The 51124-nt window shown below is 49.7% G+C and overlaps 2 long non-coding RNA genes across 3 annotated transcripts; one reads left to right on the top strand and one right to left on the bottom strand.

Annotated features, from left to right (window-relative positions):
• Positions 1 to 19715: 19715 nt before the first annotated feature.
• Positions 19716 to 25559, top strand: LOC148107273 (uncharacterized). Its single transcript, XR_015722722.1, has 3 exons — positions 19716 to 19808; positions 20023 to 20077; positions 24617 to 25559. It is a non-coding gene; the product is annotated as an uncharacterized LOC148107273 (long non-coding RNA).
• A 15613-nt stretch (positions 25560 to 41172) lies between these two features.
• Positions 41173 to 50864, bottom strand: LOC123780115 (uncharacterized). 2 transcript variants are annotated; one of them, XR_015722717.1, is made up of 9 exons: positions 50553 to 50864; positions 49935 to 49959; positions 49239 to 49303; positions 48616 to 48646; positions 47658 to 47734; positions 47039 to 47063; positions 45158 to 45246; positions 43261 to 43332; positions 41173 to 41383 (listed from the first exon to the last, which is right to left on the bottom strand). It is a non-coding gene; the product is annotated as an uncharacterized LOC123780115 (long non-coding RNA). The 2 variants fall into 2 exon arrangements; XR_015722716.1 differs by lacking the exon at positions 41173 to 41383 and having other exon boundaries at positions 43056 to 43332; positions 50553 to 50863.
• Positions 50865 to 51124: the final 260 nt, after the last annotated feature.

Genomic DNA, 51124 nt, shown 5'->3' with positions numbered 1-51124 from the left:
TAGTGGTACGGATTCATTCTTTTGCATGGGTCTGTTCGGTTTTTCCAGCACCGCTTAGTAAAGGGACTGTCCTTTCCCCCTTGCATATTCTTGGCTCCTTGGTCATAAAGTACTGGACTGTAGATGTGTGGGTTTACTTCTGGGCTCTGTCTTCTGTTCTGGTGAGCTGTGTGTCTGCTTTGATGCCAATATGCCAGCAATCAGTAGACCTTTGTAATAGAATCTGAAACCAAGGAGCATGATGCCTCCAGCTTTGTTCTTTCTTAAGATGGCTTTGACTCTTCAGAGTCTTTTGTGGTTCCATACACATTTTAAAGATTCTGTGCTATAATTATGTCTGTGAAAAATATGATTGGAATTTTTATGGGAATTGCATTGAATCTGTAAATGGCTTTGGGTGGTATAGACATGTGAACACTATTAATTCTTCTAATCCATGGGCGTGGAGTGTCCATTAACTTCTGTTGTCTTTGGTGTCTCTCCTTAATATCTTAGAGTTGTCAGTAGAGAGGCTTTCATCTCCTCAGTTAAATTTGTCCCTAAGTCTTTCGGGTTTTTGAGGCAGTAGTAAATATGATTGTTTTTTTACGTTTATGTCTCTGATACGTCATTGTTAGTGTATAAAAATGCAACACATTTTTATGCATTTTGTACCCTGCCACTTTACTGAATTTGTTCAGTAGTTTTTTTTGTGGTTGTGTTTGGGGTTTTCTACATATAATATCATGTCATCTGAAAAGAGTGACCTTCACTTCTTGTTTTCCAGTTTGGATGCCTTTTATTGATTTAGTTTTCTTGTGTAATTGCTCTGGCTAGGATTTCCAGTATTGCAGTTGATGCTTGGCCAACGTGGGTCTGAACTGGGCAGTCTGCTTATTACGTGGATTTTTTTCAGTAAATAGACGTTGCTCTAAATGTATTGTCCGTAAGGTTTTTCTTTGTTATTTCTTTTCAGATTTTTATTTAAGTTTTAGTTTGTTAAAGTGGCCTTATAAGTGACCTGCTGCCACTTTTACCGTGAGCTCAGAGTGGGACGGGTCTGCTGTGGCGCATGGTGGCTGTTACCCTGGGGCCAGGCAAGGAGGACGAGAACATTTCAGTGACCCTCTGGTGACACCCACGGCTTGCCCCGCAGCCCCTCGGTGTGGTTCCAAGAGAGGGAGGTGGTCCTGGGCCAGCTGACCCCTGTTTCCTTCCACCTGTAGGTGTGAAGAAATAGCGGCACTATGAGCTCATCCGGATGGCGTACGACATCACTGGTGAGAGCCCGGCTAGTGTGCCCGTGGTGGTGCTTGTCGTCGAGGCTGCTAAGCTCCAGGTGCCACTACTCTTCACCCTACCTACTACAACTTGTGGAAGCAGCAGGCCGTGGGCAGGCAAGCCCGGTACAGGTACGAGGCAGTGGCACATAGGGAGGCAGGGCCGCACCTGCACAACGTGGTCACCGCGCAGAGCGCCATGTTCATGCCCGCTGCCTGGCAATGAGACTCGGCTCACCAGCCAGGTCGACTTCCCCAGACCGGAAAAGCAGCATGGGTGAGAGTCCCAGCCTCGGAGCCCTGAATGCATTTCCTTACTCATTGAGGACAGCCCTGGGCTCAGGGAAGGGGCAGGAGAGGAGCACAACACACTGGGGGATTCCTGCATCCTGAGTCCTACAGAGTCCAGCCCCAGAAGGCCCAGAGTGAAAATCAGTGGGCACAGAAGCAGCAGGGGTCACAGGGGCAGCAGGGACCTGCATCTCTACCAGTTAGGATTCCACTGAAGGAACCTGGGGCTCTGGGTCCTCTTCTTCACTGATACCCCATCCACAGGATAATGGGGACCTGAGCCTCTCTTGGGGGCTTGAGCCTCTGGCACGACCCTTGCAAAAGTGCCTTTGAGCAGACTGGGTCCCCTATCCAAGATAATGCAGAGGGGTCATTCATACATTGGCTGCCTTTCCCTGCACACCTGTGCCCCCACCACCTCCGGGGCATCATCTCTCCTCCAGGCCACACTCTACAGGGCAGCCTCCCAGTCCACAAGTGCCCAGCCTAGGCTGGAGTTGGTGTGGCCACCCCCCGTCCCCCGCAGCTTGAGTCTCCAGCTGCAGACGGGCAAGCTGGAAGCACCTCTGATGGCCTTCTGAGAGATTGCCTTGTTTTGTGCCAGTTTCCAAACTGTTCCTGCAAATGGTGCAAGCTCCGGTGGTTCCGTGCATGAGTTCCATTTGCGTTGGTTAGCCTGAGACTGTATACCTCCATGCAGCGGGAGAACCCTGCTTCTTGTACCTGGAGAGAAGAGGGGTGAACCTCCCCGCCTTAGAGACTGAGCTCTGAGTGATGGCAGTGTGCCATCCCAAAAGGTTGCAGCTTGTGGGGCTGCAGAGGCTCCAGGAGCCCAGCCCGGGGTAGGGCCCTCAGGCTGGGAAGTAGCACCCACACTGCTGCCTGGGCTCAGGAGAAAGATGGTGGCACAGGGCTTATGGATAAGACAAACGGTGGGTCATTCCAGAAAAGATTCTCCAACCAAGGCAGGGCCTTATTTGCTGTCAGCTATGGATGGAAGCCCAATGTGTGTTTTTGTAATTTGAGGTATTTTGGGAACCAAAAAAAAAAAAAAAAGAGAAAAACTCAATGAAAATCATAAACCGATTCTAAATGGCCACAGCCTGTTGGGGGCCCAGCTCTGGAGGTCAGCATTGCTACGTGCACCCTGCCAGAGTATTTGGTGTTGACTCATGCCCATGAGCACTCAGAGCCAGAGCCTTCCTGCCCACTCACCTTCCAGCTTGTTGGCCCTCCTGCTCACAGCCGCAGCTCTGACCCCGACCAGCAGGCTGGGGCGTCCCCTGTCAGCCCCGCCAGTGCACCTCACGGGGCATCTGCCTGGAGGAGAGAGAAGCCAGAGGGCCTGAGCTGACCCTTGACCCCTTGGCCTCTACCTCCTGAACATCCGAGGTGATTCTGCCCGGGCTCTATTCACCTCGGTTCTGACCTCAGGCACCGAGCCCCCCAGCATCACGAAAAGGCAAAGCGAGAAGAGGTTTGGAGGTTGGTGACAAGGCCTCAGCATGTGAACCCAGAAAACTGAAATTCAGTGCATTGGTTGCCAGCTTCTGTGATGTTCATAGTGGGTTTTAAGGGTTTGGTTCTGTGTCGAGGTGGAACTGTTCTCAGGCACTGTGTTTGGGAAGTATGAAACCTTTTGCAAACCTTCTGATGAAACAGCCCATTTTCCTAAAGTGATTGGCCAGATGCCTCTTGTTAAATGGTCTGATAATGTCCGTGGCTCCCCTTGTCTAAGAACTTCAGGATTTGCCAAAATGTCTTTCCTTGTAATGGCTTACGTCAGTCAGTCCTTATCACATTCTGCTAATTAAGTTATTTTTATGTTCACCCTGGAGCCACATGGAAGGAATCGAATCTTGGTTTTACCACTTATTTGCTCCGTGACCCTGGGCAGCTGTTGTAACCTCTTTGAGCCCCAGTTTCCTCGTTAGTGACCAGGGGTAAACCGCAGGTCTTCCTTCGGAGGGTTTTTGTGCAGAGTAATGGAGAAGGGCCTGGCTCGTGGTCAGTGCTGAGTATGCCTTGATTGTTACTGTACTTGTTAACGTGTTGTAGTGGAGTTCTTACCCTTGCCTTCCTCCGCCTCTAGACTTCACGCTCCAGGAAAGCAGAGACCCTATCTGTCTTCACTTGTTTGCTCTGCAGATGGTGGTGGAAGAAACAATGAATCCGTACATGTAGACATACTCTTTTAACCACAGCGATGATAAAACAAAGAATTTCACACATAAATTAAAAATAGATTTGGGTCCTTTCCCATTTCAGAATGTGTTGACTGACCCTACTCTTTAAAAAGCTGAATAATACCCCAATGCCTGAGGGCGGTGTTGGTTATCGGACGGATCCTCTGTGGATGGGCGTTGAGTGGCTTGCTTTTGCTGTGACGCCCAGGGGTGTAATAGACATCGCTTTCCTGTGTGTTTGCACGCTTCCTGCCTTCCCAACAGACGGCAGATTCCAGGGTGTGGAGCTGTTGGAGTAAAGGGGGTTTGGGATTTGGATCTCGCCTGCCCCGTTTCCCTCCTGAGCTGTTGAACGTTTCACATTCCTCCTGAGGCCAAGGGAGAGAGAGAGCCGATTGGTGCATTTCAGGGGGAGGGAACGGTGGATGGCTCCGTCTTACTGGTGGTCACGGAGTAGCATTTGGGGTGACTGTAGGGAGGGTGATCGTTCCTGCAGGCAGCACATTTCGCAGCCCTTGGGTTTGAATCCAGCCTGCTGGGGCCTGTCCTGGAAGATGTTTGCCTATTGTACACACACGTCCACCTGCTTCTCTCTACAGATAGGTGGCTGTGTATTAGTCCCGTTTTCATGTGACAATACTGTGTAACGAGTATCTCCCAACTTCCTTCCAAGTTCTCAACTTCAATAGTGAACCATTTGTTTCATGCTACCGGGTTGCAGATAACTCCGCTGAACTTGGCTGGGTTTTGGGGCACAGGCTGGGCATCAGGCTTTGAGTTGGGTGCGTATCTGCCCTACATATCTTCATCATGATAACCAGGCCGATGGGCAGTGGCTTTTCTCTGGTGGACGGCAGATGCTCGGGAGTTCAATGGGAACCCGTGGTGTGTCAGAAAGTCTCTTTTATGAACTCGGGTGGTGTTCCTTCTGCTCTCTGTTGGTCCAAGCAAGTCACACGGCCAAGCCCAACGTCAGGCACAAAGACGTGTACTGCCCCGACGGCAGCTGAGAGGGCGGGAATACATGTTTCCCGAGCAGTGACATGGCCTATCACAATCAGGTTTTGGAGGGGGCAGGATGGAGTCCAGGTGGAGGGTCTGCCCAGAGAGGGCGTTGAGCCTTGTGGAGCCTGATTTGTGTGGGACACATCAGAGCAGGGCTCTCTCTGCAGGAGGAGACCTGGTTAGAGTTGATGACCCTGAACAGGCAGTTCATGTGGGTGAGCCTTAGTTTACCCATCTGGAAAATGGGCATAATGTGCCCCCTCTGGCAGAGCTGCTGTGAAGCACAAGCAAGATGTGTAAACAGGTATTTCGTGTCTGTGATGTGAGGTGTGAAGGTGAGGCACCATTGTCTTGACTGATTTTTTTAAAAGATTTATTTATTTATTTGAGAGAGAGAGTGCACAGGGGGAAGGGCAGAGGGAGAGGGAGAGAGGGTCTCAAGCAGGCTCAGACGTAGGGCTCAATCCCACGACCCGGAACTGAAATCAAGAGTCGGACACTTAACCCACCCAGGTGCCCCTTGATTGATTTTTGCTTTGGATTTGGTTTACAGTTCCTCAGGCTGTGGTACGTGCAGCCAGTGGGGCAGGAGCCCATGAGGCCAGGGGGAGGCTGTGGAGGGGTCAGATTTCCAGTCAGATCCCAGCTCTGGCCTTGTGGGTCATGTGACCTTCCACCAGTCTCCTGACCTCTCTGAGCCTCAGTTTTCCCATCTGTAAAGTGAGTGTAGGATCCACGCTTTTGACTGTTAGCAGGAAGGGCTGTGCAACACTTGGCACGACGTGGCCGCTCTGCTGCTGGTGCCTGTGAGCGTGGAGCTAATGCAGTCCGGACTGGGGTGGAACGTGGAATTCTGCAGAATGGGATATTCCGAGTACCCCTTGGGAATATTGTGGGGAATCTGCATTCAGACTGCCTGGGTTCAAACCCCAGCGCCACCACTCTCCAGCTGTGTGACTTTGGGCCTGGCAGTTAAACCTTTTGTTCCATTAGTTTCCTCATCTGTAAAATGGGAATAATACTAGCGTCTGCCTTATTCACTGGGATAATACATGGTGCGTGCTAGTGAATGTACATGCGTCAGCATTATCTTCATTATTATCTCAACTAATTATTAGTCTGAAAAGGCCCGAGGGGTTGCTTCTGGTCCTGGGTACCTGCAGGGCCTTGGGGTAAGGGTTGAGGAAAGGGATGTTTCTGGGACCTCTGCCCCCTTTGCTGCAGTTAGAGGGCTGTCTGTTAATGGGTCCCCATTTATAGAGGCTTCTGCTGGGTGTCAGGGGTGGGTTTCTGAAGGAAGCTGGGTGGCAGGTAGAGGTTCTGGGGTGCCCCACACATGGGATTCCTGTGTGACCCCACGCAGGTTGCTTCACCTCTCTGAGCGTTTCCTCATCTGTAAGGTGAGTCTCGGAAGGGCCAAGGTGTCACTGGAGGCACGAAAGGCTAGTCTTTCACCTGTGTGAGCCTGGTGGCTTTCAGCCCAGGCCTCTGTGCCTTCAGAAGTTTGGGGTTGGGGCACCCAGGTGCTCAGTCAGGTAAGCATCTGACTCTTGGTTTTGGCTCAGGTCATGATCTCAGGGTTGTGAGATCAAGCCTCACATCGGGCTCCATGCTCAGTGGGGAGCCTACTTGGGATTCTCTCCCTCTCCTTCTCCCCCTGCCCTTCCCCCTGCTTGTGCATGCTTCCCCCAAAAAATAAATAAATAAAATCTTTAAAGAAAAAAAAAAGTTAGGGGTGAATGACTGAGGCTGCCTTTGTTCTACTTGCTGAGGATCGGCTTTTGAGAACAGTGCTATTATTTAGAGTAAAATAAAACCAAGAAGTAGAGAGTATTCATTCTCTCCTAGGCATGGTGTTCATCTGTGTTTCATTTGATTCTCATGCCCCCATTTTACAGAAGAGAAAACTGAGACTCAAAGAGGGAGTCACATGCCCAGGTTCCCTCCTGGGAAGCGTGAATGCAGGCCCAGGGAGCCTGACTTTAGCCCCTGGGTAGTGACCCCCAACCCCTACCATCTCCCTGGTGGTAAAGCAGGACAGAGCTGGGCAGTCCCAACATTCTGTCCTCTCTCCATCACTTCATTGCTGTATGACTTTGGACAAGTGACTTGGCCTCTCTGAGTCTCAGTCCTCCTCTGCAGAAAGAAAATGCTATGATTTTCCCTGTGAGGTCCTTGTGGGACTGGGTAAGATAACCATATAAAGCTTCCTGCACGTAGTAGGCCCTTGAAAGATGGGAACCCTTCCCACCAAAAAGATCACCTTAGGGTCTTGAAAACAAATGTGTGTAAGATACACCAAGTACTTGCTTTATAAATCATGATCCAAATCTCTCTTGCTGGTTGTAGCAGCAGAAATAGTCACAGGAGCTATAATAAATATATTTCTTCCTATATTCCAGCTCCTATATTCCAGCTCCCTGGATGGACACGTGGGTTGGTGCATTATTTTATCTCATCCTTTACGGAATCCTTTCCTCAGCCTATGAAGACAGATGTTAGGGTCATTCCCATTTTACAGATGAGGAAGCTGAGCCTCTGAGAGCTGGAGCGCCTGTCCCCCCACCCCTTTCACAGCTAGTGGCAGGCAGGGTGCACTGGAGGCCCTTCGTGTGTGAATGTCGTCCTCGTCAGTGGTGTCCAGCTGTACTTTCAAAGGCTCCGGGTCAGGCTGTAGCTCCCCACCAACTGTTTATAATTCTTTTCTTTTTGTTTTGTGTCCTCAGTGACGAAAGCCCTTTCTGGGAACGGGCTGTCTACCTGGGCCGGGGGGGGGGGGGCGACACTGCTGGGGGAGGGAAACTCGGGGTGTGCGGGGCCTCCCGGCAGAAGGAGATGCCAGTGGGTGCATTGGGGACACTGAGGTCACCGTGTGAACTGGCACTGCCCGACCTGCCCGGACATGAAGGCTGGGCCTCGGTTGGCGCTGTGCCTGTGGAGCGCTGCCCAGGGCCCTGGGCCCTGGGTTGGCCATCACTGGTGGGGGAACTCCCAGGACCCTTTGGTCTAGGAAGCTGCCCATGATCGTTTCTTTCATTTTAGGCCCCAGCCCTGGGAACTCTTGCCTTTGTTTCTGGAACTGATTACCTGCATGCCAGGGACTGTACTTGGCATGTGAAGGGATCCTAGCTCATGGGAGAGAACACAGAGTGTAGTAGAGTGAGTTCTGAGCCAGAAGTCAGGACTCTGGGTTCTAATGCCAGCTACTCTGCTGTGTGTCCTTGGGTGAGCCCCTTCTCCTCTCTGGGCCTCTTTCATTGGGGAAGGGGAACTGGATGGGTAGCTCCTAGAGCCTCTTACTCACTCGGCTTGAGGTAGAAGTGGCAGAGTCTGGATTTGAACTCAGGCCTGCCTCCTGCAAACCCAGACTCCCTATAATAACACTCAAGGCAGCCTGATGCCTTCTCCCCATCTTCCGCTGACCCTGTGGGAAATACCATCCCTCCCCTGAGAATTTCAGTGCAGTGCTTCCTTTTCTCCCCTGGGACAGTTGATCTTTTCCATCTTTGTTATTTATTAAGCACCCCCTGTATACCAGGGCCTGTGCCGGGTCCCTGCCCTCTCAGGGGAGAGAGAAGAGGAGGCAGAGAGAGGTGTGCTCAGGGTGTGATGGGGGAGCGGGGGCCCCAGGGGCACAGTTCTCCTGGTCACCCTTCTGTCAGCTTGGCAGCCAAACCTGTTCCCATGATGCACGTGGGATTTGGATGCGAGGGGAAGTGTTGGCATCTAGCAGACCACCTTCTTCTTGGAGAGGCGACAGGCACCCAATTACTGTTGGCACTAACCCTGGAAAGGCTGTCAAGCCTCCCAGGATTGCCTTTTCCACAGGCCTTAGTCACAGCCCCTCTGCTTTTCCTTCCTCCGGTTCATTAAAAATGGGGGTTTTGTTGGAAAAGGGGGGATAGCAAAAAGCTTTGGAGGAATTTTTGGAATGCCCAGCATGCTGGCTGACCCAGCAGCACAAGTGTGAGCCATCTGTCCTGGCTTTAGTCGGGGTCGGCTGGGCTTCTGTGGAGGCTCTGTGGGTGTCTCCCAGTTCCTGTTCTGAGGCCTGAGTCACCCCCAAAAGGTGGCTCTTCTGTGGACGGCGGCAGCAGTCTGAAGACACTGCCCAGGTTTGGAGCCATGGGGCTCTGGCTGTTGGGTCCCTAGCCGCGGGCGTGACTTCCCTTCTCTGCCTCAGTGTTCACACCTGTGGAATGGGGATGCCGATGCCTGCCTCCCAGCTTGGGGGGGGGGAGCTCTCAGCGAGGTCACATGGGTGAACATAGGGTGAAAGGCGAGTCGCTGTCTGTGCTGTCCCTTTGGGGGGGTATGGCCCTGTTAGGTGAGGCCCCCACCATGTGCATGGTCTCCCCAGAGTACTGTGGGGTTCTCATACCTTTGTAGTTACACTTGGTGGGTCCTTCTGCCTTATTCGGCTGCCCACGCCTGGCATGCAGTGGCTTGAGATTACTGCTTGTTACGTGACTCTCGTTTCATTTTCCAAATAAATAATTTTTATCCTCTTTGTCCTTATTATAACACACATTATATATGTTTACATTATAATACAATACATTTTTTTCCATTGTTGAACGTTTAGAAATACAGGTAACCTAGAAGGAGGAGATAAAACTCTTATAACCCCACTTCTAAAGATAACCAGTGGTAATATTCTGAAGTATGATTTCTAGGCTTGGCAGTCACACCGTGTGTACGAACCGATGATTGAAAGCTGTCAGCACCATGTCTTGGGTTTCAGAATGTTGGCTTTATTTTCAGCTGGCTTGGTTCAAATCCTGGCTCTGGGACCTCCTAGCTGTGTGACCTTAGGCAGGTCACATCCCCTCTCTGAGCCTCCCTTTCTCCTCTGTAAAGGGAGGCTGCATGAGGATTCGGTGAGTTAATGTATGTGAAGGGATTAGAGGTGCCTGGCACATAGCAAGTGCATAATTTCTCCTAGCAATCATTTTATATGTATGTGTGTTTTTTTCTGGGGTTGGGCGGGGAGCCCCTTTCTAGGAAGGTTGCAGTGTGCAGCTGGTGGATTTGGACATTAAGCTGGGGGTCCGTCCCCCAGACCATCTCCTCCAGGGAGTGCCCCGTGCTGCTCCAATTCATGTTGGAGATGGGGACTGCTCAGGATGGGGCTTGGGCCAGGTGTGTTGGCCCACACAAAGCATTCTGGACGCTCTTACAAGCCAATCCTGATCCTTATCACTCAGGGATGTTTCCTGTCCCCACGGAGGCCTGGGTGTTGTCCAAGTTAAAGCAGCTGGATGGTCCCTGGGCCTGGAAGTGGCCCCTGAAAGATGAGCTCACCAGGAACCCTTCCACCTCCTCCCCTGGCTGCAGCTGTGGCTTTGGGATGGGCTCAGCACCCCTCCACCCCCCACCCCTGGAACAAGAGGCAGGGTCAGCTGGCTGCCTCTAAGAAGGTCTGAAAACTAGGAAGTCACCTGGATGCCAGTGGGACCCGGAGGGCTGGAGAGAGGAAGGGGTTAATGGGGCCTGGTTTTCGGAGGGTTTTCAGAGGTGAGTTTCCGGTTGGAGATAGCCATGGACGGAGGTGATGTCATCCCTGACTTGCTCTGGGACCGTGGGTAATTTAGGCAACTTGTTTGACCCTCAGTTTCCTTGTCTGTAAAATGGGGCTAGTAGGAGGTTCCCCCCCTCTTATAAGACAGTTGTGGCACAGTCTGTGAAGGCTGCTGGCAGAGCCAGGCACACAGTCAGGGCCTCCTTCCGATGATTGTCATTTAGGACGTTTGTAACAAGAAGTGCTGGGTACTTACTGTGATTGTCACCCTGAATCCTCGTAATAAACGGTAGTTGAAATTCCTGATAACGCTACTGTATTGCCGTCTGATTCCGCATTGCTTGGGAGTTTTTTGTTTTTGTTTTTGTTTTACAATTTTATTTATTTATTTGAGATAGAGAAAGAGCATGAGCAGGGGGAGGGACAGAGGGAGAAGGGAGAGAGAGAATCTCATGCAGAGTCCACGCAGGGAGCCTGATGCAGGGCTTCACCCCACGACCCTGAGATTGTGACCTGGGCCAAAATCACGAGTCAGAAGCTCGACCGACTGAGCCACCCGGGGGCCCCTGGTTGAGAATACGTTTAACCAGAGCTCCACGCCTTTGACTGTGTGATGGAACATCCCGTGCATAGGAAGTGGTCGATGACAGGCAGCCATAGTGGTTCACGATTTTTATTTTCCTGGTGCCACGCGGGGCTGTTTGTACGCGAGGCAGACAACCCAACCCAACGTCTGTGATTGAGAGCACCTACCCCTGGGAGGGTTTCTTCTGGGGCTGATCCTGAAAACCACTACTAGTTTGCATCATCCCTTGCCCCCCTTTAGTGGTCCCCCAGGCCCCGTTCACCCACCTCAGCTGCTCTGGAGGATGGCTGCTGAATCCTGGGGGTACCCCTGGGGTTCTCCAGATCAGATATTGTACCCACAGCTTGGCACATCCCAAATGTCTCCCAAACTTGGGAATGAGTGATCTGGCTCTTCTTGTGGGATGTGGTACTGAATTCGCAGCCAGAAACTGTATTTTTTGGAGGGTGGACCACAGAGGGGAGTCTGGCTTGTAGGCAGTGTTTGGAGGACACCTGGCCTTATGTGCTGCCGGCTTGGGCTGTGCCCTGGGCATCTCCTTGACCTGGCTGTGCCTTTACATGCCACTGTCTCCAGACAGGATTCTTCGACAGTGTTTCCACGGGGAACACAATCCTGGGGGATTTCAGCTTCCAACGTGCGTGTAGTGTGAAGGGTACATGGCTGGACCAGGCCTGAAACCCGAGATGATGCTGGAGAGAGATGCTAAGCTCTAAGTGTAACTGTGTGGGTGGTTCTTCTTACAAAACCAATATAGAATTATTGTAGAGGGTGGTTCTTATTGCAAAAACAATCCAGATTCATCGTGGAACACAAGCAACACAAACAACAAAACACCCCACAGAAATCAACCCAAATGTGAACCAAGACATATATTACAGTGCTTAACAATAACTAAAATAATAGGATTAATGTTTATTGAGCCCTTGCTAGATGCTTTACATGTTTTATTTCATTTCACTCATTCAGAAAACCGTATTCATGAGAGATTTGAATTCAGGACCTTGAACTCACGAACACATGGTCAGAAGCACCCAAAGGATGTGGTCCCCCATTGATTCTTCCGTCTGCCCTCCGTCTACTTTTCCATTCCTTCTCCTCTCCATCCTTATATCTACCCATCTATTCTTTTCTGTCCACCGATCGATCCATCCAGCCATCCAGCCATCCTCCCATACATCCTTCCATCCTTCCATGCACCCACCCATTAATTTACCCACCTGTCTGTCCATCAGTGTATACATCATGCATCCATATATCCAAACATCTACTCTTTTATCCTCTGCCCATTCACCCATCCATCCACGTACCCGTGTATGCATCCATCCATTCACCCACCTATTTACTCCTCACCCATCCAACCATCCATCCATCCATCCCATGCAGCTATTTACTGAGCACCGCTGTCTTCCAGGCAACCCTGTATTAAGGATACAACAGGATTCAGTGCCTTTATGGGCCAGACATTCTAGTGCGGAGAAGCAGGTACATGGTCCCATTAATAAGACAGACAGTTTTATTTATTTTTTCTTTTACTTATTTATTGTGGAGAGGGGTGTGGTGGAGAAACAGAGGGAGAGGAAAAGAGTGAATATTAAGCAGTTCCATGCCCAGCACAAGCCCGACTCAGGGCTCATCTCACGACTCTGAGATCATGACCTGAGGCGAAATCAAGACTCAGATGCTTAACCGATTGAGCCACCCAGGCGCCCCAACAGACAGTTTTATTTATTTTTTAAAATTTTTTATTATGTTATGTTAGTCACCATACCGTACATCCTTAGTTTTTGATATAGTGTTCCATGATTCATTGATTGTGTATAACACCCAGTGCTCCATGCAATATGTGCCCTTCTTAATACCCATCACTGGCCTATCCCAATCCCCCATGCTGCTCCCCTCTGAAGCCCTCAGTTTCTTTCCCAGAGTCCACAGTCTCTCGTGGTTCATTCCCCCTTCTGTTTACCCCCCCCTTCATTCTTCCCTCCCTTCTCCTACTGATCTCCCTGCTATTTCTTAGGTTCCATAAGTGAGTGAAACCATATGATAATTGTCTTTCTCTGCTTGACTTATTTCACTTAGCATAATCTCCTTCAGTCCCGTCCATGTTGCTGCAAATGTGGTGTAATTGTTCTTTCGGATGGCTGAGAAATATTCCATTGTATCTATGAACCACATCTTCTTAATCCAGTCATCTGTTGAAGATCATCTCGGTTCTTTTCACAATTTAGCTATCGTGGACAATGCTGCTATGAACACTGGGGTGCGTAAGGCCCTTCTCTTCACTACGCCTGTCTCTTTGGGGTAAATACCCAGTAGTGTAATTGCTGGATCATAGGGTAGCTCTATTTTTAACTTTTTAAGGGACCGCCATCCTGTTTTCCAGAGTGGCTGTACCAACTTGCATTCCCACCAACAATGTAGGAGGGATCCCCTTTCTCCACATCCTCTCCAACATTTGTTGTTTCCAGCCTTGTCCATTTTTGCCATTCTAACTGACATAAGGTGGTATCTCCATGTATTTCCCCGATGGCTAATGATTTTGAACATGTTTTCATGTGTCTGTTAGCCATTTGTATGTCTTCATTGGAAAAGTGTCTGTTCATATCTTCTGCCCATTTGTCGATTTATTTGTTTCTTGTGTATTGAGTTTGAGAAGTTCTTTGTAGATCTTGGATACCAGTCTTTTATCTGTAGTGTCATTTGCAAATATCTTCTCCCATTCCGTGGGCTGCCTCTTAGTTTTTGGGACTGTTTCCTTGGCTGTGCAGAAGCTTTTTATCTTGATGAAGTCCCACAAGTTCATTTTTTCTTTTGTTTCTCTTGCCTTTGGAGATGACCTCCACAAGACTTCTAATGGGTTCTTTATTCTCTGCTGCAGCAGATCTGACATTTTTACTTCATTTAGTGGGGCCATTGCTACCCAAGCTTCTAAGAACTATCCTACAAAGTTCCTTGCTCGATGTTTAATTCTGTGTAACAGGAAAGTTTTCTCATCGTACTGAACTCTCTCACTGCCAGCTTCATTCTCTACCATTCTTGATCCAGCACCCCCAGTATCCAGTCCCATATATGCTCTCCTGGCTCTTGCTTGTACAAGTTGTCCATGTCCTCCGGCAACCTCAGCTCATGGTCCTTGAACTTAGTGGTTTCAGACAACAACTCTTTTATTATATCTCATGTTTTCTGGGTTAGGAATACAGATAGGGCTCAGCCAGGTGGCTCATTAATTCTATAGGTTCCAGAGGTATGTAGCTAGATAGTGGGTTGGTCTTGAGGATCTGAGACAGCTTCAGTCATGTGCCTGATGTCTTAACAGTGATGGCTGCGGGCCTACAGTGGCCTCCCCAGCATGGTGTCACTGGGTAGCAGACTTCTTACGTGTATCCCAGGCAGCGTGTTACAAGAGAGCAGAAGCTACAAGGCTTCTTCTGGCTTAGCCTCAGAAGTCTATGATTGTGTCTCTTTTTCTACAGCCTATTGATCAAGTGAGTCACTGAGGCCAGCTCAGATTCAAGGAGAAGAGATAAGGCATCATTTTGTAATGGGAAGAATAGCAAAGCGTTTGCTGCCATCGTTAAGCTACCATACTTCATCAGCAGAGCAGCAGAGCACTTGTTATGTTGTGACTTGATACTTTATTGCTGACCTGTTGGTTGGGTGACATCTGGGGATAAATTTTGTGGGTGGTACATATTGTCTCATAAGCCAGAGGCCCCAGCATCAATTTTAAGCAATTGGGAGCATAGTCATCAATAGGGAGAAGCGATCAGTTCTGCATGCCCCAGGGGCTCAGGGAAACATGAGGATTCAAAGTTCTCCAAGATGATTCCATCTCAATCTCAGGATCCCCCTTTCCATTTAGGGCCTTGACTTTGATATTTCAGAGCCAGGGCTGAGCATTCAGTCTTTGCTTATTTTAAATGAAGTCCTGCACCTGATCTTTTGCCTGTCCTGCCCTCTGTCTGGAGGACATGGAAGTCTTTCTGTGTTGCTATAGCGGCCCAGGAGCTTTCAGATTTTACTTTAGATAGAAGGTCAATTTAAAGCAAGCTTTATTGTCTTTCTGCAGTGCATTGGTGGCTCCCTCATTCCACAGAGCATCAGAACTGATTTCATTGGAACCTCTGGAATTCATGTGAATTAGCACCTCCATCGGCCTCCCCTTCACAGGGGTGCCAGCCTACATCACCTCCAGTGGAACCTCTGGCAGGTGCCCAGCTACAACTGGATGGGGTCAGCAGGGTTCCACTGGGGCCTCAGTGCCAACCAGACAGCAGATGAGTGAGTGCCAGTGACCTGCCAGGATTATTCCTGGCTCCAGATCTCCAGTTGCCTTAGTTTGAGCTCTCCTGGGAAAGGACTCTGAGGCACATATTCATATGCAGGATTTTGTCTTATTTTTTTAGAGGATGGGCAGTTCTCTCTGGAACAATACCTGTTAGGGGTGAGGGAAGCAGGTTTGGGCAAAAGGAGAAGTTGAACTGTCCTCAGCCAACCCTTCAGGGAGCTCTGGAATGGCCATGTTCCAGATTGAGTAATGATGAGCCCTGGGCCTTTGTGCCCCTGTAAGCAGGGTGTCCCCGGCAAGGAGTCATGACCTTGGGCAAGGCAGCTCCCTTTAGCCAAAGGCAATTGCTGGGGAGGACTTGGCTATGGTCCAGCAAGAAACCAACAACATCCTGGCAGCAGGAGAAAGATTGTCGCAGCCCTGAAGAGAAAGCTGGTTGGTGTCCAACAGGATTTACTGCCCATCCTTCAGTTGGGTTAGTGGTATACATACTCGTGACAAGAATAAGCAGTCAACTGGGACAATGCACAGACCACGATCTGGGAAGTCTGAGATTGCAGCTCTAAAGCAGACTTATTTCTGACAGTGACCACGGGACAGGCAATGGCAACATGACCACATAGTCAGTGCTAAGGATTTATTGAACGGAAATTTTTGAATGACTACAAGGCTGGAATAATAGGTAATCAGGACTCAGGGAGCAGTCTGGCTTGATTGGCTTGGTCAAATTCTTCTCTCAAGTCTAAGCTGGGCTCACTCCTTTTGGAGCCTCTCATTTAAGTGAAGGTCAGGAGTTATAACAAGTCCTTCCTGAGAGGAGGACCTGGGGTGGACATCTTCTGTGTTACAGTACATCACCTCAGGTATGTGATGAAAAAATGATCACTTGGTGGCTAATTTGAAAAAGCAACACTTTCTATTTGTGTTTCTATGGGATAATATGGTTAAAGTTCTAAATAATCCATTAAAATAGAATTTTTGGAATAAGCTTGTTTGTATTAAGTTGGAAACTGCTTGTGCTCTAGCTGAGGTAGGGAAGTAGAGTAATTCCAGAAAGATCTCCATCAGCAAGGACTGGAGTAGTAAGTGGCTCAGCCAAATATCCACAGCAAATACAACTAGGACAGAAAATTAAAGGTCATATGTTGGAAAACATGTTTATTTGCTCCCTTGTCAGAATTGATATTTGGAGAAAGTCCCAGTAGATCAAGTACTAAAAACAGTGACAGAGATTTGGGCAAAAGCCCCACAGCAGGCTAGATAGGAAGGTTGTCAATTGAGGGATATTGATACAATGACAAACAATTTAATGATGGGGCTCTGAACCTGGGTGCAGAGTGAGTTGACATTTCTTCGCTCGGGTTGCAGAGGCACATGAGGGATGCCTCCTTGACCAGCCCCACATCTCTCATAGACAGCTGTGGCTGTTTCTTCCTATCGTTTTCGGTAAGACAATCTTAATGTGTAAAAGAAATCTCTTGAAAATACTATTTTCTCCTGAATCCTGTCATTTATTTCATTTGATTTGTTTAAAAAATTGGTTAAAAATATCACCAAAGTTCACAGGGCATTTTAAAAATCATCCTGGATTTTAAAGCACCAGATTGTTTTTTATAAGAGCATTTAAATATGAAGAAATGTTCAGCCCTGTTCGGAATGCCAAAACCCAAACATCCCAAAGGTGTTTCGGCTTCAGATGAATAAATATATTTTTTGAATTGGTCTCTTTGTACCTGGTCTCAGACTGAAAATAAATTGCCAAGTCTAGAAAGCAGAAAAAATAGTAACTTTTCTGTAAGATTTTTGAGTAAGTTGAAAAGAGTTATAAAAATATAGTGATTGAGCCCAGGAAGCAAATTTCCTAGAAACATTTATAACCCAGCGTTGTTATAACTCCCAGGGCATGGCAGAGCGTAGAGCACCACACAAGGCTGTGGTGGGTGCCCCACCCAGCCCTGGGGAGACTATCAAGGCTTCTGGGGGGAGGCGATGGGTCTGTTTAATTGTTTTGCTGGGGTTTATAAAGGACTCTGTCCTCTTCCCATAGTAGATAACACAAATTAGGACATAAAGTATTTTGGATCATCCAAATCAGTCTTCTAGGGAGTCTAGCTAGCAGTCCAAGACGCGCATTTCTATGATTTGTCGCAGTTTCGGCCAGCGGTTGCATTGGAACGAGTGCTGGAAGTCGTCGAATGATCTGATCAAAGATGACACGTGGGCTTTGCCACTTCACTGCTTGCATGCACTTCAGCAGCTCATGAACTTTCTGAGCTTCAGTTTAATCACTTGGTGAACGGAGAGGGTTCCTGTCCCAAAGAGCTGCTGTGTCCATCTGTGATGACACAGGGAAACTTGTACAGTGTCCCTGCCATGCATACTGATTGGTGCCCCCAAATGTTAGTCTACCCTGAACTGATTCAATAAGATAGTGCCTGCTTAGCATATAGCAGAATGCACATAATGCTTGGAATTTAGTGAGGAATCAATATTTTCTTCTGACAATTAAGCAAATTTTTCTCTTTGGTCTGTGTGTTGGGTATACGGTGCAGTTATAAAAGAGGTCAAGAACACCATCTCCTTATTTTTCACGTATTAGCAATTTTGTTTCATGAGCTCTACACTTTGCTCATACAAAAACATTTTTTTGAACAAATATTCATCACACAGCAGTTATGTATAGACTTTGGGCTAGATAGCCTACAACGGTGAGTAAGACGGACGTGGTCGCTCCTCACAGGACCTCCAGTCGAATGGAGGGGAAACACATCAGCTGAATAGTCAGCTGGATCAGTTTTTTGGTTTGCATTTACCAGCTGTGACAATCCCATGGAGGAGAAGTAGCCGGGGCTGTAAGCGTCTGAGGGTCTCAAGGGAAGGGAATTTTCGGGAATAATTCTCACGCTGGGGTCTGATGGATGAGTAGCAGCTGACAAGAGAAATGGAGTGGTAAGAGGAAGGACTTAGAGAGGAAGGGAAAGAGGGCATGAGGCATTGACAGGGTGTGTGGGTTGGAAGCAAGAAGAGAATGAATCACATGAAGCCATGCAAAGCATCCGGGTCACTTGAGGATTTCACCTTAAAAGCAAAGGGCTGCAGGTGAAGGCAGCAGGAGAACATGCTGGTTTAGCATCAACAGGTTTTGGGAGGCAGGTTTTGGGCAGACTTAGGGGGTGTTTCAGTTGGCCAATTGTCTCATAATTGAAACTTGGCCTAGGGAGGTGGCTATAGAGAGGTAGAGAATGAGGGATTCCTAGTATGCTTAGAATTTTAAGTTCACAGGATGTGGTGATGAGCTGACAATGTCAGGTGGGGAAAGGAGGTTTCTAGTGGAAAGATACTTTCTGGAAGGTTGATGCCACTCCCTGGCTCAGAGACACAAGTGAGCCTGTGGAGACGCATGGAGTTGGAGGTGCTTTTGGGACACCTGAATGACCGACATCGGGATTGGAACTCTGCGTGAATGTCTGACCTAGAGATGGGAATTTGGGAGTGATGGCCCCTTGTGGGGTATGGCTGAGAAGTGAGGAAGGAAGAGGAACCTGGTCAGGGATATCATGGACAACTGATCTATTGAGTTTCTTAGGATAAGAAATTCCTAAGTGACTGGACCCAGAGGTGGGCATTCTCCCCCTCGCAGTCCTCAGGGGTGGGGGTGGGGTATGTATGGGGGGCAGGCAGTGGGCATGATCCCTGCTTCTTGGAATGGAAAGCCAGAATTAGAATAAAATACACATATAAATGTGTGTCTGGTGTCTTTGTCTTGGTTGCTGGTACTGAAGTGCAGGGCATAAGGACCCCATTTCTGTGCAACTTTCTGAAGAATTGAAGGAAGGGAAGGGCACTGATTTCAACCTGTCATAGGTTTCTTTTCCAGAAGCCCTCTTGATTAAATTGCCAGTACAGGTGCACGGTTACAGACACAGGCATGCAACTCGAAGGCACCCACTTTAGTGTATCTATTTGGAAAGGTAGTTCAGGGAAATGAAGGAAAATGGCTCTAATTATTTTCCTGTTAGGGGACAAAAATATGAGAATGCCACCCTCTTGCTTAGGAGTCTCCTCATTTACTTAAGGAAAACAGAGCAAACGTTCTCACTCAGGACGTGTTGCTTCCTGCGTATAGCGATTGCTAGAAATGCCAGGAACCTCAAAATGTCTGTTGGAAAAGAGATGGAGGTCCAGTGTGGTGACTGGGAGTAGAGCAGTAGGCAGTCATGTGGGCTTATCCTGAACTTACCTCAAGGGATGTCTTTTGATTTTTTGTTTTTAAAGGAAATCACTTAAAGAGAAAAAATAACAATAATAACAGGAAGAAAATAATTTATGATAATAAGAAGTATTAGAGGAATACTAATTGGCATATACACATATATATAAGTACCACACTGCAGTATTTGTGACTGAAAAATTACGCGAGAGGCAGCGTTAAATGGTGTGAAAATGTGGGAAACCTCATGTTTAGCATATAGACAACAGGAAGAAGAGAGGGTTGCTCAGAGCAGCTATAGAGCCGTGGGGAGCTACTGAAATTAGGATTTTCCCAATAACGTTAGCTTTCTGCTGAAGACTTCCAATGGCATCTTAGAGTTACTCTGTCACCAGTGAACCCTCCAGAAACAACAGATAAGGAAGACATGATTTTTGACCTCAAGTTCTGAAGGGAAAGGTATGTAGATAAACAGGAAGATAAAGACAGCTTCTCGTCTAATATGTGTTTTTATTTCCTGGATTTGTACAGTTTAAAATGTTTTCTCCTATTCTTTTTCTCTTTTCTCTCTTATCCTGTGGAATTTGAGGATGCAAATTGCCAAGAGTTTTAAATAAATAGGGGTTTTAGAATTTTTGAATGGTTTGAAAATAATCTTTTTTTTTTTTTTCAGGAAAAAAATGCATTGCTGCCAGGTGTTTTTTAAAGCTCTGTTTAATAAAAACTACGTGAGTATTTAAACACAGGTTTAAACTTTAAATACATAACTTTAATGACGAACTGAGTACAGGAGTCTGAAAGGGAGATCTAAAGTTATTTTTATGTTTAGAAATTGAATTTACTTTTATGAAATAAAAAGAAAACACTTGTAGGGCTGTTTCATGGTAAAGTAGTTTCAGAACTGGTAGGAAGGAAATAAGGTATTTGCTAAAATGAAAGGCATTTTTTATTTCTGAAAACATGCTCTGTAGCTACTGAGATTTGATGTGATTTTGGACCCCTTGAAAACTGGTTTTATCATTTCCATAACCAGTGACCCCTTTCTAATCTTCAAATTAAGTGTTATTTAAGCTATTCAGTTAGCCAATGACCAGATTACTTGCCCAGTCCAGCTTCCACAAGGAGTGGGGAACGGTCTATGGTTTTTTGTTTTTGTTTTTTTTCACATCTTGCCTGCGGATTTGTACTTTCATTGAGCTCCTTATTTACAAATTTTCAGTAATAAGTGCACCGTTTTCAGTAGCACGGTTTTGGAGGAGAGTGATTTGAGGCTTTCATATTAATGGGGTATAGAATTTCCTCCCCATGTTAAGGACTGACGAGCTTTCATAAACTACCCCTAGAGGGCGCTCATCGGCCAGCAGCGGGAGCAAGAAGCCCCCAGTCTCTTGCAACAGGACAAGACTAGTGGTCTCCAGGGGCAGAGCACAACAGGCCCATGAAATGGTTGAAATAGACGCCCTTTACAGTTTTTCTGCATTCTCTCACCTAGTGGTCTCTCAGGTATTAACAATAATAGTTTTTAACAGTGGCAGAGTTCAGTTATTTGATCCTTTGTATTGGCACTTGCAATCTTTACAATTATGAATTGGGAAGTATTAATTGGGAAAATGAAGGCAAATTACATCTAAATATTCTGTTGGTTTTTAGACATTACGTTTCTGGATTTTCTTCATGTTTGGGTTTTACAGAATCGTTTTTGAATCAGTGTGATTTAATGGGAAGTCTACTTAATACGTAGATGACCCTGGGCAAATTTAATAAGATTTTGTTTTCTCATCTGTAAAACGGGCGCCTGGAGCCCATTTCACAAGGGTTCTGTGATACTTAAGTGAGGGTGTTTGTGAAGGAATCTGGCCGATAAGAATTGCTAAAGAATATATTAAGTCAGAATTAAACACTTTAATATTTTAATACTTTTTCTTCTCTTTAGGTATTTTATATTATGTATGTCTTGTTTAATCATTTATGTAAAAAAAACTTCTAAGCAGAAAAAATTTCTCTCTCTGAAAAGTTTTACAGTTTTCTGCTCATTAAGAAGAAAGACATTCTTTTTGAATCTTCTGTGTCCAATGAAATTAAATGTAAGACAGAAAGCAGAAGGTATTTTCTGACATACGGTGTTTGTAGCTTCGGTTCTAAGGTCAGTAATTTATTGAAGGCTTTTAACACGCACCACTATATACACACCTGTCCAGTGGATCAGCTTCACCAGTTCAAGGAAAAAACTCTACTGTATTAATTGTGATCATTTTAAATATTAAGCACACTCTTTTATTAACAAGAAAGTAAAAGCTTTGGGGGCACCTGGGTGGCTCAGTCATTAAGTGTCTGCCTTCGGCTCAGGTCATGATCCCAGAGTTCTGGGATCAAGCCCCAGGTCGGGCTCCCTGCTCAGCGGGAAGCCTGCTTCTCCCTCTCCCACTCCCCCTGCTTGTGTTTCCTCTCTCACCGCCAAATAAATAAATAAAAATCTTAAAATAAATAAATAAATAAAAGCTTTGTAAATTTTATGTTACTGTTTGCTCCTATTTTGATTTTGGTAGGAAATCAAGTGTTCATCCGTAGCTTTTTTTTATTTTAAAGAGTTTAATTAATTTATTTGAGAGAGAGCAAGTGAGAGAGAAAGCACAACGGGGGAAGGGGCAGAGGCAGGGAGAGAAGCAGACTCTCCGCTGAGCCGGGCAGATGTGGGGCTCGATCCAAGGGTCCTGGGATCATGACCCAAGCCAAAGACGGTTGCTTAGCCACCTGAGCCACCCAGGCGCCCCTCATCTGTAGCTATTACATGCAGGAGAAAGATGCTGTCAGACACCTAGGACTGATCTCAAAATTGACTCTGGAAAAGTTGAGCTCCTTTTATGAGAGTGTAAACTAAACCCACCTCTCTGTTAGGCTTTGATGATTTGATTGATGATTAATTAGGAGATTTATATCTTGCTGAGGGAATAAAACCTAAAGTTGCCAGATCTCAGTGTGCTCACCCTGTGAAGTCACAGTAATGCAGGTGCTCCTTTTCATACTCAAAGATCGGGAGAAGTCATGTCAGTGGCCAGCAGAATGGAACAGGGCCCAGTGGAACCTCTTCCTGGTTTCTGTGTCCCTTCCCATGAGGTGGTTACACTCTTTAGTTCTGGGAAAAATTCCTTGCTGGGCCAGACAAACCCAGTGTTCCAGGCTGAGCCCAAGCCAAGACCAAGTCAGCTCATGGCCCGTGAAAGTTCTTTGGTGCTGGCCAGAACAGTGGCTTGTTCTTCTCCAAACTTCTCATTTCAAATGACTGACTCTCTCCAGCCTCCCAGCCAGGTACAACCATCCTTGTCCACTGGTGAATCTGACCCCCCTCCCCAATCCTGCATGACTAAAATAAAATAAGAGCTCATTTCTTTGTCTTTCTCATTGCAGTGAGGGCACCCCATAACTCTACAGTATCTGTTCGTGTAAGCGTGGCCATGTGAGTCAGTCCCCCTAGGGACCCCCACATTTATAGCACCAAAAGCCTAGAGCACCTGTGCTGTATTCTCATTTTACATCAAACCACGGGGTTTGAGCTGGTCTCCAACAGCCAAGCACAGTCCTGACCATGTGGTGGACGGGTCAGAGGGAACCAGCCAACTTCTTCTAAGTGACGGCAGCACAGTTTAGACTTTTTCCCAATATGCTGTTCCTGGACTCTTTTGTTCCCCAGATGGAGGGCCACCTCCATTCTATGAAAGTGGAGGTAGAAGTTGTGACGGGTAGGGTGGGATTTGATGAAGTAGGAACTTACCAGTCCTGCTACCAGCCTCTAAGCCAGAGGTCGGCAGACTTTTTCTGGAAAGGGACTAATAAAAACGATCTTAATCTTGGCAGGCCATATGGTCCTGTCACAGTTCAGCTTGGTCATTGTATTGTGAAAGCAGCCACGGACAACATGTAAACGAACGGCAGTGTCTGTGTTCCCAGTGAAAGTGTATTTATGCAGATAGGTGGTGGGCGCTGTGGGCTACCATTGGCTGCCCCTGCTCTAGACCATCCCACCCCCGCTGGCTCCACAGAAACATGGCCAATGAAGCACCCTTCTGACTATACGGACCAAGATCCGGGAATAAAAGAGAACAGATATCTGCTTACCTTGCTCAAATCCTCATTAGGGCCAACTGTTGCCCCTGGAAGCTTCTGAAGTCTTAATAGAGGGCAGGACTGTCATATGCAGGCAGCTCTCTCACAGCGGCAGGGGAAGAACGCCACCATCCGGGATGGATTAGGAGCCCACTCCTTGCACATTTGTAGACTAACGCTTTGTCCATTTTGGTGGGCCTGTGGGCAGTGGGCTTCTTCATAGAACAGGCGTTTCCCCATAGACTATTTGCAAGAGTGACATTGTTTTTTTTCCTCCTTCCTTAGCTGCACTGCAAAATGTATGCTCAGTGGAAAATTCTCCAATTAACACTTAATCAAGTGGCCCAACAGACCACTTTTCCTCCCAGCTGGCCTCCAGCTTTGAAGATAATCACTGGCACCCAGACAGGAAGTCCCAGGGCTCAGCCATGGGTTGGGGGATCTCCTGTAAAGCCACAGCAACAGCCCCGTCACCCTATTCTATACCTCCTGATTTGCCTTGGATGTGGCGGTCTTTAGAACACTGGGCCAAATACTGTAAACCATTGAGGGTTTGCCTTCTTGAATGCTCATGTGTGGGTACACGATAAGATCCTTGTTGCGATGTCTTTGCTGAGACCAGCATGCCCCAGCGAAGTTCAGCTTGACCGAAACCCGAGAGCATGTTAGCATTTGCCGTGGGATTGACAAGACAGAGCTGCACTTGGTGGTCTGCTGAATCATTCTACGTGTTGTCATCAAATGGATCCTTCCAGGATTGTTCAGGTGGTTGGAGGGTTGTGTTTGAGAATGGTAATTCCTGCTTCAAATCCTGAATGATAACTCGTATGTGTATACATTTCCTTCTAAGAGGGAAGATCTGCCCTGTAGACGTTACTTCTATACTCTTCATTTTCCTTCTGTCAAACTCTAAATAATGTGGCCTACAAAACTGAAAAAGCAGCAAAAATAAAATGTCTTTTGGTAATGATTTCAATATTACTGTTTCCCCCTTTTTTTGTTGCTTTGATAAATTGCAGTTTCTGTGCGTGACCACTAATGTAAGACAGTGGTCTTTTCTTCTATATTAAAATAAGAGAACTTGTTTCTTTTCAATCCTTATACTCACTTAACCCAAATTTGCTCTTTCATGCCTCTCTCATCACATTTCTTTCATCCATTTCTAGAGCTTTCTGATCTAACCTGCTACTCGACTTACCGATCTTCAACATTTGTGATGAAGTGGAGAGGGAAGGTTACCAGCCTACTGCTTCAAGCCCAAACTCCTTTGCTGGCGTCTCGCCCCCAACCTCTTCCTTCCCTTTCTCTGCCTCCACCCCTTGCCTTCAAATAGGTAAAAAAAATAAGTCTCCTGCTCCCACCCCATACTCCTGGCACTGCTCCTCTGAAGCAGCCATGATTAATAGTTTGCTTGGGGTTTTTCAGAAATTCCTCTGTACGTGGAAACATACAGGCCCCTTTCCTTGTTAAAGAAGTGGTATGTGGTGTCCAGTCAACGTTTTGTATTTTGTGCTCTTCATTCACTCCTACCTCTTGAAGATTGTTCTACATCAGCACATGTGGGTTGACCCCAAACCTTTTCATGCCTCATGGGTAGTTTCCAGAGTCTTCCACGCTCAGCTCCACCTTTTCCCAGTAACCATGAATCGTCATTGGTCTCCAGTATCCTCGGATGGTGTCAGGATTGCTTTCTCCCATCCCTCAAGAGGTGTGTCCCTCTCTGCCCTGATGCCACAAGTTTCCTTCCTGTGTGCTTGATGTTTTAATATGGCACATCCTTCAGGGCCCAGCTCATCCTGTGCTTTACTAACATTTCTCGAGATTGTGCTAGTCAGGTTAGCACTTAGTTGTTCCCTTTGTGTCATCTTCTTTCCCTCTGACGGAGCCGAGGGTCCCTCTGGGCAGCCCCTCTGACCTTCCTGTTCCTCCAAAGTGCCTAGCACAGTGCCAAGAACTAACTTCATTGGATTCTTCCTCAAAGGCATGGTCACATCCATCGCTTTCCCTTTCCTATTGTGAGCACTTATAAGGAAGGGGAATTCTGGTCTGCTTTTGAGATTGTTCACATCCCATATTGAGTCATTCTGATGCTCCCCCCAAACAGTAAAGGCCAGGGCTAAGTGTTTTTTTTTTAATTTTTTAAAGTCTTTATTTATTTATTTGAGAGAGAGAGCACAAGTGGGAGAAGAGACGGAGAGGGAGAAGTAGATTCCCCGCTGAGGAGGGAGCCCCATGTGGCGTTCCATCCTAGGACCCTAGGATCATGACCTGAGCTGAAGGCAGTCGCTTAGCCGATGAACCACCCAGGCACCCCCAGGGCTGAGTTTTATAGTTTTATGGACCTCTATTTATTGTCATTCTATTTTTTAATGGTTTTTTATTATGTTAGTCACCATACAGTACATCCCCGGTTTCCGATGTAAAATTCGATGATTCATTAGTTGCATATAACACCCAGTGCACCATGCAATACGTGCCCTCCTTACTACCCATCACCAGTCTGTCCCATTCTCCCACCCCCCTCCCCTCTGAAGCCCTCAGTTTGTTTCTCAGAGTCCATAGTCTCTCATGTTTCATTCCCCCTTCTGATTACCCCCCTTTCTTTATCCCTTTCTTCCCCTACTGATCATTCTAGTTCTTATGTTCCATAGATGAGAGAAATCATATGATAGTTGTCTTTCTCTGCTTGACTTATTTCACTTAGCATTATCTCCTCCAGTGCCGTCCATGTTGCAGCAAATGTTGAGAACTCGTTCCTTCTGATAGCTTAGTAATAGTCCATTGTATATATGGACCACAACTTCTGAATCCAGTCATCTGTTGAAGGGCATCTCGGTTCCTTCCACAATTTAGCTATTGTGGACAGTGCTGCTATGAACATTGGGGTGCATATGGCCCTTCTCTTTACTACGTCTGTATCTTTGGGGTAAATACCCAGTAGTGCAATGGCTGGATCATAGGGTAGCTCAATTCTTAACTTTTTAAGGGACCTCCACACTGTTTTCCAGAGTGGCTATACCAACTTGCATTCCCACCAACAATGTAGGGGGATCCCCTTTCTCCACATCCTCTCCAGCAGTTGTTGTTTCTTGCCTTGTCAATTTTTGCCATTCTAACTGGAATAAGGTGGTATCTTAGTGTGGTCTTGATTTGAATTTCCCTGATGGCTAATGATTTTGAACATTTTTTCATGTGTCTGTTAGCCATTTGTATGTCTTCATTGGAAAAGTGTCTGTTCATATCTTCTGCCCATTTTATGATTTGTTGATTTGTTTCAGCCCCAGGGCACGAGTGATGCAGCACCTGCGTGCAGCCCAGAAGCCCTGCTTTGTGCAGCCCATGAGCAGAAAGGTCTATTTCTCTGTGAGAGACAGCTGTAAGACTTACTGGAGCTCCTCCTCCTCCCCTGGAGCCGGAGCTCCCACTCCTCCAGCTCTTTGGCAGACAGCTCCATGGCCAGCTGCGAGTCACTATCAAAACGGCTCCTCTCACTCGAGGCTCCAGGGCACAGGCCTTCTGAGCTGGTGAGCAGGATCTCCTGGATGGCCCTGTGGGGAAAAAGAGGTGGAGAAAAGCAGCCCATTACCAGCAGCATCAGGGCCACAGCAGCACCTGCATTTACCTGTCCCCTGAGAGCACACCATGCAGGGCACTTTATATGTGCCCCACGGCCACGTTGCCATTCAGTCCCCTGTGGCTCTGGAGGTGTGAGTGCTGTGTATAGGTGAGAAATCCGAGGCTCAGGGAGGTGAACAAACCCGCTCAGGGTCTCCTCCCAGCTCCTCCTCCACTGTCTTCCCATTGATGTGTCCTAGGGCTCAGCCCAGGAAACAGGAGCTCTTTAAGGCCTGGCGTCTGTCTTGTCCACCTCTGGTCGATCGGCACCCTACACAGGACCTGGTCTTCTGCACGTGATGGAGCCCGCGTGAGAGAAGAAACAAACCCCAAATACATCCTGAGAGGCCCCGCTGCTGCTCCCCCCCATCCAGGTGGCAGTCGTGCTCCTCTTAGGAAGGTGCCTCTTACAACACTGGGTCCACCCTCTGCTGAGGCCAATGTGCGTGATGTGATCTATTGCTAAGATTTTGTGTGGTTTTGTTTTGTTTTTTGGGGTTTTGTTGTTGTTGTTATTGTTGTTGCTGCCGCTGCTTAAAAATGGCCTCAAAATCCACTTAGGAGAGTCTACAGCCACAGAAAGGGAACTGCACTTGAGCGACAGACCGTATGAGCCACTGCAAGTTTCAGAACAGCCGGATTAAATGTTGTGACCAATTGAGAAACACTGGTGTCTGTTATGAGTTGTACTCAGTGTGACCACAATACCGCCACTGTCTAGAAAACACACTCCAATCCTTAGATTTCAAATGGTGCTGGGCCCCATGAGAGGCAGGAAACCAGGAGTACAGTAGAGCAGATCACCAGAACTAGAAGCTGGTTCTTTGAAAGAATCAATAAAACTGACAAACCACTGGCAAACTTCTCCAGAAGAATAGAGAAAGGACCCAAATTAATAAAATTATCAATGAAAAAGGAGAGGTCACAATCAACACCAAGGAAATTGGAAGGATTATTAGAAACTTTTACCAACAGCTATACGCCAATAAATTAAGCAATCTGGAAGAGATGGAGGCCTTCCTGGAAACCTATAAACTACCAAGACTGAAACAGGAAAAAATTGATTTCTTAAACAGGCCAATTAATTATGAAGAGATTGAGTCAGTGATAAACAACCTTCCAAATAACAAAACTCCAGGCCCGGATGGTTTTCCTGGGGAATTCTACCAAACATTCAAAGAAGAAATAATACCTATTCTCCTAAAGCTATTACAAAAAATAGAAACAGAAGGTCAGCTACCAAACTCATTCTATGAGGCCAATATTACCTTGATCCCCAAACCAGGCAAAGACCCCATCAAAAAGGAGAATTACAGACCGATTTCCCTAATGAATATGGATGCCAAAATCCTCAACAAGATCCTGGCTAATAGGATCCAAAAGTACATTAAAAGGATTATCCATCCAACATAATAAAAAAATATTATAAAAAAATAAGTGTTCTGTAAGTGTTCAAGCAGCTGCTGCCTCTAGAGAGGGGGCTTCGACGGCCACAGAGCAGGGAGGGTAGAGGTGTACTTCTCATCCTTTACGCGGGAGGATGCATTACCACTCCTCAGGAATGCCAGTTCCCTCCTGGTTCTGGTGAGGACGCAGGACCAGAGACTGGCTTCGGGGGGTTGCTGGGGAAGCAAGCCGGCAAACCAACATTCTGGCCTTGGCCTCCCTTCCCTGTGGATGCCCTTCTCTGCCTGTGGAGCCTGTTTCTGCCAGGATAGAAGGGACCAGATTCTGATGCAGATGACAAGATAACATCACGCCTTTATCGCCCCCACCCCCCAGCAGACCCACATGGACACACACAAAGGCGCTTGGCTGTCTTCCCTGGGAACCCTGCCTGGGGAGCCTTCCTGCTCTCCCACATCTTCTCAGGGGCACGCACCCATCCCTGGAGGAGAGGCATCATTTACTGGAGGGACTTAATTCAAAGAGGCTCTGAACAGGATAGAGGGTCAACCCCGGCCAGAGTGGTCTTGGTTTCAGACTCTGAGGGAGGGAGGCTGACTTCTGGGGGTGCAGGGACAGCTGCATGTTCTGGGCAATGGTGGGGCTCAGCTCTGCTCTCTGGAGGGCCAAGGTCAGTTTGGCTCTGCCGTGGCCGTGCCCTACACGCTGGAAACTCAGTCCTGCACCATCCGTCTTGTCCCGCGGGCCTCCTCAGACACCCCTTCCCTACCCCTGCTCCCACTGAACCCAAAAGGCATACTGAGTTGGCCCTTGCATGGCTGCCCACTGTCAGATCCTGAGACGGTATATCCAATGTTTGGCAAGAGTCACTGAGTGGAATGACTGAGGCTGTTCTCCCCACCCCATACCCACTGACTGTCTGAGACTTGGCCTCTTGGTCACCTGCTCTGTGAGTCTCCTCTGCACCTGCCAGGGCACCCAGCACCGGGGACATGGCGGTATCAGCACACCTGCAGCCCCCCATCCTGCCTTCTGGGGAGCCCTCTACTGCATGTTCTCTGGCCTCCTGTTGGTCTGTCTGAAGTCCATGGTAGACCCTTACCCAGCTTTCCAGATCACACTGGATTGATGGCCTCTCAGTATCCCAACCACCATAACAAGAAAATGTTTATCAGCAAACCACCCACACATGGAAAGCCCCCCCGCCGCCCCACCCCAGCCCAGGGCCCCCCAAGCCCCGGAGTCTGTGCAGCTCAGTGGCTCTGTGGTTCTGGGGGCGGTACCATGCAAACACAAGGCAGTCAACTGTGAAGAGAAACTGCAAATCTCAAAGGAGGAAGGTAACAGGTAGGTGCATCAAAAGAAAGGATTAAATATCAAAGGATTAGGACAGGCCTTTAGGAACCTGGAGAGGCCCTTGAATGTTTTAGTTTTTGTTTTTTCCAAAACAAGCCAGGTCTGCTGGAGCCTGAGCCTTGTAAGGGCAAAGGGAGTCTGCGGTGTCCTGCTCACTGGCTTGCAATTTCCTCAAAGACTCGCCAACAAAATCAGCTTGCTGTGTTTGCTTCCATGTGCTAAAAATCAGTGCTACTCCCAAACAGAACCCCAGTTGTGTTAAATGTAAGATTAAAGTATGAGCCACAGAGACAACCACAGTTTCTCTAGGGGCTTGTCCTGGCGACAGGCACCTTGTGTGTGCAGAAGGGGAATCTCCGTGTGAGGCGGAGAAGCTGGAAGGGTCCCCCGAACCTCTCTGCTGGTCCCCAGCCCACCCAAGGACTCACGTTAGGACCCATGCTCCCAGGTTATAAAAGAGGAAGACGGAAACGTGTGGAATGAGTACCCAGCGCTGCTGGGTGAGCTGAGGGCTCAGGTTTGCAGCCCGGGATCTGAGCCCCAGCATCTTGAAGCAAGAGCAACCCTCCTCTCCTAAAAGTTGGCCTGCCACCGGGCCTGGCAGGATCAGCACCCAAAAGCACAAGGTATCTTGGGGTCTGCTCCTGAGGTGGGAGACAATGGGTAAGAACCACCTGGAGCTTTCAGGGGATCTCAACTCAATCACTTCCCTGTGCTTCTGTCAAACGGCAAAACTGAGGAGTGGTTCGTGAATGAGAAAAACGGGGAAACCTCTCAAAACCCAGTACAAACTGAGGGCTTCAGAGGGGAGGAGGTGGGGGAATGGGGTAGGCTGGTCATGGGTAGTAAGGAGGGCATGTATTGCATGGTGCACTGGGTGTTATACGCAACTAATGAATCATGGAACTTTACATCGAAAACTAGGGATGTACTGTATGGTGACTAACGTAATATAATAAAAAACGATTCTTATAAAAAAAAAACCACCCGGTTACCCTTTGACCTTATAAATTATTCAAGTTCTAGGATGCTAATGAATCATAGGGGTTTGGAAACCAATCAAAGGAACCTCTGTTCCACTTGTGAGCCCTTGAAGTAGATTCACAGCGAGAGGCTTCGGAGTGCTCCGAGCTGTCTGCTGCTCACGGAACCCCACTGCTCAGCAGCCACTGCCCTCTCTCCCCGGGGTGACCCCTTCCTGGCTCGGGATGAAGCGGGGCCTCTCTGTGAGAGCCCATGTCTTCAGGTCCAAAGGCGGCAGCTATGGAAGATGCCCGTGTGTGCATGCCTGCCTGGGTCCCAGCTGGCTCACCGTCCTGCAGCATGGTCACCTCGTCCATCTCTGCACTGAAGTCACTGTCCCCGATGTCATTGGTGGCTTTCAGGCTCAGCTTGTAGGAAGTAAAGGGCCTCAGCCTGAAACACAGAAGAGCCACGAGGGCCTGAACCCCTCGCCTTTGTCCTGCTCGCAGCTCTGGCCACAGGGGGCGGGCAGCCAGGAGGAAGAGGCACTCAGTGACCACGGAATCTGTCCTGCCCAGGGAGGGGCCCTCAGGCAGCCGGCGCTGTCCTCACAGCCTGCCCCCAGGAACAGAGGGCTTTCTGGGTGGAGGGGAGTGGGGAACGTCCAGGCGGGCCCAGGCTGGCGGTTCTACTCGGGGCCCCTCCTGTCATTACAGCTTCTCCTGCAAAGCAAATCACCGCTCTCTGAGGGATGCGAGAATTTCTCAGGAGGAGCTGATTACTGCAGCCCTCCCAGGATTCAGAGCCAGAAAAGAGGGCCCGCCTAACCACTTCCTTGCTCGCCCAGAAGTGCCCTTTCGTGGGGATCTCCCCTGGCCAGGCCCACCTTGCTCCAAAGACCATCTCTGCCTGCCCCTTGTTTCTGCACTTGTCCGGCCGGCAAGAGTGCCACGCCCTGGACAGGCAGTGCCCAGGTTCACTGCACAGCAGTTCTGTCTGCTGGACGTGCTGTGATTCCCATTGCAAGGATGAGAAAATCGAGGCCCAGTGCCATTAAGGCCCTTGCCCCCTACCAGAGGACTGGCCAGAGGCTTGGCCGGGGCTGGAAGAGGATCTTGTGTTGGGGCAACCTCTCCGCCGTACCTGAGACACAGGTAATGCCAGTTGTCCGTGGGGGGAAATGTCTCCACCTGCCTGCTGATGGGGATTTAAAGGGCACGAATACTCTGGGTGCGTGGCTCGTTGCCACCACTCAGGCCTCCCTCCTTCCCTCTGTTGAGCAGGTCCGTGTTGATGGTCTCCTGTGCTGAGCTCTGTACCACACACACTCCAGACAGACTTCTAAGCAGAGGACGTTCCAGTCTTCCTTGGGTCACTGGCTGGCCTGCTCCTGTGGCTTTCCTTGCCATTACTTCTGAAGGAGCAGATGAGGAGACCCCCCCACCCCTGCCCCGCTGGCAACAGCTCTGTTTCAGGCAAGGGTCTGCCCCTGTGTCCATCTCCCAGACCAGGAGAGCAGGAGTGGGTCTGGACTCTGCCTGCTTCCTCAGCTACCAGTGGGCAAACCCTCAGGGCCTCTATGCTGGGCCTCTGTCCTCCCTCCCAGGCCAACCTGTAAACTCGTGGGTTTCAAACCGAGCACCGTGGAACCCCCGGAGTCTCTGAGGGATCCTCTAGGAGACCAGAGGGTTCCCATGCCCCCCGAGTCAGACAACAGCAGCCCCATTTCCATCTGATTTGCAAATGGGGTCTGGGTAATCCTTTGCCTACAGGAAGGTTCCTGTGTTTTCAAATACTGATAACTATCTTTGGACACTGGATCAGAAGAATCTTCCTCTAGCTGTTTCATATGCCCTCCTGCCTAAGATGGGAGTACAGTGGTTCTCTGTCGGCCGGCACCTCAAAGGATGCTCTCGTGCCAGCTTGCCCTACTACAGCTGGTCCGCGACCGCAGGTCTGTCTCCTGACCTCTCTGTGCCCCCATTCCACAGCTGGAGAAGGCATGCCAGGCGACCTTGCTTTGGCCCTGGCTGTCCTGGGGGTGCTTCCAAAGTTCCATCCTTAAGAATGCTCTTTGTTCCTGGTTTCTGGGGGAGCTATCCTTTATAAAGTTAAAACAAATTGTTTCCTATCTGTTTCTGGCTTCCTAGGAACTATTTTATCTAATTCTGGTGACAACTACATGGTTTTTTCCTTGGGTTCCTGCCTCAACCACCTGAGGCCCCATATTTGCATTAGCTTCTCTTTCCTAGATTAGACGGTGGCCCAGGGTGGTTGTCAGGAACGTGCACTCTGAAGCCCAACAGCCTACATGCTAACCCCCACATAGCCTTGGGCAGGTCAGTGAGCCAGAAGCATCTCACCTGGGCTGACAGAAGCACTGAGATCATGAGGCGGTCATGCAGCTTCCGTTCAGAAGCAACACAGGAAAGAGACTCTAGTACCCAAGGCGCGCTCACTCATCCTGGCTGCTCTCCTTATCATCAGGACCTTCTGGCAGCAGCTCAAGTGGCCCCAGGAAGAGCCCGTGCCCTGCACACTGTCCTCTAGGCCCATCCATCCCCTCACCAAACCCACTATGATTTGTAAGTAACCGTTCCCCTCCTGGACGACTGTCTGCCTTCCCCCACAGGGACAGGGACCAAGGTGGTCTCCTTTACTGCTCTTCCCTCAGCACCAAGAACAAGGCCCCACACCTAAGAGGCTCTTGGCGTGGAAGGGAGGAAGAGAGGAAGGAAGGGGAGGGAGGGAGGAAGGAATGGGGGTAGGACTCCGGAGGGGTGAATGAGAGGACGCTCATCACCATCAACATGGTGTCTGGCACATGTCAGCATGCCAGAAACGACCCTCATCCTTGTATTTAGTGCTCGTGTTCACCTAGCATGTTACCTTGAGGACATGTGTCAGACGTGTCATTGATCCCTCCATGTTTAGCACCTACTGTTCTCTAACACTTTGTTTTGGAATCTGAGGCAGGGCCGCCTCCTCCATTCCCACCCCAGCACACACAGCAGGGGTGCAGTTCACACACTTCAGATAGCTGGAAGCTTCCGCCAGGATCTGAGGTCAAGTGGAGGGTTCACGGAGAGCAGGAAGCAGAGTTCCCAGCTTTAGGCCTGTTTCCTGGGCTCGTGTCATTTACAGGACTGTTAGCTGTCTCGGGGGCCACAGGGCACACCCAGGGGCTGAGCTGCAGGAGCACCCTCTCCTCGGGGTAGGAAGCCCACTAGGTGCCCTAAAAACAGACCAAGAGGGACCCAGCAGCAGTGAAGGGAGCTCCATGGGAGGTGACCACAGTCCCAGTGTCCCCTCTCCTGGTCCCTGACCCCTGCAAGTTCACCCAGCCCTTCCTCCTCATCCCTGCATAGCCAGTCCTTGAGACCCCTGGTCTACCTGCCAGTCCTGAACTGGCCTCCACCCGCCCCCGGGCTCTTGCCATGCTCCCCCCTGAGGCAGAGCAGGACTTCAGGGCTGGTGACCTGTAAACAAAGGCACAAACCATCCTGGACCCTCTTCCTCAACCCCTCTCATTTCCCCCAGTTCTGTTCCCTGTTCACACGCCACGCCCACATCAGGGTCGGCCCAACCAGAATCCAGAGTCTGGTCCTGGCATCTAAGCCTGGGGAAGTCCTCAAACTTCTCTGAGCCTCCCTTTATTCATCTGTGAGAATGGCGGTACCGGTACCCGGCCCTCCCAGGGCTGCCATGACAGTCACAGGACATGACCCCCTCATGGAATAGGCGTATCCTACATGTGACCTCCTCTTTCTTGTCTTCCCAAAGTCCTCCTCTACCCCTGCCCACAGTGACCTCGTTGTCCCCAGATGCATCCGCCACACACAGACTCCCTTGGCCTCTCCCACTCAGCACCCTCTACCCACCAGCTTTCTGCCATCCACCCTCGAAACTGGCTGGATTTAGGTAAATGTTTGAGGTAACACCTTTTCCTAAACTCCAGCTGTCTGGGGAGGGAACAGGTCGGTGGCTCAGGACGCTCACTGTCCAAGCTCGCAGGAAGAAAGCACAGTTAGAAACCAAGCTTGTGCTTGACCTGCCTGTTCAGCTCCACAGCCAAAGTACTCGGGTGGGGGTGGCACGGAGGCGGCTTCCTGTCCCTGTCCCTGCCACGGAGCTGGAGGCAGAGTCTCATACACAGAAGGAGCTCCCTACATTCATTTGCCCGGTTTGGTTATGAAAATAAAGCCTGAGTCCTGATCATTTTAGAGGCTACCTACCGCTGCCTTTATGCCTCATCTATTCAGAACTCGTGATTAGCACCACAAAGATCAAAGAATATTGAACCCATGCAGGATATCCCTGGCCATTTAAATTAACCTGACCTTTCACGTGGCTTTATTTTTTAAAATGGCATGGAAGAAGAAAAGAAAGAACCCCGTGGAGATGGGGCCAGCATCCTGACTTGAACTGAATCCCTCTAGTTTCACACAGTAATCCCCTTCTGGCCCTCCTGGTTGGGTCCATCGCATCGCCCTGGGGACACGCAGAGGAACAGCAGGACCTGTTATCAGTGGATACACAGCTGTCAGCTGAGCTCACACTGCTGCTGTCTCATCCTAGTAACACCCAGAATGCCTGTGTGGCTCTGGGCCCATGGGCCTTCTCCTCCTCTATGGTACTGCATGTCTGCGGGATGCAGCCCCGATATGTCCCTCAACCCAGAACCTCCCTCCTGCTCCAGACCCACACCCTCTAAATGTGGGGACGGCCACTTGATGTAGATGGCGAAACTTTTTGCTTTGAACTTTGATTTAAACTTTTATGTTTTCTGGTCATTGGCAGATTTCAAGCAATCGGCAAACGTCAAATGTAACAAGAACGTCGAGAAAGAGGAGGTTAAAGTTGCTCTGAGGCTGTTGAACAGGAGGGAGGCCACACCACGGCCACGTGCAAAGCGCTGCTTTCCTAGAAACTCGGCCCACGGCGTGTGTCTGCTGACGAGTGGAAGAGACCGTGGAGGGGACGGACCACAGCGTCTCCCACACCAAATCAAACTGTCTGCCGGGAAACATGGCCCCTCCTTTCCAACGTGACGTCCCCTGCTCACCATTGTCTGTTTGATCTCAGGAAGCTCCGGGACAGAAAGGCCATTGGAGTTCCTTTTTCTCCTGTCTTTCACATGGCTACCCAAAGGGGTGACTCCCTGTGATGCCCAGTGCTGACCACACCCACGTGTGCATCACGTGGCACCCCAGTCACATGCTTACACCTTGAACCCAGGAGAGGGAGCTCCTTTTCTCTCTAAACTTTGCTGTTGCCCCATGCCAGAGGCAGAGACAGAGCCACATGCCAGCCCCCACTCCTCCCCCACAGCTTGAACTGCGCTGGGGGAGAGGGTGCCTGAGGATCAAGGCCAGTGCAGGAGCTCCCCCACCCCGGCTGCTCCTTTCCCTTGGCTGAGGTTCAGCAGCATGCAGAAGCTGAGCTGGGGAGCCTTGCAAAGGAGGTGCACCCGTGGGAGGTGCTGGGGCTTCAGGCGAATATGACCTTTGCGATCCTCAGCTCTCCTCTGTAGAATGGGGACGATGATTCTCCCTCGCTGGGCTAACATGTGGGCTCGATGAGAAATGTGAGATTTTACAGCACAGTGCTCAGAATAGGGGGGGGGGGTCAGTACGTGGTGTTCTATCTGAAAGGTGAGAGGAACATTGGCCAGCCTGGGAATGGGGTATAGACCTCCTCCATCATCCCAATGAGAGGTGCTGGCCAGGGTCCTGGAACCCTCAGCAGGTGGGACACGCTCCTTCGTGGCCCCCTCACAGCCTGACGTGACCTTCAGGGAATGTGACCACAGTCAGGGCCAGAGGAGGAGGACAGGAAAGATGCGAGGCCAGCTCCCCAGACAGGCCTGCCCACCAGAAAGACCCAGGGGGCTTCTACAGGGTGGCGTGAGCCTGCACAGCCCAGGCCTGCTTGTGGAGACACAAAGCCTGAGGTCCCTTCTGAGAATCCTCACCTAGATGGTTCGATAGCCCTGGTCCCCTATGAGCCATCATAAAGGAGAATGCCCTGGTCTCCAACCATAGTGCGGGGGGGGGGGTGCCCTCATCCCCCACTGCAGAGGGGGCTACCTTGGTCCCCCACTGTAGAGGGGGTGCCCTGCTCTCCCACCATAGAGAGGGGGGTGCCCTGGTCCTTTACTGCAGAGGGGAGGGTGTCCTGGTCCCTCACTGCAGAAGGGGTGCTCTGGTCCCTCACTGTAGAAGGGGGTGGGAACATGAGGAGGGGCCCCAGTGAGGCTGTAGGTGCCAAGAACTTAACTGTGGTGGTTGGCACCACTCACCTCCACCTTTGCTTGGTGGTTCCCTCAGCAGCTGGATAAATGCTGGGTTCTCAAGGTGCAGTGGGGATGCCTCTGCCATTTCCCTTCTCAGCCATCACTAATGGATAACAGAACAAGTCTGCCTTGCTGACTAGGACAGAGAGCACAAAGAGAAGGTGCAACTCTCAGCCTGTGACACCCCTTCCCCCTACCTCCCCCTCCTCCACATCTGCCTCTCAGGGGATAGGGCACTAGAGCCCATACTTCCAGGCTCCCTGGCCCCATCATCTGTGCCTCATCAATCTCTGGGACCTGGGGTATGCACATGACATGCACAGGGCATGCCCAGAGGACAGACCCAGGGCAGAGGCCAGAGCAGCTCCAGGAGGTGGGAGTCCTGGTCCCTGGTACAGGGAGTGTGCACTAGGAGAAGAGAGCTCGGCTGTCCGGGTGCGTCTCTGGCCCACACATATTCCCTGCTCTGTTCCCTGGGGAGGGCGTGCCTGGCTCTGGATACCTTTCAACAGCACAGGCTTTGGCCTTGTGGCGGATGGATGAGGAGTAGGTCTGCTGCTCTCCCCGGGGGCAGCTGTCACACCTGCACAGTGAAGTAGTGGATGGGGGGGGCGCCATCGCTGCCCGGGACCCACTGGAGCTGGAGGCTGTGCACAGTCACTTCTGACTGTGACACCAGGAGTTCTCAGACGGCGGGGGGGGGGGGCACTGGACGCTCTGCAACCAAAAAAGAACAGACCAGGGACACGTGACCGGCTGCTTCTCCAGGAAGGCACCATGTCAGCTCAAGCATAAGGACGCGGGCTGCCCATGAGGGCAGAGAACAGGGAGGTCATTCCCAGTTCCGCAGGCACCTGCGGCTCCCTCACGGCCAATTCTGGACCTGCCCCAGCCTGGACCTCATGGGAGACCCTGGCTTGCTCCCAAAGCACTGCTCTCTCCTGTCGGAGACAGTCGGACAGACAGGAGGATGAGCCCACATGTGCTCCGTGGCAAACACACATCCCTACAACATCTCGAAGTTGACACCTGGGCTCTGCTGAGCACATCCAGGCCCCTGTGGACTCTCCCTGTGATCTCAGGCTCAGTGCATCTGTCATGCTGACTCCTTCTTCCTGGAAGCCAACCCGAGCCTGAAACACAGACGGTGTCCCACTCGGCTCCTCCGGGACGTGTCACCGCCACTCTGTCCCCACAGTGCTGGCGACTGGGAGTGCAGAGCGCAGGGAGCGGGGACCTGGCTCCTGAGCGTGGATCGTTCCCAGCATGCATCTCCCTGTCCCATCAATTGCAGCAGAGAAACCCCACAGAGGAAGGAATAATTGATTAGTTGTTTATCATGAAGAAAGTGCTGAATTTCCCTAGGGGGCTGCATCAACTCTGGCAAGAGCCTTTGGGAGAGGCACTCAGGGCCCTGAGCATGCCCCGGACAAGGGGGAGCCTGAGGATCTGGGCCAAAGCTGCAGGAGGGGTTCTCCTGGTGCCTGTCCCCGGTCTCGCCAACCCCACCCCTGTGCTGGCAGCTGCAGGTCAGACAGCGCTATGCGCCAAAAGCCAGGGGCCAACTATGCATGGCTGTCTCTCCACCCACCTCAAGCTTTGGCGTCTCCAGTGACTTCAAGGCTTCCTTCCTCCAGTTAGCAGTAGAGGAAACCTTGTCAGAGGAGGGGCTGTGCATTTGTCTTCATCCTTGGGGGACTGAGGCTCGGCAGTTGGGGTCGGGGGACTCACAGCAGGCTACGGCCTTCCCCTGGAAGGTGTGGAGCCCTGGAAGCTCCGAAGCCACAGATGGGGGACACCAGCGTCCCCCCGTTGGCCATCGCAAGGGTCAGCCGTGTGCCTGGGCCAAGCAGCCCTGTCCTGAGCAGCTGGGTGTTCCAGCCAGGGCGGCCTCCGAGCAGGTGCCAGAGCTCAGTGGGCCCTTCCACCTTGTGGGGCATCAGCTTCCCCAGCTGCTCAGCCTGCTTGTGAGGGAATTTGAGAAAGCAGTGAGCCGCAGTGCCTGGAAGGTGGCCAGAGCGTGGCACGGGCTCAGTGCACGCTAGGCTCCTTTGCCTTCTACCTTTTGTAGGTTTCGGATCGGCCCTTGGGATGGTTTTCCAAGCACTCTGGGCTCAATTCATGCCTCCCTAAGACTGTCTAGATCTTCTCCTAGAGTGATCCCGCAGGCCACGGGGACACTGGCTCACGTTCTGAGTGCAGCCATGGCACCAGCTCTGTCCCCGGAGTTCTGCGGGCCATTCTGGCCCTCAGGCTTCCCAAGAGGCCACCAGGTGAGTGCAGGGAACAGAGAGGGGAAGGGCTTTGCCTAAGGTCACACAGCTCCAGAGCCTGATGCTTGGGGACTCCCAGAGCCCACCCATCCCACCCATTTACTCTGTGCGCAAGCACCTTCCTGTCATCCTCTTCCCTGAGACCTCTGGGTCTGGCCCTGATCTCCCAACCTGGAGTTGGGGAGGCCCTGGGGAGGGAGTCTACTGAGGCAGATTCCAGAGTGAGGCTGGAGGGCATGTCAGGCGCTCGCTGAGATGGGAACCCACAGCAGATTTCTGTAGGTGGAGGAGACTGAGTGTCTGTGGAGGGTGTCCACGTCACGGCCTCACAGCTGTGTCCCCGGCAAATGACTGAATCCATCTGGGCCCCACTTCTGTAGAACTGGGGCTCACAGCACTTTGTTCCCCAGGCCTTTGTGAGGATAAACCAAGACAATGTACAATAAACATCTCACCAGTGCTTGGAACGGAAGCAGTGTCCGTGGAGACAGATCTCCCTATGACTGCTGGGTAGAAAACTTGTTTATTGAGCCCCTGCTGAGCTGGGCACCTGGTTTTGAACATCAGCCATCAAGTGCCTGGCTTCAGGGAGCTGCACTCCAACAGGATGACTCAGAGCCACCCTGGGCCAGTTACACAACCTCGCTGAGCCGCGTCTCCAGCTTTAAACCTTGGACATTCCTGTCTTTCTGGTAAATGGGCTGTGCAGACATGCGACAGTGCAGGGCCTGACCCAGGAAGCCATGGACCCAGCAAGTTCATGGCTCTCATTTAGGCCCAGCTCTCCTCCCCACAGCACCACAACAGTGGACTTGGGCCCCGGGATCGTACGTCTCTTCTCAGTGGTGATGACAGTGGCCACCAGCAGCAGCCCATAGTGGTGTTTCATCTTGGCCAAAAGCCTGAAGATGTATGCCAACTCCAGGGCCAGCTTGGCTGCTGTGAACTGCCTCACTGTGGTCCCCACTTCCACCGACGCAAACGTGCTGGGGCTTTTGCTGGCCAGGCGGTAGGGGATCTGGTACCCTGTGGACAGGGCAGGAGGACCACCCTTTGGTCACATCAACCCCCTCGGACACCCGCATTCCCGCCACCCAGCCACCACCGCTCTGCTTTCTTTCCCCGACATTCTTCCTCCTCTGCCAGCATCTGAGAGGGAGGGCACAGCCATGTTGATGGATGGAGACTCTGAGTGCTGGGCCCCCATGACCCTTGTTCCCCTTCATCCTTCCCGCCACCAAGATGTGGACAGTTTCATCTTCCCCAGGGCTGTTGGAGCTGAGAGAACATGGCAGGAACCAACCAGTGCTCCTGAGGGGCAGGCCCAGTGCTCCCTGCTTTTTCTCTTCCTCCTCACCCCTCCTGCCACCCCCCCTTATCCTCCCAGGGCCCAGGGCAGTGCCTCCTCCTAGAATGTTCCTTCAAGTGTGCCCTTCTCCCACGGTTACATGTCTTTCCTCTCAGTCATCCTCCCTGTCTGTCCACAGATCCCAGCTTTGGGAATGGGAGCTGGTGCCAGCTCAGCATTGACTCCTGCTGTCGGCCCCTCCTCTGCGCCCACCCCCAGGAAACCCCAGCGTGGCCCCCATCTTGGGGGTTCCCCTGCAAATAATAACCCCCTGCCAAGGAAGCAGTGGGGTGCATGTTCTCAGTTCTGGGGGGCTTCCGCGGCTCTGAATGGCTCCTGAAGTTCCTTGGTTTTCAAGGGATTGCAGATGATATGTTATGAATGACCAAGCCTCCCAACCAGGCTGTGCCAGACCGTCTCCACGCATGTCTGAAGAGGCAATGCCAACTGTCAGACCCAGCCCGGGACCCAGCTGTGCTCCTGCCCTGATTAAAACCAGAGCTGGTGGGGTGCGGTGGCATCCACAAACACAGAAGACAGCCTACCTGCTCATTGACAGATGACGTGGGCCTCAAAGTCAGGAAATCATGGGGTCCAGAAAGAACTTGTGTTTACTCAATAGATGTGTGCCCCACGAACCCAGAAAGTTCTGGATCAGCAGAGGGGCTTCTTGGGTCTGTGACAGCAAGGGCAGAGTGGTGACAGCGGTTACTGTCCCCATGGACTGTGCTCAGTCAGCCTCCAGGCCTCCCGGTTCCCTTTCTGCAGCCACCTATCACAGTCCCTCCCAAATGTCCCCTGGGGGACACACTGCCCCTCCTGAGGACCATGGCTCCACAGTCGGACCCGCAGCAGCTTGCCTCCCCTGGGCCTCTCTGCTCTGCACTCTCCTCCCTTCTGTTCATCAGCAACAGGCAGGAGCCTGTTTGGGTCCATCCAGCCAACTCCTGGTGGACCTGCCATCCCAGAGCCGACCTAGGAAAAATTCCTCAGCCCCTCAAACTGTGAGGAGTGCCCTCCACTCTCTGTTCTGCTCACCACCTGCTTGTTCACAGGCCACATGCCTTGATGAGACCCTGGACTCCCTGGAGACCTGGAAGGCATCTGTCTTGGCCTCCCCGCAAAGTCCTTGGAGTGGCAGGGTTTCAGGGCCCTGAAGTGGAATCATGCAATATTGGTCTTTCTCTCCGTGCTTTATCGCACAGAGCATAATATGTTTTCAAGGTCCGTCCATGTTGGGGCATATTTCAAAATTGAATTCCTTTCTAGACCTCCAGTTAATAAAAGTGTATCAATATTGTTTTGCTAATTATAACAAATGCACCACATCCATATAAGATGTTATTAGTGGAGGAATTGGGGTCGGGGGGCGTGGGTTATGGGAACTTTCTATGTTATCTGTTCAACTCTTAGATTTGTCTAAACCTCCTGTTGTCAATAATGCCTATTAACTTTTTAAAATCTGAGAACACTCTTTCAGGGAGCGATCTGTGTCAGCCAATATTGGTTCGAACATCAGCTAAAGGTCTGTACGTTAGCTAAAGATGTTGTTTACTGGTAAAGGTGAGCCCATTCTTGAGTTAGAAATGCACGTTGACTGCTGGAGTTACAGCGATACTGACTGACTTGATCATTTGCCTTTGCATACAGAAGAGAAGAAGGTGGCTTCACATTTTGATGGTTTTCTCTTACATACGGGTCACTGAATAAAGTAGCATCATTCTTCTTGAATGAACCTAATGAGTCCATTCCCACGGTACCTTCAACTGGGTCATTGGTAGGGTGCCCCCTGTTGTTTGGCCAGAGGCGGAGTTTTCAGAATCACTGCCTGGGGTCAGGTGATACTCTTGACTTCAGGCAGGAGCCGCGAGCACCTGAGAAAGTTACGGACACCCCTCTGTGTCTCATTTGCCTGTTCTGAGATGTTGAAATGTGACTGTGGCCTACTTATTAGAATTATGTTATGAGGCTAAAAGTAAATAAACACAAGGAAAGCCTTAAGAAAAATAAAATAAATGACTGGTGTTTCATAATCACCCTAAGTGTTCAATCACTGAGCGACTGCAAGAATAAGGTAGACACTTGGTGGTGGTGGAATCCAGAGAGGGGACGTGGATGGCTCCACAGTAAGAGAGGATGGACGCTCACTCTTAGCTTTACATGGGGAGGATGCTTTACTGCTCGTGGACAATACCTGTTACCATCTCCTGTAATCCTCAAGTCAGCCCTATTGAGGTGGGTGGGGGCAGAGCAGGGGCTGTAAGCCATATTCTAGTGGGAGGCACTGAACCGTAGAGAGATTAAATGGCATGCCAAGAATTACCAGTCGCTTTTGCCAACATTAGAGATAGATTTCTTACAGGCTTTTTCTATTTATGCACTTCCCACCAAAGGGAACACTGTTCTCATTTGGGGCAGACGTAGCAATTCCTCCAAGTCGTGTGCCTGAATCATCACAAGTGGCCTCGGTTTGGAGCTGACACAGGAGTTGGAATGTCCAACCTTGGTGATTCATTTCATTTGATGAAATCGGAAGTTCCCAGAGGGATGTACCATGGGGGGTCCGCGGACAGACGGCACATCCAGCAGTCAGAAACCCAGGAGTGACGTCAGGGATGTTCTGACCTATCAAGGGTAATAATTAGTAGAATGATTAGAATAAGAAAACGGGAGTAAAGGGGTCATTCTGGGTGAATGGCAACAAGGGTTTATGGAAAATGAGAAGAATTATTTTAACTGAGCAGATACAAAACAGAAAAAGAATCAAATGGGAGTCTTGACCCAATATCTTGTGTGGAAACTGCCCACTAGCCATCACAATTTGCCTGTTCTGAAAATCTTGGGGCAGCTGCCTGCTTCTGAAGACTGGCTATTTCCAGAGGATCTCTGAGAAGCCTCAGTTTGAGTAGCCCTCTAATTGTGTGAAATTCTGATTTTTTAAATTATTTTATTTATTTTAGTGGAGACATGTGAAGCCAAGGGTGAACTCCCAGGAGTTATACTGCTTTGTTTTTAACAGTACCTGAAGGGGTCCCTTCAGGGGATGTGTAAGGGCAGTTTTTCTCTGATGTCTCTGCCTGAGGTTGAAGATCATGAAGAGGCTTCCAGGAAGATTTCAGGAATGGAGGCCTGAAGCTGTTGGTGAAAACCTTGGGCACTATTACAAGAGCTCTTTGCAATATGCTGCCATGTCTGCACGTAGTAGGGTAGTGCAATCTAGTCTGGGTAGTGAAATTCCTAGAGATAAGGAACTTCCAGCTACTCATTTAGTGGGAGAGCCCGTGTGTTCCCAAGGGAATAGACTGGAGAGCCATCATCGCTAGTGTGTATTTGCACCCAGGGAGCTCACAGGTTTCTGAAAGTTTTGCTACTTTTAATGGAAGGATGAAAATGTTTTGCCCACTTGAAACAGTTTATGTCTTAAATAATGAACTGTGTTCCAGCAAAATTGTAATTTCTTGTGAAACTCTATATTTCTTTTTGGCCAAGTAAAGAGAACCCTTTTTAGAGGCTTTTTTGTTCTCTGGACAAAGTTGGAGATCATTCACACGTTGTATAAGAACTGAATTACAAGGGAAACTTAGATTTCCTTTTTCAGTCTTGATCGAGCACATGGGAAAAGGAGAGGGGCCTTCAGTGAACTCCTGGGCCATGACTGTCCAGGTATGCCACTGTTCTGTCCAGGAGAGAAAAAAAAGGATATACCCTTCTGGTCTCTTAGTGAAACAACTTTGGATTCAGAATTTCTTTTGGAGGCCTCAACATAGCATCCAAAATGTGCTGCCCATTGGGCTTCCTCCTTTCCGATGATGCTTCTCAAATGAATGATTTTGCTCCAATCAGGTTGTCTAGAGTTGGCCCTGAAAAGCCAAGTCATCGTTGGTAAAGTCGTGGGGAACAAGAATTCGGATTGTGATGAATGTACACATGAGCATCAGACATTTTTTTCTGGAAGAGGAGAGGGGTTAGGTTTAGAGGATTCCCAAGAGAGCTGGTGACAGTTGGTAGAAATAGAACATTTGTGCATCTCATGCCTTGGGCCCCAAAAATGACAGGGCTGAAGAGAGAGATGATAGATTTGAAGATCCAAGAACATCAAGTGCCGGGAGGAGCCCAGGTCCTGCAGGAGGAGGATCATAAAAAACAGGAAAGAGGAACTTGGCCAAAGCTACAAAAAGGACCTTCTCAGTAAGAGAGAGGAGACGGGTGCCTGGGTGGCAAAGGCGGGTAAGCATGTGACTCCTGATTTCGGCTCAGGTCATGATCTCTGGGTCCTGGGGTCAAGTCCCATGTCAGGCTCTGCCCTCAGTGGGGATTCTGCTTTGGGGTCTCCCTCTCTCTTCCTCTGTCCCTCCCCCACTCGTGCCATCTCAGTCTCTCCCAAAATAAAATAAATAAATCTTTACCAAAAAAAAAAAAGAGTATAAAAATGAAAGAGGAAATAAATTACATGCGGATGGTGGATCTATGGGTCCGAGGCTTCGCATCCTGCGAAGTCGTCTTCCTTACGGACGACAGTGGCCATCGTCATGGCCTGGTCTTGGGAAAGGAAAGGGGACAATCAGGGTGAAGTGAGGACTCAGGCCACTGCCCCCGGGATTATGTCCCCGACCCCAAAACTCAATGCTGCCCTCAGCTCCGCAGTCCCCCCACCTCACCACCCATGGGGCCGTGATCCCTTTACCTCACTGATGAGAAAGGCATCCAGGGTCTCTGGGCCCTTCCCAGCCCTCAGATTTCATAACTGGGACCAGGAAGCAGTGCCTGTCAGCCCATTCTTTCAAGAGGCAGCCACGGTGGTGCCCATGACTTTTTGTCCCCATGATTTCCTACCTTCCTCTGCTCCCTCCTGCTACCCTCCCTCCTCTCTCCCTGAATCATTAATTCCTTATTTCCCTTCTCCTGTCACCTCCAACAACCAGACTGTTCTCTGCAATGGGAACAGTGGAGGAACGATCATGGGTTTACTGACACGCTCCCTAGTCAATCAGTTGATCAATGAGCCAATGCAGCTAACATGGAGGCGGCTGCCACGGGCCTGGGGTGATGCTGGGCCATGAGAGTGACCATCAGCTGGGCAATCAAGTAGACTGCCCCATGCCTGGGCTCATCTTGGGCACTTGACACACACTTCCTATTGATGACAGCCCGTAAGCGTCCTAGCCCAGAGAGGAGATGAATGTGACAGTAGAGGTAATGGTACTTGTCCGAATTCCCCTAGTCTGTCAGTGGGGGGACGGGCATTCTCCAGCTGGTGTGGCCACATAAACACCAGTACCTGCAGTGTTCACCAAAGACCCTGAGACCTGGAAGGACTAGGGGAGGCCCCGAGCAGATGGATGGAAGGTCCGATGGTGGGCCGTGACCACGATGTGGGGACCAGGCCCGTCGCTGTCAGTGGACTCTGACAGGAGCAAAGACCCCGGCCCCGCTTCCCAGAGCCTCTGTCCTGGGCCCAGTCAGTCCCAGGAGACCAGCTCAGAGGGACCGTGAGAGCCAGTGTGTGCTGCCAGCCCAGCAGCCTTCACACAGGCCTCTAGAATTCCCGTCAGCCAGGGAGGGTCTCCGGGCAGCTGCATATGAGCCTCTCTCTCATGGAGCCAAGTGAAGGTCTTGCTCTGCTCCCAGTATAAGGGATGTGGTGAGGAGAAGAGAGAAATGTGCTCCAGGATGTGCCTCTCACCTCACCTCTGCAGCAGAATGCCTCGGGGAGTATTGCTCGCTATGAATGGGGTTAGAGCATATGGAGGCATTTCGTTCCCAGGCATGAGCTGAGGGCCACCGCTTGGCCTCCCGCGGTCATAGGGCTATAATGTGTGCGCTGTGACGAGATCTCTTTATCTCGTCTTTTCATTTCTTTTCTTTTAATTTCTTTTCTTTCTTTCTTTCTTTCTTTTTTTTTTTTTTTTTTTGAGAATGTGGACAATGGACATTGTTCAGTGGCAGTGGGATACACCTCCTGGAGCAATATGCAATCTCTCTCTCGCTCTTTCCATCTCTCCCTCTCTGCATCTCTGCATCTCTCTTTCTGTGTCTGACTCTCCCTGTCTCCCACACAAAATCACACACTCACAATCACACCACATAGAGCCACAAAAGACACCCCAAGCCCAAGCCTCACGCACACACACCCACACCACACACAGGGAATACAATGCCTTCCTAGGACTGTAGACACATGGACACACTTTTTCACCTGGGAAATCTCCTGTCCACCACACCCCCACAACCCAATCAGGGCGGCTCGCCAGACTGAGGATTGCAAGGATGCCCCACCTGCATTAACATCTAGAGTTGTGTCTCAGGAAGAGGCTGATTCCAGAATACGTACCGCATTCACCAGATGCTCCTGTCCCCTGCAGGTACAGAAAAGAGGACACCGTGAGGCTCAGGTCATGCTACACACTGTCTGTCTGCATGAGCTTTATTTCCCTCAATGACTTTAGGAACCCAGATGGAACACAGTGGTTGAGTCCAACGACCCCAAAGTAAGTGAACTGGGGATGCCTTAGGAAGTTGTTTTTCCTGGGGGACATGTCTGTCCAGTCCATTCAGGATGGTGACTACAAAATGCTTCATCCAAGCAGGAGAAAGTGTTACTGAGGGACAGGATCCTACCACAGCGTTTAGAACCACGTTTGGTGTCGCCAATGGTAAATGTCCTCTCGAATCAGCTAACGGTTGGCAGAGACAACCACTCAACGCTCTCCCCACCAGGGAAATTCCATATGTAGAATCTCAAAAGTATATATAGCTTTTTACATAAAATCTGTATATGAAAATAATTTCATTTCCATATACAAGCAGTTGACATTAGGAAAATGATTTTTGTTTTAGTATTATGTTCAATTCGCAAACACAGTGTATACTGTCTGAATTTCCTCTGAATTTGATTGGAAAGAAACCCAGAAAGCAACATTTGTTCCTCGGGGATAGACAGGCGAGCTCACCTTGTCAGGAGGCAGGCCCTCCTCCTCTGGGATCCTCTGATACAGCCAGGACCAGACAGCGCCATCATCAGTCACATCTAGAAGGACACAGAGCACCTGTCAGCGTATTGGTGGTGCTGCTCAAGAATGATGCGGGGAGGGGGGCCTGGGTGGCTCAGTCGGTGAACCATCTGCCTTCAGCTCAAGTCAGGACCACAGGGTCCTGGGATCGAGTCCCGGATGGGGCTTCTGCTCAGCAAGGGTCTGCTTTTCTCTCTCCCTCTGCCCCTCTCACCTGTTTGTGTTCTCACTAACTCTCTCTCAAATAAATAAAATCTTAAAAAAAAAAAATGCCTCGAGGTGTATTGCTCACTATGAATAGGATTAGAGCATATGGAGGCATTTGGTTCCCAGGCATGGGCTGTATGCCCCGCTGGACCTCCCGCAGTAATAGGGCTATAATGTGTGCGCGGTGATGAGATTTCTTTATCTCATCTTGTCTTTTATTCTCTTTTCTTTTCTTTCTTTCTTTCTTCTTCTTCTTGTTTTTTTTTTTTTTTTTGAGAATGTGGGCAATGGGAATTGTGCAGTGGCAGTGGGATACACCTCCTGGAGACATATGCAATCTTTCTCTCACTCTTTCCATCTCTCCCTCTCCCTCTCTGCATCTCTCTGTCTGTGTCTGTCTCTCCCTGTCTCCCACACAAAATCACACACTCACAATCACACCACATAGAGCCACAAAAGAAACCCCAACCCCAAGCCTCACGCACACACACCCACACCACACACAGGGAATACAATGGCTTCCTAGGACTGTAGACACATGGACACATTTTTTCACCTGGGAAATCTCCTGTCCACCACACCCCCACAACCCAATCAGGGCGGCTCGCCAGACTGAGGATTGCAAGGATGCCCCACCTGCATTAACATCTAGAGTTTTATCTCAGGAAGAGGCTGATTCCAGAATACGTACCGCTCTCGCTGGTGATGGTTGAAGGTGTCACCTGCAGGTACAGAAAAGAGGACACCGTGAGGCTCAGGTCATGCTACACACTGTCTGTCTGCATGAGCTTTATTTCCCTCAATGACTTTAGGAACCCAGATGGAACACAGTGGTTGAGTCCAACGACCCCAAAGTAAGTGAACTGGATGCCTTAGGAAGTTGTTTTTCCTGGGGGACATGTCTGTCCAGTCCAATCAGGACGGTGACTACAAAATGCTTCATCCAAGCAGGAGAAAGTGCTACTGAGGGACAGGATCCTACCACAGCGTTTAGAACCACGTTTGGTGTCGCCAATGCTAAATGTCCTCACGAATTAGCTAACGGTTGGCAGAGACAACCACTCAATGCTCTCCCCACCAGGGAAGTTCCATATGTAGAATCTCAAAAGTACATATAGCTTTTTACATAAAATCTGTATATAAAAATAATTTCATTTCCATATACAAGCAGTTGACATTAGGAAAATGATTTTTGTTTTAGTATTATGTTCAATTCGCCAACACAGAATATACTGTCTGAATTTCATCTGAATTTGATTGGAAAGAAACCAAGAAAGCAACATCTGTTCCTCGGACAAAGAACTTCTAGCTCACCAAGGCGAGAGGTGTGCCTCCGGCGCTGTCTCCTTTGATGGGATCCAGGGCTTCCTCCAAGGCATCTAGGACACAGAGTACCCGTCAGCACATTCCTCTTGTTGCCCAAGAATATTCATGGAATGTTGCTTGATATGGACACGAGGCTGGGGTGTATGGAGCCAGCTGGTTTCCAAGCATGGACTGAAGTGCCCCTGCTGGGCCACCCACTGCAGTAAGGCTCTAAAGTGCGCAGTGTGATGACATGGCTTTGGAGAAGGGTGACATCATGCAGTATCTGTCTGACATATCTCCTGGAGAAACACCATTCTCTCTCTTTCTCCCCGTCTCTGTCTCTCTTTCTCGGTCATCTCTCTCTTTGTCTTTGTCTCTCTGTCTATGTCTCTCTGTCTTTCTGTCATTGTTCCTCTCTCTCTCTCACACACACACACACACTCACAATCACACCACATAGAGCCACAAAAGACACCCCAAGCCCAAGCCTCACGCACACACACCCACACCACACACAGGGAATACAATGCCTTCCTAGGACTGTAGACACATGGACACACTTTCTCACCTGGGAAATCTCTGTCCACCACACCCCCACAACCCAATCAGGGCGGCTCGCCAGACTGAGGATTGCAAGGATGCCCCACCTGCATTAACATCTAGTGTTTTGTCTCAGGAAGAGGCTGATTCCAGAATACGTACCGCATTCACCAGATGCTCCTGTCCCCTGCAGGTACAGAAAAGAGGACACCGTGAGGCTCAGGTCATGCTACACACTGTCTGTCTGCATGAGCTTTATTTCCCTCAATGACTTTAGGAACCCAGATAGAACACAATGGTTGAGTCCAACGACCCCAAAGAAGTGAACTGCGGATGCCTTAGGAAGTTGTTTTTCCTGGGGGACATGTCTGTCCAGTCCATTCAGGACGGTGACTACAAAATGCTTCATCCAAGCAGGAGAAAGTGTTACTGAGGGACAGGATCCTACCACAGCGTTTAGAACCACGTTTGGTGTCGCCAATGCTAAATGTCCTCTCGAATCAGCTAACGGTTGGCAGAGACAACCACTCAACGCTCTCCCCACCAGGGAAGTTCCATATGTAGAATCTCAAAAGTACATATAGGTTTTTACATAAAATCTGTATATAAAAATAATTTCATTTCCATATACAAGCAGTTGACATTAGGAAAATGATTTTTGTTTTAGTATTATGTTCAATTCGCCAACACAGAATATACTGTCTGAATTTCATCTGAATTTGATTGGAAAGAAACCAAGAAAGCAACATCTGTTCCTCGGACAAAGAACTTCTAGCTCACCAAGGCGAGAGGTGTGCCTCCAGCGCTGTCTCCTTTGATGGGATCCAGGGCTTCCTCCAAGGCATCTAGGACACAGAGTACCCGTCAGCACATTCCTCTTGTTGCCCAAGAATATTCATGGAATGTTGCTTGATATGGACACAAGGCTGGGGTGTATGGAGCCAGCTGGTTTCCAAGCATGGACTGAAGTGCCCCTGCTGGGCCACCCACTGCAGTAAGGCTCTAAAGTGCGCAGTGTGATGACATGGCTTTGGAGAAGGGTGACATCATGCAGTATCTCTCTGACATATCTCCTGGAGAAACACCTTTCTCTCTCTTTCTCCCCCTCTCTGTCTCTCTTTCTCGGTCATCGCTCTCTTTGTCTTTGTCTGTCTGTCTATGTCTCTCTGTCTTTCTGTCTTTGTTCCTCTCTCTCTCTCACACACACACACACACTCACAATCACACCACATAGAGCCACAAAAGACACCCCAAGCCCAAGCCTCACGCACACACACCCACACCACACACAGGGAATACAATGCCTTCCTAGGACTGTAGACACATGGACACACTTTCTCACCTGGGAAATC

Source organism: Ursus americanus, chromosome 33, assembly GCF_024610735.1.
Source record: "Ursus americanus isolate L20-20 chromosome 33, mUrsAme1.1.p, whole genome shotgun sequence".
Classification (NCBI taxonomy): domain Eukaryota; kingdom Metazoa; phylum Chordata; class Mammalia; order Carnivora; family Ursidae; genus Ursus; species Ursus americanus.
This window is presented reverse-complemented; position numbering and strand designations above follow the sequence as displayed.